This window comes from Anabas testudineus, chromosome 13 (assembly GCF_900324465.2).
Source record: "Anabas testudineus chromosome 13, fAnaTes1.2, whole genome shotgun sequence".
Classification (NCBI taxonomy): Eukaryota; Metazoa; Chordata; class Actinopteri; order Anabantiformes; family Anabantidae; genus Anabas; species Anabas testudineus.
Genome location: NC_046622.1, coordinates 4062385 through 4134200, shown reverse-complemented (window position 1 = coordinate 4134200; position 71816 = coordinate 4062385). Strand labels below are relative to the sequence as shown.

At 40.3% G+C, this 71816-nt stretch overlaps 4 protein-coding genes across 6 annotated transcripts; 1 reads left to right on the top strand and 3 right to left on the bottom strand.

Annotated features, from left to right (window-relative positions):
- Positions 1 to 13515: 13515 nt before the first annotated feature.
- On the bottom strand, positions 13516 to 20346 carry treh (trehalase (brush-border membrane glycoprotein)). Of its 2 annotated transcripts, XM_026363479.1 has the most exons (15): positions 20185 to 20346; positions 19516 to 19616; positions 19286 to 19433; positions 19111 to 19198; positions 18834 to 18934; positions 18582 to 18674; positions 18282 to 18398; positions 17886 to 18008; positions 17754 to 17803; positions 16951 to 17151; positions 16652 to 16869; positions 16030 to 16141; positions 14933 to 15045; positions 14791 to 14844; positions 13516 to 14531 (listed from the first exon to the last, which is right to left on the bottom strand). In XM_026363479.1, exons 1-15 carry the CDS (start codon positions 20265 to 20267, stop codon positions 14397 to 14399), a joined length of 1737 nt encoding a protein of 578 aa, XP_026219264.1. In that variant the 5' UTR covers positions 20268 to 20346; the 3' UTR covers positions 13516 to 14396. The 2 variants fall into 2 exon arrangements, with proteins under 2 accessions (XP_026219264.1, XP_026219255.1); XM_026363470.1 differs by having other exon boundaries at positions 19516 to 20281.
- Positions 20347 to 21742: 1396 nt separating this feature from the next.
- ddx6 (DEAD (Asp-Glu-Ala-Asp) box helicase 6) lies at positions 21743 to 32385 on the bottom strand. The gene is made up of 14 exons (XM_026371653.1): positions 32277 to 32385; positions 30952 to 31520; positions 30794 to 30857; positions 30280 to 30384; positions 29874 to 30003; positions 29279 to 29425; positions 28930 to 29024; positions 28694 to 28816; positions 28445 to 28573; positions 27439 to 27555; positions 26695 to 26758; positions 25008 to 25109; positions 24713 to 24892; positions 21743 to 23673 (listed from the first exon to the last, which is right to left on the bottom strand). Exons 2-13 carry the CDS (start codon positions 31143 to 31145, stop codon positions 24717 to 24719), a joined length of 1446 nt encoding a protein of 481 aa, XP_026227438.1. The 5' UTR covers positions 31146 to 31520; positions 32277 to 32385; the 3' UTR covers positions 21743 to 23673; positions 24713 to 24716.
- Positions 32386 to 35109: 2724 nt separating this feature from the next.
- LOC113167256 (C-X-C chemokine receptor type 5) lies at positions 35110 to 37963 on the top strand. Its single transcript, XM_026367704.1, has 2 exons — positions 35110 to 35364; positions 36485 to 37963. Exons 1-2 carry the CDS (start codon positions 35347 to 35349, stop codon positions 37550 to 37552), a joined length of 1086 nt encoding a protein of 361 aa, XP_026223489.1. The 5' UTR covers positions 35110 to 35346; the 3' UTR covers positions 37553 to 37963.
- Positions 37964 to 38383: 420 nt separating this feature from the next.
- On the bottom strand, positions 38384 to 62582 carry bcl9l (bcl9 like). Of its 2 annotated transcripts, none has more exons than XM_026367691.1 (9): positions 62210 to 62582; positions 46537 to 46610; positions 45938 to 46350; positions 43806 to 43928; positions 43295 to 43469; positions 43015 to 43099; positions 40213 to 42610; positions 39858 to 40112; positions 38384 to 39611 (listed from the first exon to the last, which is right to left on the bottom strand). In XM_026367691.1, exons 3-9 carry the CDS (start codon positions 46260 to 46262, stop codon positions 38425 to 38427), a joined length of 4548 nt encoding a protein of 1515 aa, XP_026223476.1. In that variant the 5' UTR covers positions 46263 to 46350; positions 46537 to 46610; positions 62210 to 62582; the 3' UTR covers positions 38384 to 38424. The 2 variants fall into 2 exon arrangements, with proteins under 2 accessions (XP_026223476.1, XP_026223468.1); XM_026367683.1 differs by lacking the exon at positions 62210 to 62582 and adding an exon at positions 47258 to 47810 and having other exon boundaries at positions 38425 to 39611.
- Between the last annotated feature and the right edge of the window lie 9234 nt (positions 62583 to 71816).

Here is a 71816-nt window from a genome sequence, read left to right as displayed (position 1 = left end):
GAAATTGGGAATCTGGAAGCTCTTTTTGGCCCATTAGCAAAAATGTTAATTCTGTGCCTGATGTGAATGTTCATACAGAATATTTGCTCAGATGAGATGTGGTTCATGTCGAGTTACTTTGAGGAAACTGAAACAGGAAATGAGACTTAGAAGTAAAGAGAGCTGTTGGTCAGTTGCCAGAAAGCCACACAAGTGCATTTCATTTTTTGTGCTCCTCAGCTGCCCCTCACACTCTCCCCCCCAGATGGAATGACCACTGGCAGGGATCACACTGGATGTCTTTTGTGAAACTGTAATACTGTTGCAGGATAAACAGAAAAAAAAAGTTACAGCTCATGGCAGCCCCTCCCCAGTCTCTCCTCCTGGTTAATTTCCTTGGAGCCTGCAGGGCCAGCCGGTAGGGGGATTTGACAGAGGACTTCTGACAATCCTGAGGAGAGCTGACACCAAGAGCGCCAGTCTCTCCATCGCTTGCGGCCAGATTGGAAGATGCTCAGCATGCAGAGAGAGCAGATGAGACAAACCAGAGGAGCCAGGAGGGTTGTTTGTACAGAGCTGGCTAAGCCTGACATGTCTGAGAGGGACACTATGAGCACACACTGCCACACAGAGGCTATAACTCAAACCTGTGCCACAGCACGCAACTAAACAAACCCGTGGCCACTCAATTTCAACGTAGTTCAGAAATTAGGCAACTAATAACAAAGAGAGTGGATGAAGGGACACCACAAATCTAAGATGAGTACGCTCAGTGGTGTTTTTTTTAAAACAGTGCAGCTCTGCAGAAATGTCTGGGTGTCGCCTTCATCTAATATCAAAGGTGATAAGAGCTCAGCAAGCATGTAACTTAACTTTTAATGGTGCCCCATTTGGAATGCGGCACCAATTGGCAGCCTGCAGCTCACATATTTTAGTCGTGTCTTTGTGACCTTTCACAGCAGAATTTACATTTAAATTTAAATAATAGGCAGGTTCACACTTTGAAAGTGAAATTGTGAGGCCAAATTCATGCCCAACTCTTTTTCCACTCTACCCACAATTCTGCCACTTATAATTTAGATGGGACAGACGAATGCGCATGGAGCCATTTGCCCCTATCAATGTCAAATGACAGCAGAGTATTCCTGCGTCACCGGGATGCAAGCCAGTGTTTGGTACAGACAAATGTATAGTACAGCGAAAAGAAAAGAGACAGGCGAGCTCAAACAACAGCATCAGGAGAATCTGAGGGTCTCTGGGCAGAAAGAGGAAAACATGTCACTCAAGCTGTTTGAGTCTGATGAATTTTTACTGCCGTGTTGAAGCTTGGCAGATCACAATCTACATGTAATAGAAAGTGCTGTTTTGATTCCTGTGAAGAAAAGTGGAGAAAACTCGACAATTACTCGAAGGAATATTTTTCTCTGTCACAAAGTTTCACTCTGTATTCGGTGCACGCCACCAAAAAAACGCATCACAAGATGAATAAAGAAAGACCTTGACGTGTCACAGTGGTCACAAAGCTCCGGTCGTTACAGTCGTCGTCCAAGCCAAGGGCAACTTAATCATAAGCCTAGCCCAGTATCTTAAAGCACTCAGAAGCCATAAACTGCACTTGGAAAGAGATGGAAGGCTGAATGAGTTTTCCATCTCCAGAGTAAATAACAGTTGAGTTTCTGGACAGCACAGGATTTTTGTCACAAGCAGCAGAGCCGAGCTGTGATGTGTGAAATGTTGCTTCACTGGTTGGAAACCTCTGTTGGGTCACAGAGAGAAGCCAGTAGTAATAGTTTATGAACCAAATCTGTGCATGTTTTAGGCCATTTACTAAACACAGAAAATACTGCAGTACTTCCAATTAAAATATTTATACATTTATAAAACATCAGTGCAAACGTGATGTTCACTGTAATAATCAAGTTTCCATAGTCAGTTGGTTGATTTAATTAATTGATTTTCAGTGTAAAGAAATTAATGGGTGATGGGAAAACTAGAATCTAAGATTTTAGAGCATTGTTTGCTAAATTTACTGCAGTGATATGTAAAATATTTATGCAGTTTGCGATTTTTAAGATGGTAAAACCTGCAAAAATACAGGTAGAGTCATCAAACTTTAACATTTACCTTTTTCACATGAACCTTTTCTGTTGATAAATGTAAAAGAACAGCTGTACAGACTCTAATGCCTTAACCTACTGAAGAACAACTGGACAACTCTCTGCTGAGGGAAAAAAAAGACGTCTGGTTAATTAAGGGATGTTTGACAGAAAATAAATCATCATGCAATTTGGTAATTGGCTGCCCTTTGTCTAGCTTTGTTGTTTGGTGGACTTTGTATACCAATTTAGCAGTAAATTAGGGTTAACTGGCAACAAATTGCCTTCAGGTGTTGATGTCTCTATGTGACAGGTCTGTGCAGCCCGACCTGCCCAGGTTGTTCCAGCCTTTTGTCCAGTCTCAGCAGTCCGGACTCAGATATTATAGGAATCCTGTAGCAGTCTGTGAACTCGGTTCAGTGGACAGAATTGGCATTTTCTGTACTTTATCAAAAGTATTATTGATCAGTTTATATTATTCACTGACTGGGGGAGAGGGTCCACAAGTAAAGCTACAGACTGTTACTGTATATGGTGAATTCAAGGAAATGACAGTGATGAGAAGAAAACCTCATTAGTGTAGCCTCTCCTGTACATTGTTGTTGTTATTATGATCGCATCTGGTGAATTTCATTTGAGGTAAACCACTGCCAGAAAGCTCCTCGGTTCCCCTCCAGGATCCCCCCCTTGGGAGTCTCCAAGTCCCACTGTGGGAGCTACTGCTGTACCTGTGCTGCAACACTTCCTCCTCCTCCTCTCAGCCAATCTGCAAGACTCAATTATTCATATTCTAACCTGATTAAGAGCCGAGGTTGTTTCACATTCAAATAGCAGTTAGTGTTGGTAACAGCCCCCATGAGGTCATGAAGATGTCTTTCCCTCGCACGCGCTCTGTTCTGATTCTGTATATTCACACCTGGCTGCCAAGGTGAGGGAGCTGGAAAGATAGCCAAATAATGATGTGTGGGAGGGAGACTGTGTCCAGGGCAGCCCTGGCCGCTGTTCCTTCAACTAATGGTGGTCATGTCCAGCCTCTGATTAATTAAACATCCCTTGGGGTCAGGGAGTCATGGAAGGCAGTGTAATTTATCATCTGGCTCATGCGTAATGGAGTGTGGCCTGCTGCAGAGTCTCTCATTAAGAGTGATAAACTCAGTCGTTGCATCCAAGGCCTCTCCACAATTCAACAAGGCCAGAGAAGGAAGAGTTCTCTAGGAAACGCTGCTATTTGCTCCTAGAAACTAAACAAGTTTAATCAGAAATGCTTGCTTTCACCTTGAACTAAATGGAACAATCCCAGCTTTCCCCGACTTCAAGGATGAAAGTATGAATGTTTGGGGTAATGTTTTGCCTGCAGTGGCCATTTCTTAAGGATAGAATAAATAACATAAGCACTAAACCAAACTCTTTGCAAAACCTGCTGAAAAATATATTCATCACAGTGTATTTGTGTATCTAGCCATGATTTTTGAGACTATTTAGCATCTTCTGTCCAACTTTTACTTCGAGATTTCTAGAGCTGACACAAAATGTAACTGAATTTTTGGTAACTTGAGGCAATAGAAACAAGATTTAAACAAATGGGGATACATCAAATAGACACCTGGTCAATGGAAGTCCCACATTTACTCTCCCCAGAAAGGATTTCTGGCTTTTTAGATGCTAAATTCTCCACCATGCCCACGAGGTAGTTGCCAACTTGGTCCGTCTGCTATTTGGTGTTAAGAACACAGCATTCATGTGTTTTCAGAGAGCTATTTGAACCACAACAGTAAAGCTGCAAGCCATAAAACCAAAACAGCTGAAATATGCTATAAGCCTTTGTAAGTTGAGAGGACATGCAGAGTTGATGATAATTCTCTGTGGCATCATCATTGCTAGAAGTCCATTTACGCCACACACACACACCCGTTTAACTGATGGTTAATATTGATTATGCACATCTTAAACTTGCTAACACTGCTGTCCAAATGTTAATGCAGCTAAAAGTATTATGTAGACCTTAACATTTCTGAATTACATGCGCTGAAAACATTAACTAACCAGCTAACAAACAGAACATAACACAAACACAGCCTTCAGTGCACAGGTCATATGTGGCCAGGTAACACAGATGCACCTCTTCTCCATTGGCCTAACGCAACAGAACAGAAATCTTCCTCCAGTATTAAAAAGCCAGATGCAACAGAGAAGCAACAGCTATCGAGTCAGCCCAACATGCATTTAATGGATGGCTTTGAAATCTCACATCAATATAGTCACTGCAAGACCTTTTAAAGCTGATGCACTTATAGCTAATACGTTTTACTAATTTGCATTCAACCTAATACAACCTACCTATGTGCCAGTTTCCCTTCACACTGTGCATGAGGTCTTTGTATTATTTTGTCTAAACCCTGGATGTAGCAGCTGTCTCAGAAAATTACGTCTGTCTATGGTTCATGTTCTGACTAAGCAGCTGTAAGCAAGACCAAAATCCCAATTAGTCATCTTGCTCTGAGATTTAAAGGCCTAAAAGAAGCAGCCTGAAAATCCTTCAGTAGACTAACAGAGGATTCAATCATCTGACGCTTGTCATAGTTGGATTTTAACTTTTTTTTTTCCACTTTGCAAAACTTAGGTCTGTCTATTCCAACGTAATGGAAATTGTAACTTGATACTTCAGAAGAGACAAAGGGATAAACTGGGACCAACATGATGTAAGTGTTACAAGAAAAGAGACTTTGAAATTTCTTTCATCTTTGTGTAACGATGTGATGTGAGACTAACCCTGGATGGGAGGTTTTCCCAGGTTGGCCTGGTAAGCTTTATCTGTATTATACACTAAAATGTATATTCCATTGGCAATGCTTCATTTTTAAGTGACAAAACAAAATCACCAACCAGCTAATAAAATAATGAAGTTTAAATTTATCTGGATCTGACTGCACTGTCGGATGAAGCAGTTTAATTTGTTGTCAGAGGCCAAGCGTGCTGCTTTTTTGTATCTATTTGTACAACAGTGAAGCACTGAGTAAGATAGAGACTCAATGACACTGTGGAAATTAGCAGTCTGTGATCAGATCTTCTTTCCTGCCCTTGTTGGTAAATGCAGCAACGTGACCTGAAGAGCATGCCGCTGCTTATTACCAGCCATTTTCCCAGCTTCTCCTGCTGAGCTGCGTAGGCGTGACTCAGCCGAACTTCCCCCTGCTAGGCAGAGAACAGCCATGAGGCCCCACAGCTACACCCCTGCTGGAATATCGGAGCATCTGTCCCCCCTGCGGCTTGCCTTTCAAACAGCGCAAGGCCATCTTCTCCCAGCACCAGCATTTTTCAAAGGCAGACCCAACGCTTGGGGAATATATTATCATCAGATCCGGAGCCCATCTGGTAGCGCAACACCTGGGAGGGCGTTTTCACTGATTCTCGGGCCCACACCAGGAGGGAAACTCTTATTCTGAATGCCACTGAAGAATCCCTCCATCATCGTGAGTTGTTAAACATTAACATTCATTTCCATGCAACACCTTTTCACTGTCTTCCAGAGGTGAAAAGTAAAGGTGACATTTGATAAGAAAATAGCTTTTTGCTTCTTTTATCTGAGTTCTGATATCAGATATTAAAGTGGGTGAAAGGAACCAAGAGCTATTTCTTTGTGGTCAATGCAAAATATCACAAAGGTGCACCAATGAATAGCATGCTGGGTTATAATATGTAAGAAGACCCAGCAAATTTTCATCTAGAATAGATGACAATCAAAGGCAATAAAAGCTGTGAAGCTTCAATATTTCCTTAAAATGAAATCCTCCTTTCTTTTCTCCTGAAGGGTGTTTTGGCAGGATTTGCTGATTACATGGTTCACACAGCTTTGACAAAAGAGGAAATTGGTTTCTTCATTATTCTATTCCACTGGGATAAAACAGGTCTCCAGCGGACTAATGTGGTCTTGACCTGACCTTCGTAAATATTCAGATGTTGTGTGTATTCCTAATAAGGGACATGAAACAAAGAGGGAGAGCGACAGAAATCATCTCAGCACATCCTTCCTTTGTTGTCTTTCTGGAGAGTGAGAATAAATTACCTTCCTCTCATCCCACCTTTGCCAAGGTGTGCATGTTAATTACAGGATGGTGTTCATAAAAAGGTACACAAGAACTAGAACGCTGATTGTTTATTGATTACCTCAACTGGAACAGAAATCATTTGTTTTATAGTGCACGCTGATTTATTACCCTGCGGGTAAAACAAAACATGGGGACGGAGCATTCTGCTCTACATGCAGGTGTGCTGTGAGCTCACATGTGCAGGAGTGTTAAATCAGATGGCAAGAAATCCAACACAGTTAATGTTCAGTCAGGAAGACCACTGTTCTCATGCATGCTGTAAATTGTATGCAGTTTCTTTCTCCCTTTTTGTCTTTGTGTCCTCACTGTTCACTCTCTACCTATTGCAACTGTCAACTATCTGCTTTCAGAATTTTAAAAAATGTTCCTTGTTTCTAGGTGTTCGCCCTGGGCTGCAGTTACGTGACTCACCTGCACCACCTCCTGTGTCCCTCATGAGCCACAGCGGAATAGAACTGCAGGTCTGCCCAGTCCTTCAGATGAAGATCATGCTGGGAGCAGTGTCGGTGGTCACCACAGGGTTATCCCAGTGTTCCCAAGGTACACACAACACACTCACTCAACTGAATGTTAATACTGGACCATTCTGCTATATTCTATAATTCTGCCGGTCCAAAAAAAAAAAATCACCACCTGGATTTAACTGAGGAAATAGGTAAGAGCCTCCCATTGGATAATTACTGCATGGGTGATTATGTTTCAGCTGCCAACAAGTTATTTAACCCGAACTGATGCAGTGAGTAGCTTCTCATTTCTTAAACAACCACATCTCAGACTCATGCTGTGGTCGTAGAAAAGATGTTAATCTGTTTCAGAAGGATCAAATTATTGACATGAATCAACACAAGAAAACTTCTAAGGAGATTAATGAAACTACTAAAACTGGATTAAGAACTGTCCAATGGAAGAAGGTCATGTGGTCTGATGAATCCAGATTTACCCTGTTCCAGAGTGATGGGTGGATCAGGGTAAGAAGAGAGGAGGTGAAGTGATGCACCCATCATGACTAGCGCCTACTGTACAAGCCTGTGGGGGCAGTGCTATGATCTGGGGTTGCTGCAGTTGGTCACGTCTAGGTTCATCAACATTATGTGTCCAAAGAATAAGGTCAGCTGACTACCTGAATATACTGAATGACCAGGTTATTCCATCAATGGATTTTTTCTTCCCTGACGTCAGGAGCATATTCCAAGATGACAATGTCAGGATTCATCAGGCTCAAATTGTGAAAGAGTGGTTCAGGGAGCAGGACACATCATTTTCACACATGGATTGGCCCCCACAGAGTCCAGACCTTAACCTCATTGAGAATCTTTGGGATGTGCTGGAGAAGACTTTGAGCAGCAGTCTGACTTTCCCATCATCGATACAAGATCTTGGTGAAAAATTAATGCAGCTGTGCATGGAATAAATGTTGGGACATAGCAGAAGGTTATGGAAATGATGCTACGTTGAATGTGGCTGTAATCAAAGCTAAAGACGGTCCAACGAAATATTGGAGTGTGAGTGTGTTTTTTTTTTTTGTTTTTTTTTTTGGACGGGCAGTGTATTTGAATGTTTACTGCAAAGATGTTTTAAAATGATTATTTCTACATTATGAATTCAGATACAACTACAGTAAAAATGCCATTTATAGTACTGTTAACTGTTATTCTAACAATTATTGTTATTCCACATTCTGCTCACCTGTTTAATTGCTGAAATCTTGAAGGGAACATTGTCACCATCGACAATACCATACATATCTACAATAATATTTAGTATAGTTTAAGTAAATACCAAACCTAATTAATCTTTGCTAGACATTTAAGATCTGAACTTAACGGTGAGATTGGAATAAAATAAAACATAACATAAATCGTGAGGGGAACTATGAGGATTGGTGACAGTTAAGGTAACATTTTTTGAATTGAAGTGGGAAATGTAATCTTCCTCTTATAACCTCTGTTTGTCACTGGGAGACAGAGTGAATGAAAATTGACTATTTGGAATAATAGCTTACACAGCACAAAGTCTGGGCTATTCAAATATTGCTCCTTTGCAAATGCAAACTCATGAGCTCCACTGAATCCTCCTCCCAATAATTTAATTTCCTTCCTTCTCTTCCTCGCTCCTCCTCACCACTTCGACCCTCCATGGTCTGTGGAGTTGTGAACCCGGTGTTCTTTCCCTGAGGATCTGCCATCATGTGCCGCTCTATCCTTCCCACCTTCGGCATCCCTCTTCTCTGCAATGGAATTAATATTTCACAGGCAGCTCCTCAGCCATTTTTCCTGCTGACGAATTGAAGGTGGAAAGAAAGTTTCCGACCAGCCAGAACAGAATAAATATTAAACCGTTTCCCTTGGAAGTTCTCCAATCCGGCACTCCTTATGTACACTGTCAAAACACGTGCTCTTGTGCCATTTCTCTCTTTCCCTGTCTTACTCTCACTTCTTAGCTATCCATCTAACCCTCCCATCTCATCTGCTGCACCATCTGTGCAGCTGTAATAAGCGGGACTCCGCATGTGCTCTTTTTCACTCCCTTGCTTTCTTTCCCCTCCTGATTCTTGGCTCATCCCCCTCTCCAGGCATGGCCTCCCCTGCCTGGCTGTTTGACTGACTTGTTTGTGTCCCACGATGGATCTACTTTGCCATCACACTCACCGTGTGCAAAAATGCCTCTGATGCCTATGTCATCGTGTAGCAAGCCCAGTCAGTTAACACAACACTGCTTTCGTTGCTCAGTGAAAGCATAGATGTGGTAACCTTACACGTGCACTCTCCTTGGCATATACATGACTGGTGATCACTCTCAATTACTCCGACAAAACAAAACCATCCCTCCCTCATAGTGAAGAATGTACAGCCCTGAGGCACACAGTTGATCTGAGCCAGTCATCAAACTGACATCCCACTCAGCTGGATAATGGAAAAATATTGTGTGTGTGTGTGTGATTCTCTTGGCTTATGGTTCAAACCCAACAAAACCATATTTGAAGACAAAGTATGTATGTGATTATTCTTTTCCTTAACATAGTGCTTGGTGAAGCCTCTCCACCATCAGACAAGGACACTGTGCCACGCTGCAAATGCTGATAGGCGTTTGTGGTGTCCATATTGATTGTATGCCCACCAGGACGAAGTGGCATGACTAGGAAAACAAGGCACATCATTCAGTACAACAAAGAGCTCTACTGCCTCACAGTGGCACATTTGGGCAACAATCCTGAATAGTTAGGACCAGAGGGGGTGGGGGCATTTCAGGGAAAAGGAGGTTCATCTTACCAAAGGAAAGAGAGGAATCGAAAACATAGGACCCGTTTAGTTTTTGGGACTTTTCATTAACTTTTGATATTTCTGTATAAAGCTAATATATTGGATAAATATAAATTAATTATGTTATAATCACTACATTTGCAGCTACGGTGAGATTTAAAGATATTGAACCCTTTGCACATCCGTCGGGCCTGATTCTCTGAATCTTTATCTCAGCATTATTATGCTACATGAACATACTTGCGTTCTTCTTTATTAGTGTGAGGACCTTTTTGTAATTGATATTTAATCATGAATATTCTATGTACCAGAAAAAACATTTTTCTAATTCACTTTTTAGTAGAAATATATTTCAAACTTATCTTACTGTGACAAAGAACTGCTGATGCCTCCTGTCAAATCTGACCTATAGTACGACTCAGCAACAAAGAATCTGAGAATTTCAACAGTTTGCAGCATTTTTATTTATTGTAATTTGATAATGACCAGTAATCAAAGGGGTACACAGAATGTATGAGCAGGGTGGATTGCATATTGTAGCTTTTAAGGGCATTTACTGACCAGAATCTGGTACATTGTGATTTTTGTCATAATCTTTTAGTCTCTGAAATTAATTTTTGTAAGAAAAAGTTAGTTTACATTTACTAACTACACATGGTATAACTTTATGTAATGACGTATGTGGTTGTACACTTTTTAAAAGCTGATTAGAAACGTGGTTATGCATATATAGAGTTCTGTATTCTACAGAAACCAGATTTCTAATTTACAACACAAAAGCTGACATTGGGTGGGTAACCTAAGTGCATGTAAATATATTTAATGCAAAAATCATGTGACCACTTATCACATGTAATGCACATTCCTACAGCAAATTTTAACTCCTTTTAATAACTTTTTTATACTTATAACATATTATTTGTAAGCAATTAGCTCGAGCTTGAGTTTATGTTGTCCACACTAACAGAAGGGTCACAGGTGTGTTCATCCTCATCTCTCCCTTCTTGCAGGTTTAGCAGTACGAGCTCCAGAACGTCCCGTTCATTGCAGCATCAGCATCCTGAGGTGGTTGGTATTAACCACAGCTGCACTCCAATCTGCTGAAGTTCTGCACTACTGCCAACATGTTTCTTCTGAATATTCCATCTTAGACAAGTAAGCTTCTGTGATCCATCACATACTACACTAAATCAATTTCAGAGAGCCATGAGGATGTTATTTTTTTAATAACAATGGCCATATTTTCTGTCAGCTAGTGTAGCTGTCTGGCTAACAGATGTGTTTTAATAGCTTCCAGACAACAATGGAGACGAATAAGCTGAACCAGGTTCTGGATTCACAGACGTTACAGTGATTAGATGCTGCTCATTGTTGATATAGTCTCTTTATGGAATTTGTTGACAGTAACAATATAGCGGCCTTATCCTTTAAGCTGCTGTAAATTCAAATAACAGAGTGGATGAGTGAGAAGTGGAACCTAACAAAGCTAAAATATATCCACAGCTGCACTTGACAATATCCTAGAGAAATATGTAAGAGCCAACTATAACTCCTACCAAGGGATAGAAAAGTTGTGAGTTGCATTTACAGGTCAGTTGCTTTTGATGCAAGTGTTTTTTTGCTTTTTAGATTCCTCCCAGTCTCAAGTTCAAGGGTGCAGATCAGCTGAGTTTTCTCTCACCGATAGCGCTTCCTTCCATTAGATTGGATTTTTAAAATCTCTTAAATAAGAGAAATTCTATAGGAACGGTTCCTCAGGAGTTATTGATTATTAAAAGGCAGATACCGCCAGACAGTGCCAAATCAATATTACTAAGCTATCTCATATCCATCATCTCCTACTTATCATGCTTCCTGTTAGCTAGTCCTTGCAGTTTAGAGGTCAAGGATTTGGCCTAACATCCAAACAAGTTAGCTGCTAAGCCAGAAGCAAACGAAGGCTTTGTTGAGGCCACGTTCATATTTAGGGAAATGCATTGCACAAGACGGCTTCTATGCAGCAGTGATTGATTAGAGCATACTGAATAGTAGTCAGTGGTAGCTGAGAAATCATGTCTAGCTCTGATTCACCATCAGAGGACAGACAGCCACCCTCCCTGCCCATCACAACAGTAGGTCTTCACAGGGATGTGGGTGGATGGGTGGGTTGGCTGGGGAGGGGGATTATCCTGGCAGTGCAGTGCAGTGCGGGGTTCCTGCAGCACTGAGCGGGACTCGGTGGATAATGAGCAGTCTTTGTGATGTGTGCTGCAGGGGCTAGTGAAAGCTAAGCCACACAGACATTGGCAGATAGGAATCAACTGCTATTGTCCTCCTTGCCTACTTTTTCACTTTCACTGTTGTTTGATTAGATTTCACACATTTCTGCATATCATCCCGGATCTTATTCTCATTATGGAAATCAGGGACGGCTTTGACCACTGGATTTTTTCCCCCCACCTATTTATGGCCAGAGGTACATATACTAAAACTAAATCGTAGATACATGTGGAGTTTTAATGTAATGTTTAATATAAATTTAACAGTATTTTAACCACTTCTCTGGAAACTGTGAATTTGATTTATCATGCATGTTGGTTTGATTTTAATGTGAAGCACTTTCAAGACTAAAAAACCACTTGGTACGTGCACTAGTTTGTATGCAGTGGCAGTTACTGGATGACTGGTGAGGACAACACACCCTGACCTTTGCTTCCACAACAACTTGTAATGCACTTGTCACTTCTGCTTTACAATTCACAGACCGCCCAACGAACGTGCTTTTGAGAATAACATTTGCCGATTTGTGTAATTAAATGTACACGCACGTGCACGCTCGAACACGTTGTAGCTTCTCCTCATCGCTACTTAACTGCCGGACAACTTCTTCCACTCTTTACAGCTCGAGCTCATTAACTGAGCACAACACATTTCTACTAAAACAGCATAGTAATGTGTGAGTTATCGTAAGGAGCAGGTTCTACTTGAGTTACTGCTGTCAGTGAGGGCTGAAAACATAATGAGTGCCAACTGCTGTGTAAACCTTTCTAAACACATGGCTGCTACTGTATGGTTGTCACAGTTATGTGTGGGGGTGAAAAAATTGCCAGCGATATCACTTGTAGATGGAGACCCACAATAGCACATTACCAGGGTGTGATCTGCAGGGTTGCATGGGCCACTGCACCTATTGGCCTTTTGCCCATTTAAGTTGCAAAGTCAATCTGTTGTGTGCACTCATGCTAAAGAGAGAGATGCAGTGAAATCCCTGCTTGGGCCTCATATCTTCACAGCCAAAAGGGATGCAATTGCTTCTTTAAGAAACAAATTTCTTATTACTTTTTTTTTCCTTCCCAACCATTTGAATATCTATATGGACTTAATTTCATGCTTGACTTGCATTTCTGCACAGATGTAAGCAGAAATGGCAGAAGACAGTAAGCCTTACTTGGAACTCAGAAATGACAAAATATTAACGTGTCTTTGTTTCTTTTGTTTGTGTAACTTCGGTTAACGTTTACACTGCCTTCAAATTGTTTTCAAGCCCTGACTTAATTTAGCTCTATATCGCATAATGGTAAACTTTGAAAGTCAAAGGGGCTTAACTAAACTACCATGGTGAGCTTTTTGGTGTAAAACGTTTAACATAGTATTTTTTTTTTTATTCCAAATCTTTAAATGAGTACGGTTTTATAAAAAAAATGTTTTCAATCAGTGTCTTATTTCTTTTACATTGCAGTGTAGTTTTACAGATATTTACAATTAAAGCCACAGTATGTAACTTTTTTTTTCTGTCTTTTTATTTTGTAGAAGTTTGCTCCAAATGCATTTTAATGAGCAGAGGTGCTGTCAAAGGATCCTGTGGCCAAGACAAACAGCCTGGCAGTAGTGGAGTCATTTCTTTCTTTAAGGTTTTGGTTGAGGCTCTCCCTTCTAACCAATCAGAAAAGGTCAGTTATTTCAGCTTGAATAGTATGTTTTGTTGAATTCTTATTTACAGCTATTTGTATAAATATTAAGTTACAGCTAATGAAAATCCAACAACCCGCTGCTGCTAAAAATCAACTCAACTACTGAAAAACATTTTGACTTTTATTGTGAAGCAGCACCAAGAAATACAATTAATTTAACACCATTTACAGTATGTGTGTACTGAATATCAAAAGGAAACATGCAGTGCCATATGAAAAGTTGTCTAATGCACTGTTCCTTATTGAAAATGCAGTATGTTCGTAATAGATTTATTCTATCTGATGGAAAACTATGACAAAGACATTGTATTTTGAATAAATCTAGTCCTGTGTGCAGGAATTAATCACTATACAGTATTTAACGTGATATTATACAAACAGTGTCATCTAAAATTCTTTGGTTGACATGTAAAAAGGAACTAAATGTGTGTGAATTGTGGTGTGACATAATAAACACTGCTATGCTTTAATCATCATTAATGCATTCACGTCATTCATATTTTATTTCTCGTGAGCCTGTTTACATTTCAACTTCACTTTGCTGGCAAATTGAAACCCTCAGTGGGGGTTTGTACAGTACAGCAATAAACATTATAATTTAATTAGGTGAATGACTGTTTGTAATGTCAGTTCAATATCTGTGACAAGTTAATGTTGTGATTCAGGCTGCAGCGAGCACCGAACATTAATGCTTTGCTGGAGAGTGTCCAGAAGTGCTTAAATGATGTGCATCTTCTGATATCACCAGAGATCATGTACCTCTGAGTATAAATACTAAAATATTCATCAAAGGATTTCTTAGTAATGATAAATTACACCCTGTTCCTTCTGCAAAGAAGCGATCTAGATTATCTATGATTTATAAAAATATCAACTTAAAATATGTACAATTTAGTGCGTTTTCTCTTCTTTACTCAGTTTGGGTTGTTTGAAGTGTGCCAGTGGACAAAGGTGATGTAGTGTAGTGAAACCACCAGTAAGTCAGGCTGTGTTGTCACCTCTGATTCACTGGAGCGTGAGAATGGCTGAAATCAGAGGTGGCAGGAGGCCAGAGAACACGCTTTGGCTTCCTGAGGTGAGAGTCGCCCCATACTGGTCCAGGAGCTGCAGGGCCACTCCATTGGTCCAACCAAAGCCCAACTGCAGAAATGTCAACACAGCAGAGAGTGGGAGGTTTTACACAGCGATAAAAGATGTTTTATTTTTGCCAGCTTAAAGTCAACGACTACAAAAATGACAAAGAAGTGAGGAACAGTCATCTCTGCGAGGTGCATGTCTGGCACCTAAGTTTAGAAGCGGAAGTGAAACTGAAAGAATTGACAGTGATTTGCGTGAATTGAGAAAGACTAGTGTGACTTTATGCACATTAGTTACATCATTAACAGATTAGAGCAAATACCTGAACTTCATATTCTCCTCCACCGCCTGGTTTGCCATCTCCATTCACATCATACTGTGGAGAGGAGGGAGAAATGTACATCAGCCAGCTGTGTTATCACTGCACAACAAGCTCAGAAATACGAAAACCTTAGAGGACTCACCTTTTCAAACATGGCTTCGTATTTCACGTACGCCAACCAGTTTGTCTTGATCCAACGCTGGGCCAAGTCAAATGCTAGTTTTTTAGCATCCTCTGAAGGCAGTTTGGATAAACCTTGAAATACATGATGATTTTAATCATTAAATTAGTTTTAAACATGAGGCACCTTATCAGGTGATGTGTTTTTTGACTTTGTTGGCTCTGCACTCCTGCAGATTGGAGGTTTGGTGAAGTCAAGGCCCTTTTTAAATGTGATTCCCAGTAATGCATGGTCTGCCAGTTAGGTTAGGTTTCTAGTGACAAGAAAAAAATCAATCAGTCTCTGATTATGTGTCACACTTGCTCAGGACCGAAACCAGTACGTAAATATCTTGTATAATGCCACTGATGGATGCTATTTTCCTTCTGATTTACATCTAAAAATCACCAGCTTCCCTCTAGAAATACCAAGTCAAGATCTTTCTTCCACAGACATTATGATATCAGTCACTTAATTCAGGCACAGTGAGTGCAGTGGTGGTAACTGTGGAAGTTTCTGCTATATTAAAATTGGGGAATTACATAAGGCTGGGACGTCTGTCTTGTGGGTGTTGATTGACAGTTTGCTCACCTGCTGCTCTCTTTAGCTCCTGGACTCGCACTGAGTCAGACTTTTATATAATAAACAGCTTTTTTTTTTATCCAGACAAACTGTTTTACTATTGCTGTAGTTTGAAGATCTAAAGAATTTTGTCACACAGAGTTTCATTAGGCTAACATTACATGGCTCCAAGTGAAAAAGATCTCTGGGCTTCAAACCACATTCACTTTCTACACTGCAGAATCTAAGGGCCAGACTAAATGCAAAATTTAGTTTTTGACAACTAGAGTTGACAACAATTAGTGTTTAGTTGTATGTGTACACACACACACACACGAATGACATGATACCCACTACTGACAGTTTCACACTATAACAGGAAATGCTCCAATTCCCCCATAAAAGCAAAATTAGGTGATAAAGCGAGTTTCAAACTTGCAAACAACTGAGCAATTGGTGAACCATCAGTATGAGTGTCAGGAAATTCTCATGGTGGCAGACAATTCATGGCCACTTACCACTGATCAGCATGTGTTGTAAGGGAGGCCATGCATTAGGATAGTCCCACTGCTGCCCTGAATCGCTCAGTGAAGTTGGAACTCCATTGGGAAACTGGAGAGCACCACTCCTCTGTTCAGACATGAAATACAAGAGCAAGCAGAGAACAGGGCATGGATGAAAACTGTGCAGTCTGTGTGTGCCATCTGCTGGAGCAACTGAGCACTGTTCATAAAGGGCACGTAACATCCAATCAGATAGGGGTTTCTGAACAGAGGGGGGGGGGGATTCACAGCTCAAAATGCTGGTGGGAAAATAAAACGAGCAACAATCTCTCCTCCCTAGACAACTGCCAAGAAGCCCTTCAGCTGAATATTTAAAGCCTAAACTGTTAGAGTGGAACTGTAGTGACCAAAAAAAAAAGTCTAGTCTTACTGTGCAGCTGTGTGCAGCTGTGTGCAGGGGTGGATGTGTGCAGCTGTGTTGACATTTGTAGGGAAAAAACATCATCTTTGCTTATTCACCCTTATCTAGCAAAGTGCACCGTCGTTTCACTTTTGCACCAGCACTACTTCTGGGAAATTCTTCTCATGAAAGCTGTGAACATTGTGCTCTGATTTTGTTGTTTTGTTGTCCACCAACCTTCAGATACTCTACTGCCTTCTCACCCATCTCAGGCAAAGAAAAGCACTGTGCCCAAACAGGGGACAGGTTGGAAGGGTAAAACTCAAAGTGCTTCGAGTGCGTCACCAGGTTGTAGTCAAACCAGGCGCCCCTCTCAGCATCCCAGAGCACAGACTCTATCGCCGCCAGTCTGCGAGCGGCAGCCTGGTCATACCGTGCAGCTGAGTCACCATCACCTGTCAGGAAGCAACACATCACCGTTATGTAACGCCTGTTAGGAGCTAAACTCCAAGGTCAAAGGCTGCTCATATACTCACCCATTATCCTGTGAAACGACGCAAGAGTCTTCTCATTGAGCCACAGCAGAGCGTTGAGGTCAGTGGGTAGGATCTGACTCGTGCGGATTTCTCTCAGGGTGCTGTTGTTGTGGCCGCCACTGTCCATATACCAGCGGGATGAAAAGTCCCAACCAGATTCTGCACCCGAGTTCAGATCCATCCACAGCTGCTCTTTATGGTCTGAGGGCAAGAAAAAAAATGTACACACAAGTAGAAGCCACAACAAACTGTAACAGGCAGCATTAGTTCATGCATGTCTTGTTTCTTAACTGGATGTGAAAAAATTTAATATGCAGCTTCAGAATAACACGTTGGATGAGTAAAAGATTAATAAAAAAAAAATATATATATATATATATATACACACACATATGTGTATGTATATTTACATTTTACATTCAACAAACAAATGCAAACACATTTTAGCAAGATTTAAGGAAGAGAATTTTCCCTTTTTCTTAAATTGTGTTGAAATTGCTCAGCGGCAATGTGATAGAATAAAAGACTGGACATTAAATATTCATTACAACATGTTACTGAGGTATTTCCAGAGCAAATTTGTTTTGCACCTATGATCCTTGAATCCAGGGGAATAAATTCCACTTTACTGCTGAGGAGCAATTATAAAATAGAATACATTCATTACAAGATGGAGCACCCCACAGAGTTATCCTTTTTTCCCCCCATCATGGAATAAAATGACCATAGCTGGGTAATATTTCTCATGCTTATAAAGGGGATTCGTTCAGCCACCCAGGATACGAACACTAATAAGCTATTACCATCAGTGAGTCCTTCAGCTAATTCCAGATCATCTGTGTAGGATTCAGGCCTGGAAAGAACAAAAGATGTGAGTACGGGTGAAGGCACAACTACAACTTGTTTTGTTTCTTTTTTGTATAGTTCTTACATACCGTGGCAAGTCCACCCGCACATAATATCGATTCAGCACATGCTCGGCCCCATTCACTTTCACAGCCACCGAATGGTTCTGCATCCAAAAGCTGTATTCCGTCTCCAAGACCGGTATAGCTGCTCTGTAACCAGGTGAGTTTGCACAGACAGCAGGAAGAAACGTTTCAATTCATATACTGTTCACTGTCTTTAGTGTCACTGCATACAAATGTTGGAGTATCACGTTCTAATTAGGCGTGTTAGGAAAAGCACCTGGAGCAGCAGAGGCACAGAAAGACACGAGCACTGAGGTTTGATGTGTAATATGCCTTTTTTTTTTCTAGTCTGTAGAGACTCACGGAAGCTGAAGAATGATAATGTGTCAGACAGAACATCAGCTCTGGCCTAAATATCACCTGAGGAACTCTTTATCCTTGGTTGCTTGATAGTAGCTCTCCACCATTAGAGTGAGGAATGGAGGCTGACTGCGCCGCTCGTAGTAAATCCGCCCACCGTTTGGAACAAAGCCATATCTGCAGAGTGAGAGGGGAAAAAAAAAAATCTTTTATTCCACAAATCTTGAAATCCCCCTCAAGACCTCCATTTCCAAAGTGTAGCACTTGGGTTGCTAAATGACTCCTTATTCAAAATGATGCTGCTGAAGTACCTGCAGCCAGCTGGACTGTAAAAGATGAGAGGTACTCAAAGAGTCTCACCTGTTGACGAGGTAGAGGAAGTTTTGAATCATCCCATGTGCCGTGTCTGTCATCTCTGACAGCAGGAGCCCGTTGATGACCCAGTAGGAGTCCCTGTTGGATACAGAGCAGCTTGTGTCATTGTCTGCACACAGCACCGAGGAGGGCTCTCAGTGGAGACCCCTGGCTGGGTCTGGATGTGATCTCTCCCCCCTCTGACCTGAAGAGACTAACTGTCAGACAGCTGAGTGATAAGTGCCTTTGTTCACTCACCAATAGTAGAGTTCCCTGAAGCGCCCCCCTGGTACGATGACAGGATGTGGGGTGTATATCTGGGAGTAGAGCTCTGGGTGATCTTTAACGCTGGCACGTATCTGAGGGGGAAATCGCATTCTAATTCATAGACTCAGGTGTATCAGCAAAGTCATTTGATGTGGTTTTTGATTCAACTTCTGCTCTACACATCAGAGCACTAGAGAATACAGTCAATAATAATATTGAACAAAACAATGGTAATGTTCTGCAGCCAATTGTCTCATTTTCTTGTCACCTTTCTGCCCAGAGACTTCCACAGATCGTGAATATTTTTAGCCCAGTCACGAAGCTCTTGGTCTGCTATTTTACCCAGGAACTTTGGCCTGCATGTAAAAATTAACTCCTGTCAACTTCACACTATATAAAAATACAGTATGACTGAGTAGGAGTCTTCAAATACTGCAGCTCACTCGTCGTGCCAGTCGGGTGGTGTCCATGACTCAAATTCTGTTCCCGGTTCCTCAAAGTATGCACTGACGAACTCTTGCAGTTTGGCAGACGGGATGGTCGTGTTTGGAAATTCATGTGAGAGATTGCGAAAAGCCGACAAAACAACATCTGCAGGAAAAGAGAAGAACTAACAGAAGCAACCACATAATGGATTTGTCCAAACAAAGGTCATGTACTGATTTTGACTTACCAGGCGCTTCCCTCAGCTTCATGTCAACAAAGTACTTATCGTCATCAAACAGTTTAGCTTTCTGTACCTGTTGCAAGATGGGCCCAGTGCAGTATATTTCACTAGAATGAATTATTAGACATGAAATAGTGTGTGCATTAGTACAATACAGCCATATCTGAAAAGATATGACCTGAGATCTGCTATAAAGCAATAAAACCATATCAATGTCCCTGAAATTAATCAAGTGAGAGCAAAGGTCTACTCACAACATGATATCTGAAAAATCTGATAATGCAACACAAATTTGAGAAAACTCCTTAAAAGGTTTCATAGTAGAAGCACATGTTGATGTTACCCCACAAATATTTATCTGAAGAATGAAGTAGAGTGCTGCAAAGACAAAGACAACTGCATTTCTACTATCTGAGCACAATTTCTGAAAGTGAAAATACAAACATGCAGGAACAGACCGAGAGGATTCCGAAGGTCAGAAAATCAAGAGTTATTTCACCAAAAGGAAGATTTATGATTGTAAAAAGGGGCCTAAAGGCAGATTTTGCATTAACTAATAGGTTTCACAGCCATAAATTAACTAGAACCTTCTTGTAGAATCAACATTTGTTCAAGAACAAGAAAAAACTTCAAACAAAATCCTTGTAAGGAAAAAACCACACCGTCATAACTTACCTGTCACATGGTGGTGGAAAAGCTGCTTTTACAGAGGCCAAAGCAGCCACTGATGAAAAACAAAATACTATTAACTTATACATGTGGAAGTACAAGCGAAGTGACACCAGAATACAAGCAGGACTGTTGGGAACTGCCTCTAGGTCCCAGTTTATATTAAGACAACATGAGAACAAGCAGCAGCAGCACACTGACACCTAGCTCTGAAGAGCTGTTTCAACAGGACAAAACACGCCAGACACAATAAATTTCAGTGAGCTTTATTTAACAAAATTTTCCAATCATACCCAATTATAGTCATGACATTTAAACTTAATTTCATTGTAAAATTAGCTTCACTGAAAAAAAAAAAAAAATCAGCCAATTAAATAACGACCAAATTTCCATCAAATAAAATAAAAAAACAAAAACAAATGAACTCGGGCTTTAAATCCTTTACTTAGATTTGGAGACCTCCATGTGTTTCACTTGAACATGTCACTTGAAAGAAAAAAAAAAAGAATCCAAATCTAAGGGCAACCTTTTTTTTTTTTTTTTAACCTTTTATACCCATTTCTTTAACGTTGGCTCTTTAGATCATGTCATGTTTTTATAATGCCCAAGGCTCCTCCCCATGTTATTTTACTGATACATCTGTTCTGATAGAAACCCGAAGGATTCCTCTCACCTCTTCAACACGTATCGATGAAACAGCCAGATTGGGCACAAAAACTGTGCCATCATAAATTTGTCAGAACTATGAAGAGGATGAACACATGCATCAGGGCAGCAAGTTCACAAATTACCCACCCCACAGTTTTAAAAAAGACCTTAAAGAATGAGACAATTCAGTCAGAAATTATCCAATTAGTCACCCAATTGAGGGCGAGATGCTCTTGTCTCAGTCTCTAAGGTTCTCAAACTCACAGCTACTGGCAGTAAAGCAGCATTTGTCTCAAGGGCAGAAAACCAACACCGAATCATCAAGGATATTGAGTTTTAGCCTTGAAAACATTTGCCTTGGCAATTACTGCCAGTGGACTGATAAGAAACAGACAGCTGCCAAGTGCCTGCACAATTAGATCCTTGTTCTCTTAACTAATTTAATTTAGAATTTTTTTTAAACAAACCCCCCCACCCCGAGACAAAAAAAAAAAAAAAAAAAAAAAAAAAAGCCAAAACAGCCAAATGAGATCTGCAAGTATTTTGGGGACAGCAGTATTAAGAGAACAGGGATCACAGTCCTAACCACTGAGAAACAAAGGCGTAATCTCTCACTGTCACAATGTTATCTTTTAAAAAGAGCTTAAATTAAATGTGCAATAAACCTTCTCAGTGGTTCGAACGGTCTTTAGAGCATCTCACCATAATAAAGGGAACCTAATTTGCAAGAAGGTTCTGGCTGAACAAACAAATGTCAGAGGACCTTCATGCAAATTAAGGCAGTCATGTTGCATTAAAATGCAAAAAACAAACCCAAAATATGTAGCGTAAACCCAACCCATCAAAGCAATAAAGGGCAACAAAAAGCCACACACTCAGCAGTCTGAGGTGCCCACTGTCTTTTTTCCTAACAAGCAATCTAATAGTAATTTTGGAATCCTTCATGCCCATTCCCCCTGTGCCAATTTGTTTGTGTTCTGCACCAACAGAAACTTCTCTCCCAGTTGCACATCGTGAGCGTACAAAAAGCAGTGCAGTCAGTGTTATTGCCTGAACCCATCTCTCTGTGCGTTAAGTGCAGCCCAACCTGCTCAGGTTGTTTTAAGCAAAACATCTTTGTTAGCTGGTTTTTCCTAAAACTAGCTAACTTGCAATGCACAGAACGAATTCCTGCTACATTTTAGATCAGATGGTTCATTTTTGATGCATTTGGCTGACTTTCTTCAAGGGGGGAGGGGGGTAAAACCACAGCATCCTGACCAACATCTGTGAAGAAATGTAGCTGTGCTTATAGAGCACAGATCAACGTAACAGCTAATAAGCTCCCCCAGAAAACAAATTATCTGCCAATTCAGCTGCACTGCAGCAAGTACTACTACTACATGATAGAATATTATTTTCTCTTCCAACAACACTCAATATACCTGGAGATCGTAGAGAGTGTCTCAAGAGTCAGTTTCACAAGTTAAGGCTGGTGACAACAAAGAAGTAATTACTCAAATGCACAAGCTTAACAAAGTCATCTGTCTCTATTGAACACTAGTTAACACTGGTAGCAGACAAATAGGGGCAGTTTAAACAATCTCACTTTAAGTGCAGCTTTGTAGAATTGTAATCATCAAATTTGGAGGGGCTAAAAGATTATCAGTGATGAACTCTGCCTCCAAAAACATTTCATACACAAGGTAATTTAAATGTTTCAGGTTCAAATAAATTCTGCAATTTCTAAAACTATAAATAAATTCACAGGGCAATATTGCAGATCAAACAAACTGACAGTCTCCAGTGCTAACAAGTGAGAAGGGGGGGGGAAGCTTTTCAGTTTGTCATCCAGCCTTTTGAACTTGTTTAAAACAATCTTAAAAATGAAGGTATATACACAAGGTGTGTGGTGCACCCAACACGTCGGCTGCACGTCTCACAGAATTAAGCATGGCCACCCACAGGAAGGTGAAACACAGGACAAAAGAAGAAAAAAGCGTTCCCTCCAAATCAATTCCACTGACAGAGGAATCCTCACGACTCATGGTGTTGAAAAGCTGCTTATTCATTTTTAGTGTTCTGATGCTGAAGACAGGAAAGGCTCTGGGTCTTTAAGAAGCATAAGCTTCATCACAAGCAGCTGGACAGTCTGGCTACGTCTTGGAAAAAATCCAGCATCTCTGTCCATGGAAAATCCAAGTTTGTCCTCGTTCATCAGCCAGACTCCGCTAAGCCAGCAAATGGATAATTCAGACCAGGCCCCCGTTCTAATTATCTCCATTCCTTGCAAACGGACGACCCAACCAAAAACAGTTATGAATTCACCTATGTGGCCAGACATTGAATTAGTGTAACAACTTTTGAATTAGGTGAATGCGAGTGACTGTGTGGTATGAAGAATGCGAGACGACGGATAATGACGGGTTATTACTTCAGAATGAGTTGAACTGCTTGTTAAGGCACTTGGTACAAATTGGTTAAAACTTCCAAAATAAAACGTGGAGAATGGAGGGCGTCGTAGGGGTCTGTTGGTGCTGGCATTGTGTCATTGGTGGATATGAATCGTCACAATGTGCATTGGATATCATTTTCAACTTGGTCCCATGCTTTTCCTCCCGATGTCTTCAGATTGTGGTGATGCAGCACAGAGCCCTATAAAAAGCCCTAAATGAGTTCTTCCGCATGTGTCCATCAAAATACACATCCTTATGGTGGCATCTCAAAAAAAAAGAAGAAAAAAATAAAAATAATAATAAAAAAAAAAAAAAAACAAAGGACAGAAACTGTACACTTAAAGAGGAAAAAAAAAAAACTCCAAGATGGGGGGTGAAAAAAGGTACAGAGGGGAATGGAGGATGGACTGATCTGCAGAGAGAAGAGTAAAATAAAGTTAGACCACATTGTATTGAAGTAACTCACAGTTCACTCAGAATCATCTAGCAGGGGCAATGTTAAGAGAGTAGAACAGACAACCTACACCAAACATGTCACCACTGTTTAAGTTACACACAAGTCATTCAAGGAGACGAACATCCCCTCAGAAACAGGCCGTCTGTGAAGAAAGTGACAGCTCAACAGCTACAACAACGTCACCCAAAAGGAGATAAAGAGAATAAGCAGAGGTAAAAACAAAAACCTCAGCAGTGTGGTAGTACTTTGGTTATTTTAAGTCCAACTCATAACATACTGCTTCCTTGCAAACTCTGGTGAACCAAGTTCACAGTGCACTGTAGTACGAGTTATTATTTCACATTTCAATTTGCAGTGTTGTGGTCACTTTTCATGTTCTCGGTCTGTGTAAACCAGTTGTTTCTCAGTAACCTGGTTACTTGAGTGCATGTAAACACACTGACAGAAGGTGACAAACAGCTTGAGGTTTGGTTTATTGAAAATACAAAATAAAACTGTTCTGAGAGATTTGCGTGCTTTCTGTAGGAATCATCCGTTTTTAGCCAGGATTGAGGTAAGAACCCCACTGGTAACACCACTGCCCATTGGTTAGTTTTCTCCCTTTGAGGACTCTTCTCTGGAAAACTGATCGCTCATGTATCAGTTTCAGAAGGTGTATTGTCAAATTTTCATGTTAATTCTTAAAGATTATAAAAGTGAAGAATCGAACTGAATCAACACCTGTGATATATGGACATAAAAAACTTCAGAAAATTAAGGTATGGCAGATTAAAGCTGCTTTCAGACACTAGAACCCTGAACTTCTCCAGTCTTTACCCAGGTAGCTGGATATGAGAATGCAAATGTCCAAATCAGGCAGCTGAGAGATTACCCAAACTTTATACTGGTCTAATCATGAAATCTCTTATTCTGGTTTATGTTTAAAACACACCCTTGAATTGTCCGCCAACAGTAAATATGTGTGTGAACTGACCATTGGTGTCTATTTACTCACTGGCTCATGGCTTGACTTCTTCACCACTCTCACTGTGGTACTCTGCCACATATAGGCTCTTGTCAATAATGCCAGGGATGGGCTTGATTTCTGTTCCAAGCTGCTCCTCAATCCCTTTCAGGTTGAAGCGGTCATCGTAAGTGATGAGGTTAATGGCTAGACCCAAGTGTCCAAAACGACCTTGATATTACAAAGTGAGAAGTTACATTATTGTAATATAGTTATTTTTTTAATAAAAATGATTTATGTACAGATGAAAAGGTTTACAGTTGAAAACAACCTTATGGGTTCTTACCAGATCTACCAATGCGATGAAGGTACGTTTCTCCCAGCTTGGGAAAGTCAAAATTGATCACAACATTCACAGCTTGAATGTCAATTCCTCTTGTGAAGAGGTCTAGAGGAAACAAAATGAGATGATGAGAGATGAAAAGATCAAAATTCTACACCAATATATTCTTTACTAAAATCTTAATGTCCAAAAACAATTCATGTAAACAGTGTTTTACAACCCATGAGTTAGTAAAAACTAAAAATTAAAGATTTACACAGTATAGTTCAACTACCTGTGTAGAAGGTAAACCCCTATTAACAAGGTACCAGTAAAGTAATTATGCAAATGTACTGTATTAGTTTCATTTTGCTTTCTTTAAATTCTAGCATAATAAGAAAACACAGTTTCCTAAAACTGAGGTCAAAATTACACTTCAAACAAAACTATCTGATGTACTCTCTCTGATCAGCCCATTGAACTAAATGTGGCGGCACATTGTGTTTAGGATAGTTTCATAAGCTTCTCAAAATGTTTGTGCTGTTCCATATGTTTTGTGATTTCACTAAATAAATTTATGGAAACTAGTTGTTTAAATCACTATTACAACCCTTCCTGTCTGCATATGCTGCTACAGCATTTTTGTTTATGTGAGCACATGCAGTATGACTAGTGTTGGAAACCAAAACGCTCCAAATTAGAACCAAATTCTAAATGGAAAGTACCGTATACTTGTAGCGAAAACTTTCAGTTCTGCTTAGCAGTTCCAAAACACAGAACCAATGCGAGTTATTTGTTTACGTACGAGCTAGCATGCTTAGGTAACATTACAAGCTACAACATTTTATGTGAAAGAGGTAAACGCAGTAAACAAACAACAATATCTGGGCTTCACTTTAGACAAGAACATGACAGCAAGCTAATTAGCTGCAAGTCTGGCTACGCATAACATTTTACGCACAACATTTAAGACAGCACAGAATCAATGTGAAAGACTGTACAGTCTTACAGTTTTCAAGCGTCTCATCAGCCTGTGGTAACACCTCACAGACAAAGCCAGGCATATTTAGCTGCGACACACCAGTCTATTTGGCAGTAAAGGGAAAACTAACCAAAGGGAAAACTGAGGACTGAGATACAGTCATTTGGAAAATTTTGCTTTTCTTTTTATTCCCATTTTGGAATTGAAACAAGGAATCAATAAGAACCAGAAGCAATAAGCGGAATCACAAAGACTACTGTCTTTAAAACAACAAATCAGGTACAGTCTCTAACTGCATTACATGCTGTACATATAAACTAACCACTTGATCATCTCACACAAGCTGTGCTTGCTGCAGGGTTGAGAGTCAAAATCATTAGCTCACTTCAGTGTTGAAGTGAGGCTAGTGTTGCCTTTTTTTTTTTTTTTTTTTTTAAAAGGAAATTCATGCTAAGGAGGAGACAATTCAAATAAATAAATAAAAGATAAATATTTCATCTCTGTAAATTTAAACACTTCATCACAGACATGCTTTGGAAACAGGGTTTAAACTCATCATTCACAGTTTAGGTTCAGCTGTGGAGTGTCCATCACCACTGTCCGCAAGAAAATACGTTTGAACTGGGACAAAGAAAGGTCTTGTGGTGGTGATGTGTTGAAAGTCTTACAATAGCCGCCTGCTGCATCAAAATACCTTTGACAATTCAACTACAAGCATCTCCAACTCACCAGTGCAGACAAGATTCCGACACAGGCCATTTCTGAAGTCGTGGAACACCCGGTTGCGATGCTCCTGGAGAGCAGAAAAAGAGAACAGTGCATTTAACGGTCAGATTTACTTATATATGGTGATCTCCTTCACATAAATACAAAAACGCGCAGCTGCATGTCATGCAAATCTAATTTAAAAGAAGCTGATAGAAGCATTACTATAGAGCCTGTAAAATTTAATTCCAGTGAATCAGCTAAACCCCAAATTTTGCTATGAGGTCAATATATTTTGTGTCCTGAAGGAAACCTGCAACAGTCAATACCATGGTATTGGTAAAAAGGGTGTTTGTGGATGTTGCCCAGTTATCCACATATCAATGTAGCTGTGGTTTCTTATCTGGGAAAAGAACAGCAGTGTAGTCACAGAAATAAAGCACTAGTGTGAACTGTAGTCACATCAAGCGGAAGTACGTGTATATCTAGCCGATGTCTTCCGAAAGTAATAGTAACAGCTGTCATGGCATAGATCCACTACAATCTGCCCTCCAAAAGTATTGAAAAGGTTTGACCACTTCCTTTATTTTTGCTGTAGACTAAACATTTAAGTCTGATAATGACAAATAATATTGAGTTGCAAATCCCTTGCTTGTAATAACTGCATCAATCCTGTAACCCACTAACATCATAAAATGTTTGCATTCTTCTTCATGGTATGTCTTAAAATGGTAAACCAGTATTGCTGAGACGGTACTTTGAGCTGACCTGTCTCATCTTGGCATGAATGTAGAAACATGAATAACCAAGCTGGGAGATCTTCTTGGCAAGGAGCTCCACTCTCTGAGAGGAGTTGCAGAAGATTATGGACTGGTTGATCTGGAGCTGGGGGCAGGAAATAAAGGAAAGGAAATAAATATTATTGTCAGTTATTGTAAACAGTGTTCAAAATTTTGCACAAGGAGGCATTTAAAGTTAAAAGTAAAGCAGATGACAGCTGGGCATGAGCAGTCCTTAGTTGCAAGTTCCACAGACCATGACATGCATAGATATGGTCCATGTGCACGTGCTGCAGTTTACGGAACTGTTTTGAGTCATGATTGTTAGCTGACTAAATATTTGGTAACCAAATCTACGGATAGCATCTACAGTACTGAAACTGATTCATACAGAGTTAAATTATTGAGAAGACTTTCAGTTTCTGTCCTTTGCTATATCAAAGTGTATGTAAATATACTTTAAAGCATCTGCTGCCAACAACCCATGTGTAGTAGTATGGGATGGTTTTTTGTGCATAATTGCACATGTGTTTCAGATTCTTATGTGCACATCTAATACTGAGAAAAAATGTAAAATATTTAGAAATTTTGCAATTTCAGAAATATCTTTACAATTAAGTAAATATAAAATGTGCTTTTATTACAATTAAAAATCCAGGAAACAGTGGTGGTGCCCATTTGCTAAATGCACAAGAAATTTGAGCTCCCAGGATAAATTCTTTTATTTACATATATATTGTACCCAAATCATAAAGTATCAGATCAAGAGATTAGAGCCACCTTCTCAATAAAAATGAACATTTATAAGATCCAACACTATATAAAATGTATAAACATTCATAAATCAAAATAGCTCTACAAGCCATTTACGAGTTATATAAAGTAGCCATTTCTATTAAAAGGCCTGCAGTCAATGTCCCTTCTGTCATTAACTGTTCATCACACAGAACTTGCCTCATTAAAAACAGAATTATGTGCAGTACGTCAACACTTACCCTGGAGAACAAGGTGTTAAGGCAGTGGACTTTTTGCCTTTCAGTTACATAAGCATAATACTGAGTCACACCCTTCAGTGTAAGCTCCTCCATTAGGTTGATTTCATAGGGTTTCTGTAAGTGAGCATTCTAAAACACAGGTACAACCGTTGTTATATTCTGTTCATTCAACGCATTAATTATGTAGATTTGTTTATTGGGTAAAGGAAAATGATGAGTCAATAGAACTTTACAATTACAAATACATACCATAAACTTCTGCACACTCAGAGGGAAGGTTGCAGAATAGAGTAGAATCTGCCTCTGTTTGGGCAGGAAGCCTAGTATCTCCTCCATCATGACCACAAAGTCCTGAGACAGGAGTTTGTCAGCCTGTAAAGGAGAGGGACATGAAGCAAAGGCATCCTGAGAGCTGTCCCTAATTTAAGTCACATTGGTTTATTTAAATCAAAAATAAAACAAGAAAGACCTCAAACAGAACTCACTTCATCCAGAACAATCATCTGCACTTGATTTACTTTGGCCACTCCTTTCTTGATGAGATCTAAAATCCTCCCAGGAGTAGCAATGACCACATGTACTGTAAAATAAATATTATTGAAAACAAATAGTTATACATCAGGAAGCACCGGACACATGTTTCTACTAAACAGAACTGATGGTTTTTAATGAAAGCAAGAACCCAGATATGTCTGGGTATCCTAGAAAACAGGATGATTTAGATCTGGCAAGTTAAAGTGCAAATGTCATGAATGAGACAAGATTACACTTTTTAATATGGAGACTGACAAAAGCAAAAAGGTATCTCAGCATCAGGCGAATTGTAAAGTTTACCCGTTTCATCAAGTCTCATGATGTCATCACGTAGGTTGGTTCCGCCTGTGGTTGCCATTACCTTCACACCACCCATATGTTTGCTGACCTGGATACATATTTGGCTTACTTGCAGGGCCAGTTCTCTGGTGGGCACTATGACCAGAGCTGGGGAACAGAAAACAGAAACAAATGTATAAAACCCAAGCAAGTGTAGCCTAAACATGGACACATGAACAAAAATTTCCCAAACCTTTAACATCAACAAAGTTACAATAATTACAAGCAGAAAAGACGTCAAAGCTTCACACAATACAACAAAGACACCTTGATCGATGTTCTGGTTTTAATTAATTACATATGGTGTAAAGACAACATTCACACAGAGCTCTTCTGTTAACATGTTTGTACAATACAACAACTAACAGCTTGATGTTTTTATGTTGAAGCATCACAAAAACAAATACATTATCTGTGGTAGGTATATTTATTTTATTTTTCAGTTTTACCAATCCTATTTCTCATCCCCATAGTTTAGATTAATAACAGATTAGCTGAGAGTCAAGTGCTTTCTGACATTAACTGAACAGAAAATGTGGCAGGAAAGAGCCCTCACCTTGTATGCAGTCCTTCTTCAGGTCAATTCGTTCAAGTAAGGGAATGAGGTAGGCTCCACTCTTTCCCGTGCCATTCTTGGCTCTGGCTAAAATATCCCTTCCTGACAGTGCAATGGGAATGCTTTCCTCCTGTCCAAAGAAAACAGTATTATTAGATTAATACAAAATGCTGTTTGCCGTCTGAAGAGACTTTACAGCATTTTGGGGGAGAAAAGTGTAATAAGTGTTCATTGAGAATAGGACTCTATACTATAGAGTTACCCACCTTCATTTAACATTTGATAAACTAAACACAAAAACAGGTATCATAAGTGATCTAATTTGATATTGGGATTTCAACCTTAAACTAAACAATTAAAGTAAAACACTATCACATTAAACCTTAAGTCCTATGTCTGACTGTACCTGAATTGGTGATGGCTTTTCCCAGCCCATCTCAAAGATTCCCATGAGCAGCTCCCTCTTCAAACAGTAATCTTCAAACTCATTGCCTTTTGTTGCAGTCACATCCTGTAATAGTTATAAAGATTATGGAAAATTAACATTTACAAGGTGTGCACTGATGACAAGCTTGTAATCAGGTGATTTATGATCCACTTATAATAAATGGGGAGAAAGTTATTAAATAAAAAACCTGTACAATTTCAAATATTTCTATTTTCTATTGACAAAATAGCAGTTTCAGTTAAAAGAATCCGTGAGCAGCTCCATGAAAACTAGAATTGCACAGTGGAGTAGCAAGTTCATCTATAATGTTAAGACTAAATGTATTTAATTATGATTTTTATTACCACAAATGGGTAGACCAGTTAAAAGAGACAGGATTGGCAAAAAGGCATAAAGGACCAAGTAAAATGCAGATTGCCAGTTATTACATCTGAAGTGAATAACTGTGAGCCTACACCTATTGTATACTAACCGAAGTTTTCATCCTCATGTCCTTTGGGGGCAATTTCAAATTTTTCTTCCAGTCATCTCCAGGCCTGTGCAGAGTAAAGACATGTTAACACATTTGCACCAATATGCATAAACATCACGACAAAATTCCTTAGATTTCTACTATAAAATAACACTTACTTGATTACAGCGTTGGTTGTGGGGGCTGGCTGGGAATTACCATTATTGATTGTGCCTTTCATCTGGTTTAGTTGCTGTTGTGGGCCTCCTCCACCCCCACCTGGTGCTCCAGCAGGCTTCACTGAGCCTCTGAGCTGTCCATTCTGGTTAGACAAGCCCAAAATCACTGGGTTCTCTGTCCTGGCAGTACTCATGTTTACTCTGTTTCAATTAACTCAAAACCTCTTTGCAGTAGCAGAAGAAAGTAAGTCCACTCTTCTGGGGACCTCTCCAAACTTAAGACTGACCTAAATTGAGTGTCCAAATCTTTTGTCTCAGTCTGTTCCTCAACAATGTTGTTTCTGACACATCCAGTGTCAAAATGCAAATTCCTCTTTTCAATGTTTGAGATTTACACGTAAATAATCCTTTAGCAAGGTAGGGCTTATCATAGATGTAATCTGACAGTGATATCTGGAACCATACACCAGGAGCTCTTAGCTAGCTTTCAAGTACTGGCTGACTGTTCAGCTAGCCATCTTGTTTAGCTTAACTGAGCCGCCGCGTCCTTTCTCAGATTTTCCCCAACCCTGAAAAACAAGAAATACAGTGTTAGAAAGGGACCTATTTGACGGACAATAACAACTTTAAAGAGCCGTATGATAATGTTGTATAGAGAGTTTTCGAGGCAACAGACAGTCCATCAATAGCTGTTAACAGCAGATGTCTGGCCTACGTCAAAAGTTAGCCGACACAGTGGTGACTGTTAATGTTATTTAGTTAACCCTTGCTATCAACGTGGAAATGGCTACAGTGGAAGAGATCTCAATCACCTGCGTCATTAGCTGGACCGATACAGGTTTTCTGACTGTGCTGTTTAGTAGACAAATATCTAAACACCGGGAACAATTTGGTTTATTTAATGTCTCTAAAAGGAATCTAGCGATAAGCTAACAATCTTCTAGCCACGGACATCTGGCTAACTAGCACACGAAGCTTTAGCATCATGCTATAGTGCCGTTTCGGTAAACAAGATTAACCTGCGAAGGGATTCAAAATATTTAAATTGATATGTCATGAGGTTGACGCCAACTATACTTGACACATTTCCTAAGTTAGCTTACAAACAAGACTTGATATATATCGACCATCAGCTAATATCAGCGCTCCCGGTCGAATTGTCGTGCTACGTCTGCTAGTTAGCAAGCTAACAAAGTGCTAACGCTGGTGAAATACCATTAACAGTTACAGCTAGCTTAACTGTAAAAGTCACCACGAAATTATTGGATATTTCGTAAAGTACGACCCACGCATGAAACTATTATCATAGTTGCACACTCCTTTACCTTGGATGACTGAAACGACCAGTTCCCTAAGCCGTATTTCAAAGATGTAGCGTTTGTCAATTTTTAGCTGACTACGAACGAGTCTTGTCAACCAACCGTTCAAGATGGCTTCCACCCGTATTTGAACCCGCCCCCGTCGAGCTAATCAGCTGATTTCATTTCAAATCAAGGATTTACCCCCGGAGTGTTTTATGAAAATAAAACCTAGAAACACTACAATCACCAAGGTTTTCAATTTAAGAAGAATCCCAAAATATTATTAGTATAGAACAACACTGATCCATATTCACAATATGTCGCCTGTCGTGTTGTTTTGTCCAGTTGGACACAGGTCTGACTGTATTATGAGGCACATTATGAACTGAAAGAGCCACAGCTCCTGTCACTTAAAAATAAATGACTTTATTACATGAAATGCAGTTTAATTCAGTTAAATCTTCACACTGAATCATTTGTCTTGGCAGGGACTATTCACAATATTTACCTATGGAGTATTTCTCCAAAGTGATGGATGTGAGCTACAGATGGCTAAAACTGTAGGGGACATGTGAAGATTCAGCTTAATAATTTAGGATAATTAGCCTATTTGCATACAGAGGCGAGAAAAAGTATGTGAACCGTTTGGAATTTCTAAATTTGTCTGCATTAATTTGTCATAAAATGTGATGATCTGATCTTCATCCTCAGTCAAGGTTATTAACAAATATAATGTGCCTAAAATAATAACAAACAAATTCTGATCTTTCATATTTTCATTAAGAACAACCATAAAAAACTCATAGTGCTTTTGGAAAAAGTATATGAACCCTTAAAACAATGATACCTTCAAATCTTTGGCTGTCTCTCAGGGTTGCTCTTTACCTCATTAATGAGTTCTTGGGGTCATGGTTGACTGGCCGCCCCCACTTCCAGGTAGAGTATCTACAGTCCCAAAGTGTCTTAATTTCTAGATTGTTTGCCAACTGTAGACTGGTGAGTTTCTAAAGTCTTTGACATCCATTTGTAACCCTTTGCAATTCTATGTAAATCAACAATTCTTTATCAAAGATCCTCAAAAACCTTTTGGCGAGGTATGGCTCACACTAGCGTATTCTTCTTGTGCACAGAGATTTTGTCAGTCAAAGTAGCTCTAGTTCACCCTCAAAATAATTTTCTTTCAGTCATGCTAATGCCTGAATCCAACTAGCTTTTTGGAGGTTGTTATTCCACTAGCACTAAGAGGATTTTATTCTTGTTCTAAATAAAAACATGAAAGATCTGAATTTTTTTATTAAAGCAGAAAATTATGAAATTCCAAAAGGTTCACATACTTTTTTTTCCTGTTCTTGAAGCAGTATTTGGATCAAGTAGCTCCTGAAAGTGAATGCGTCAGATTAACTGGTAATGGTTTAGACATAGCATGTATTTATTGATAGTGGGTCGGATTCTGATCTAATACTAATGTGATGAGCCATCAGCTCATTAAGAATAATGAACTGGTGATTTACAGTAAGAACCGTGCCCCCACAGCTCCAATGTGCACGCTGGTGCACACGAAGATTTTCCACCCTATCGCCTGACACATGAGGATGTTTACAACGGGTTTAGTCCAAGTAAATGATTGAACGTGCGATCACTTTATGTTTCGTTAAGTTGTAACTAGAAAAAATCAATCAGTGTGTTTCTGAGGATGAATGATCTTTGTGGAGCTGAAGGAACAGATTAAGACAACTCATCAAATTACTGATCTGCAGCAGCCGATTTAATAACCCACGTTATTAAGTGCATGTAAACAACCTGTAACCAGGTTCATTACAGTAAGTGCATGTAAACAACCTGTAACCAGGTTCATTACAGTAACTGCATGTAGACGCAGCAACTGCACTTGGCTGCAGATTCACCCCCTCCATCACAGAACCACCCATCACGCCCTGCATGCTGTTGACTGGCTTTGACTTTCACATCTTGACGACTGTATTTGAGATACAATAAAAAGAATAGTGAAAAAAATGTGTTTGACACAGAAAGGCTCACCCACACAGCGACATCAAACAATCAGCGCGTCTTTTGGTTTCATACCTGCTTTTATCAGGGGATTTCAGATTATTTTCTCGTTCTTGTGCGTTCATTAGAAAACGAAACAAACAAACACCAGTTTTTCCTGCTGTTAAACAAAAATGGTGTTTAAGAATGATTTGTACAGTGAAATCAAATCTAGTTATATATTTTAAAAAAGATTTAAAAGTTTATTCTCCTGTAATTTCATATAGTGGCGAAATTAAAAGGTTTGACCGGGTTATAGAACTATTTGTATTGAAGTTTGTTTTTTTAAATTATTGTTGTTATTGTGGTTTTAACAAACTTAAGTACACTCTTCTCAGCTGCTCCGTTTCATGCCATAACAAGGCTCAGAAGACCTTCACAAAAATGAAAATAACATAAACAAACAAAAAAAAAAAACAACAACTACAGTCTGACCATGGAGTGGGGGGTAAAAGCTCCCTTACTCAGAGTCACCTCAGTGACTGTGTTAAGAAAAAAATCTTGATCCTGATCAGATTTCACAAATAAATAGGGCTGATTAGTTACTAATATGCATCCTGTTAAATTAGACTTTCTGTTCATATGCCCACTGCAACGCGACCAAGTATCTCCAAAATATTAAAGTTCATTGTTTTATAATTTAGACCAAGTTGTACGTCAGCTGTATTTGTGCAATAGAACGGAACTGTAACAGATCTAATGCCAGTGACAAAGCTGGTTAATGCTGGATGATGTCTGTGATAAGCTCATAACATCATATTGTTGATGATGAAGTCGGGTTAGAACTGTACTCAAAATTAATAAAACCCACATATCTCTTGTTTGTCAGTTGCTAGAATATATTTTCAAGTGCAGTCACGTGCACAGCTGGTCGTTCATGCTTGACTGGTATAGAGCTTAGTCTGTCCTAACACGTTTCTACCAGGGACACCCCGAACAAAAAAAAATCAAGCAAGCAAATATAGAAAAAGCAGCATTAGCAGGAAGTACAATCACACTTCATTAAGGCTGTGTGAGATTAACTTAGAAGTGACTGAGATTTACCCACATGGAAACCACTTATGAGGTAGGTGAATCATACTGCATCATAAATCGCTGTAGATGTTCTGTTGACTATTGTCTCTTATAGGATTTTATACATATCATGTGTTCCAAAGTTAATTCGAGACATAGGCAGTGTAGCATCATTCTAATATTTTCTCTCACCTGCAGCAGATGGTAGTTTAAAAAGCAAGCAAATGTATTACCTACATTAACTGTAGCTGCTTACTAGCATTACAATTTGGCTACTTTTAAAGTGTTATTAAATTAAGAAATATAACTCAGCGCTACGAAGAGCTGGAATTACTGACCCGTACAAAATCTACCTAAACAGATGTATATATATGGCTTTCCTGTCAACTCATCGGGGAAGTTCTGTAAGCAAAGACCAAATTTACTGTAATACGTCTCTTGTTAGTCATTTGTAGCTTTAACTGTTAGTACAATAATAACAAGAAAACACAACTGCATTTAAATTATTTACATTTTCAAATCACAATAATTTAGTATAAAATATCATCAGCCTGATTATTAGCGCTGCTTGTAATATGAATCACATATCTAGACTTAAAGGAAATCATATTTAAAAAAAATAATTATAAACTTTATGCTCAATAACACTGACAGCGGCAGTATCAATTAAATTCTAGATTTAACTTTTTCCCTCATCTGTTTATTAAATAATTTTCTAATAGTAACTATTTATATTTATTAGCCATGTGTGTACATAGAATTTCAGGTTTTAATAGCTGTAATTTCTTCACCACATAAAATATTAATTAAATTTTTGACTCAGAAGAAAAGTAATTACGTTTACTTCATTATTGTACAGTCAAAGTTGGAAGTTTTGCCCTATTTTCCCCAAAACGTCTTTTAGTTTCTGTGAGGGGGAAGTGAAAAAATTTTTTTTCAGCATTTCCTGTCTAGCAAATTGACTGAGAAACTGCAGACAACAGAGAACAGAATCCAGACAATTATTTTAAAACTAACCACATGTATGTAATGATCAAAAATGTATAGAGGAATTCATCTAAAACCAATACCATATAATTCTGTGTATTTTTCCGCAGCACACAAAGTGATTCTGAAACTGTGACGAGGTCATTAAAACCAACATCCCACCCCTCCTTCTTTATATTTTACAGCTCAATCCTGAAGATCTGGGAAACTACACAGGAGATGATTATAATGAAACGTATGTCCTGGGGGATGACAGAGCGTACTGTGGTACAGAGACGATGGACATGAAGAAATTTAAGGCCACCTTCCAGCCTGTGCTGTACAGCCTCATCTTTCTGCTGGGAGTGGCCGGGAATGGCCTGATGGTAACAGTCCTCCTGCGACGGCGGCGAGGCCTGCGCATTACTGAGATTTACCTACTTCACCTTGCCATTGCAGACCTCATGCTCCTTTTCACATTTCCTTTTGATGTCGCTGAAACCCTCGCTGGTTGGCTGTTCGGACGTTTTCTCTGCAAACTGATGGGCCTGGTGAAAAATCTTAACATCTTCTGTGGGAGCATCCTTCTAGCTTTCATTGGCTTTGATCGGTATTTGGCCATTGTTCATGCTATTCCTAGCATGCAAAGTCGACGTCCAAAAACAGTGCACCTCACATGCATTTTACTGTGGCTGGTCTGTTTGGGTTTGTCAATCCCCAGTTTTGTGTTCCTTTCTGTTGATGAATCAAACACATCTAAACCCACTTGTTTCTATGTTAATTATGAAATTCATTCCAACAACTGGGTTCTGACCATCAGGGTCTTAGAGCATTTGTGCTTTTTCCTATCTCTGGCTGTCATGAGCTACTGCTACACAGCAGTGGTAGTTACTCTGCGCAGCAGTCAGAAAAGCACAGCAAAGAAAGGAGCCATTAGACTGGCTTTACTAGTCACTCTCATCTTTTGCTTCTGTTGGCTACCATACAATATATCATTACTGATTACAACTTTGGAAGAAGTGCAGTTTATGCCGTATAGCAACTGTCAACTTTATGCCGCGCTGATAGTAGCAGTTGATTTGACAAAGAGCCTGGGTTTCTCACACTGTTGCTTGAATCCTTTCTTGTATGCATTTGTTGGGGTGCGGTTTCGCAATGAGTTGATACAGTTACTTTGTAAATTGGGATGCAGCCGTGTTTGTCTGCCTTTCATCAAAACTCAGGGACACAGTCGACCATCCATTTCTGACGCAGTAACAACCACGACTAGCTAAAGCTGTGTGTAATGAACTCGTGTACATTGTTTGCTGTAACTAAAATGCTCCTATTCTGTTCTGTTCACGTATTTCAACTGTAATGAAAAAAAAAAGCTATTTTAATTGCATTTTAAAAAATGTTTTATTTTACCCAGTCAAGAAAAAAATGTTGCTGTTGGCCAAAATCTGTTTCTGCTTGTATTTTACCTACTGCTCATTGAATTTAATAAAGATTTCATATTATATGCAACTGAGTTTCATTGTCAGTGTTATCAAAGAACAGTAATTGACAACATAACCAAAACTAAAACCACCTCAGAGATCAGTATTATTCAATTTTTAGACTTCTATTAAAACAGTTATACAGAACAACTGCAAACAATCACAAATGGCATCTTATGTACAGCAGGTTTTATATATATATATATATATATATATATATATATATATATATATATATATATATATATATATATATATATATATATATATATATGTGTGTGTGTGTGTATGTATGTATGTGTTTGGTAGTTGGAGAAAATAAATCAATGATATTAAAAAAATCAAATCTGAGGCACTCCTTTCCTGACCTCCACTGTTCCCACAACAAATACACACATCTTTGAAATATACATATTTTACAGTATTTTAGAAAATGGCTTCAGATTTCTTATTGAACCATGTTACACTGGTTTTAAATATTCAATTTTTAATCAGTTATAATCCAAAATTTTGAAGATTATCACTGATATATAGTTTTGACAAGTCCTCGATTTAAACAATTGCAAGAATTACATGAAAAAATGGACACAATGGAAAAGAAACCGAGCCCAGCTTGTTTTTTTGTGATTTTTTTTTTTTTTTTTTTTAAACAGTTTATGTGCGCTGGATCAGAATGGCATATTGGCCATACCTCCGGGGCCATAGCCAATGGGACTGTCCAGAGACATTCCCCGCTGTCTGAGAGACTGGGGGCCCATCATACCAGACTGTGGATGGGGAGGGCCCATCAGGGGACCCTGAGGGGACATAAGAGGACCCTGGGGGCCAAAGGGATCCCCTGAAATTGGTATGCCTCGCTGCTTAGCCTGCAACATCATAATGTTTTGCTGTGCCATCAGATTGTGTTGGTGCTGCTGCGGGGACATCATTCCAGGGTATGGATTGGAAGGATGATGGAGAAGGTTGTTGGCCATCATAGCTTGCTGTTGTTGGAATTGTTGCTGGGGCACCATGCCTGTCCTTCCCATCATATGTCCAGGGGGGCACATGGGGCCCATGCCCCCACCAGAAACCATACCCCTAGAGACCCCCTGAGCAATACCCATGCTAGGGCGTATTGCACCATGTGAGGGGTGAGGTGGAAGCTGCTGTTCAGGCATCATATTCTGTAAGTTTGCTAAGTGGGGATTAGACGAAGGCCCGCTGCTATGTGGGGGACCAGAAGAAAGCTGCTTGAGGAGCTGTGGTGGATTAGATTGCTGGGATGGTGGCCCCTGATGTGGATTCTGATGTGGCTCACTCTTGGGAAAGTACTGAAGAGTGCTGCTGGGCTTATCAGAAGGAATGATGCGGGAGAGATCAAACTCAGGGATCCCTGTATGAGTGGGCCGTATAACTTCACTTAAATCTGGGCCTTCACCCATGGGCATAGCGGCGAATGAGTCTGACGGGTGAGAAGGGCGTTGGTGAGGATGTCCTTTGCTTAGCAAAAACTGCTGGGGTGGCAAAATATCCTCATTAGACTGAGGGAAATTCTGTGACATTCCTCCAATCGGTGAGTGCATGGGCCCATGTGATGGTGGTTGCATTCGAGAGAAACCTGCCATCTGGTTCTGAGATATGGGTGAAACATTGCAGGGACCCATTCCATCAGGTGTGCCTCCTCCCATGATGCCAGAATTCATGGCAGACATGCCCATTTGGTTTGGGGAAGAAAGCACAGGTCCTGAGGCATCATGTGACAAGTGCTGCTGACCTTGGTTTACGATGCCCATGGGGCTCTGCGGATCACTGTGGGGTCCAATGGAGCCCTGGGAGACAGGCATCTGGGAAGCCTGGGGATTCCCCATGTTTCCTGGTAATAAAACGATGCCAGCATGTGAAAATCAAACAATTACAAGACTCACAGAACAGGCTTCATCTTTTCCCAACTATAGACTTATGAAATATTAATCCAAGGTCCATTCATATTCTCAGACAGCACTACTACTATTTGAGTGTAATAGACAGAGCATTTTTTCTTTCATTGTTACATGTTGTTAACATGGCCAGGGTTTTTACTTTCTCTTACTACAAAAATTACTTGCTCTTATTTCCTTACCTCCAATGCTGACACCTGACAGAAGAGGTCGATCAGGCAGCATCTCATCATCTGAAGTGGCGATTGTTTTGATTGCATCATGGTAGAGAGGAGTAGAACTGGGCATGGCATACTTAGACATCTGTGACATGATAAGAGATAGCGGATTCTGAGATGGAGGGGCATCAGGGGAGGAAGTAAATGGCATAGCAGGATTCATAGAGCCTGGCTGGCTAATCGGCGTAGAGTTGGAACTCCTGGGAGGAAGCGATTGGCCTGCAAAGAACATAACAAATAATGAATGCCACAACATTACAAGCAACAGCATGGAATGATTACCAGATAAATATTTAATTATTGGGAATTCTCAGTGCACCTGTCTCAGTTGAACTACTTCCTCCATTGCCTACTATTTTCCCACTGGTTGGACAACCTGGACTTGGAAGAGCTGTTTTAGGAGATGACCACCCTGGAGAACCCACAGCCATGGCTGGGGACTTGAGCCGTCCAGGAGAGGCAGATGGAGAGTGCAGCCCAAGGTTGGAAGACACCATTACCTGGGGAGACTTCATGGAAGAAGAAGAAGGAGTCCCAGCACCTGATGCAGGGGGAAGAGGAGGGTGATGCCCTGCTGAGGATATCTGTGAAGGTGACTTCAGTCCTGGACCAGAGGGGGAAGGGAGAAGTGGAGATGGCTCTTGGTTAAGGGATGGTGACTTGAGTTGATGAGAATGAGGCACTGAAGGAGAAGTGAGGGGGTTTACATTGATCGATAGGTCAGAGGGGTGCCTAGGACCAAGGTCTGCCCCCCTGAGGCCTCCACTCATCGGTATGTGACTAAGCCGTGATGTACCCCCCATTTGATTAGGACCTTGCTGGTCAGGCCCAAACATATCAGGGCCAGGTTGTTGAAGATAGGGCCCTTCTACCTGTCCTCCAGAGAAGGGACCTTGATTAGGAAACTGGAAAGGGCCATCAGCTCCTGGGATCATTCCTTTATTTCCTCCTCTTGCATTTTGTAGACCCCTGATTCGTGAAATCTCTCCAGGGCTAAACATCTCACCTAAAGGCCCCGCTCCTGCAGGACCTCCTCTGAGCTTCTGGGCAAGCATCATCTGCTGTTGCTGCTGAATATTCATTTGTGGATTCATGTTCATTGTGAGGTTACTCCCCAGAGGAGAATCAATCAATTCTCTCATCTGAGTACCCCCTCCAGGAGAGCCCATAACCTCCCGTGAGACTGGAAAATCCACTGGGTCACCTCGAGCAGAGGGTGGACCACGGCCAATTCCCATATTGGGAAAGTCTGGACCAACAGGATTATCCATCATTCTTGATCCCAGGTTTGCCTGTTGCTGCTGTTTGGCTAATCTGTCAAGTTCAAACCTGTTAAGTCCCTGCATTGGCCGTTTCTCCATGATGCGAAACATTTCCTCACGTGTTAACAAATGCTCCGAGTCACCCTGCAAGTGCTGAGGAGGTCCACCAGGGTAGCAGCCATGAAAGGGACCTCCGCCACCTATGCTATTGGGCATATCATCTAGCCAGATCATGCCTGGTCTGGTGGGCCTTTGAGGTCCTAGACCTTCAATAGACAAAACTCCCGCTGGACTACCAGGAAACCCCCCTGCGCCAAGTGGCCCTCTCTGCATCTGTCCCAGGAACCTTGGGCCTCTGGGTCCCTCTTGGTGCATGTCTAGCATTCGTGCATTTCCACCCATTCCCCCTCCCATCATGTTTCCAGGACCCCACTGCTGGTCTCCAGGCTTGCTGTGATAGGGAGGAGGCGGTCCTCTCATCATCATTGGTCCATGCATGCTCATGTCATTTATCAATCTAAAGTGCTGAGGATGTGTGAGGGGCTGCATTTCCTGTTGTCGTCTCTTCTCTTGGTAGTATTCTTCTTGAAGTTTCCTCCATGCCATTTGTTCTGGGGTCAGCCCTTCTGGTCCAAGTAAAGGACCCATGTCTACCCCTGGTGAAAGTTGGTGGTGGGGGTGTTGTGGTAAGTTATGGTGAGAGTCAATTTGAGAGCCATCAAGGGCAGGTCCACCAAGGGACTGTGTTTGAGACATGATGGACTGGAGCGGTTCTTCATATTTCTTTAACCCTCCCATCTGAGCCAATGCTGATGATAGCATGTTACCACTACCGCAGTTTCCAGGGTTATTAGTAACATTGTCTTCAAGAATATCACTTCTATCAGTATTGTTGTTATTGTTTAGGTTGGAGGTGTTATTAATAGTATTACTGCTGGAGATGTCTGTGTCTCCAGATCCTCCGCTTGCCCCACTGCGCAGAAGCAGCCTCTCTAGGTCTCTCAGCGTCTGCAAAGAACGCTCTCTGCGTTCCAGCTGCTCTCTGGAAAGACCGTCAGTGCTGCCTTGGCCAGTTCTATGGCCTGTATCATTTTGTAGGTGTGCAGATAGCATGGAGGGACTTGCAGAGGGAGAAACTGTAGCAAGAGGAAGAGGCATACCCCCAGCACACTCCACATCCCCCGTGCCCGTTACAGCAGGTGTTGCTGTGCTCCCTCCCTCTGACCTATGGACGGCACCGCTATTATTGCTGGAGGCTCCCCCTGGTCTGGTCTGAGAGGATTCATTATCAGAGTGCCCTGCTGATGATGGTGTCCCTGCAGGGTGCAATAGGCCTCCAACTCCTGCAGAAGCTGGCCGTGGAGTTCCACATTGGGATTTAGGGGTACCTGTTAGTGGAGAGGTCCTGGAGTTCACCTTCTCAGATAAGTTAGGAAGCTTCCCTGATGGATGGCCCTGCAGCAGAGAAAGGAGGAAAAGAAATAGGCTAAGGTTATTAAAATGGTAATACTACTAATACTTACAATACCTAAAATTAGACTAGTAGTAGTAGTGGTTTAAGTTGAAATACGTGTTATCATCTATTATCTTACTAGGTGTATTACTTTTGTATTACTTTGACTAAACAACACAGCACTTCCCTTTCACACTGCATGAATGTATATGTAGTAGTCACAAAAACTACTAATGGAAACAGGAACAAAGAGGTATGTGAGACCAAAATAGCTAAACAAAAGAACCTTCCCACATACTTTGCACCTGTTGTCTTCACTGTGCAAAACACTTTTACTCCTACATGGTTTAACAGATTTAAAGCAAACTTGACACTTTAATTTTCCACTGCACTGTGGATAACCGACCTGCTCCAACTTTGTGCGTGGAACATTTTGCTGGTGGAACAGAAGAATGGAATCAGTCTGTCCTTTCATGACTGCCTCTGCAGCACTGTCAAACAAAGATCAATAATGCAAATTATATGACTATTGCAGTCTCATAATTCAGTGTTGAAGTGAACAATCTGATTTTAATGTAGAAAAACAATTATTATAATATATTATAACATATTAATTATGAAAACATAATAAATCTCTTTGTAATGTGAATGATCAACTGCATGTCAGATCTACAAACAGTTCTCACCTGTTGGCTAGCCTGGTTGTGAAAACATACACCACTTGCTGTGAAGGCTGAGATGGCTCTGCTTTTAACCCTGACCCCACTCCACATCCTACTGCAGGGCCGCCAGGTTCAGATAAGGGACCTGCAGCCAGGCGATCAGAGAGCCCCTGGATAGGACCTGCCAACCCACGTTCCCCTGAGGAGAAAGAAGCAGCAGTCTGGTTCAATTTGTGATACCTGGTTACCTATTATTACTCTTTTTGCTGCATCCAAACACTAGATGGAGCTAAAACACACATAAAGCCGAATCAGTGGAAAAGGAGATAACTTTTCAGAAAACAGCATTGGATAATGTTTAGCTTTACCCTGTTGTTTCCAGAGAAAATAAAATTAGGACATGGCAAGCGATTTTGACATGTTCGTCCCTCTCAGATGTGGCCACAGTCTAACTGTTGTTAGTGAAGAAGGTGTTGCATTCAAACAACCGCAGATAGCAACTCATTTCTTCCTGTGTTAATATAGACAGACTCACGGTGGGTCGTAGTGTGCGGCTTGTCTTCGTCCTCCTCTGTGTCAGGACCAGAGCACCATTCATCTCCACTATATGGCTGTTTCTTCTCCAGAACACAACGTCGCTTACTGCGCATAACACCATCTAAAGAATAATGCACACACAGGGTTAAAATGCACCATTTAACTGTGGCCTTGACAAGTGGAATCCCTCACTTAAAATATGAACAGGATGACAAAAGTCACTTTAAGGCAATCATCAAATGGCCTTTGGAAAATGGTGGCAATTATCTGCAAGGCCAACTCGTGTTAGTAAAATGTACTAGACTGTAGACCGTGTTAACCAGAGCTACAATAAGTCTTTCAGTGTCAATTTTACACTGGAAAATATTGGAAGCCAGTAAGTTGGTTTTACAGATGTGTGCATTCTCATTATGGTGCTTAAAAAAAAGAAATAAGAAAAAGCACAAAATAAAATAGGCAACCCTATTATTATCATTATTATTATTATTATTATTATTATTATTATTATTATTATTATTATTAAAAAATTCTATTATTATGTAATTTTCTAATACATTACAAATTTAAAAACTAGTTTACACCCCTGATTTAAAGAAAAAAACAAGGTAAAAATTAAACACAGCAATCACCTCAGCAATTGCAGTTCAACCTGCCTATTGATTTTTTTTTTTTTCCTTTTTACAACTGTATGCCATGCATGCTAATCACATCTACAGACTTTGCTCTGCACCAGTGGGTGCAAACAGGTGCAAAAAATATTTTGCAGCTTTAACACTTTCACAAGGTAACCTGCAATACAAAAGCCAGAATCAGCCACTGACAGCAAATAACTTGTTTAAATTTCAAATGTGACAGTAAAGGAGGGAAGATCTACAAACAAAGCTGTGATTTGAAATTTAAAGATTCATTACTAAACATGCAACTAACTTTGTGGCAGAAAATGACCTTCCAGTAAACACATCAGATGAGCCTGGGTAACCACAGACTTCAAAGACTGAATGTACAATGAGGAAGAAAGTTTGCAGTGGCAATACACAGAAGAGGACAGCAGAGGGAGGCCTGCTACCTTGGAAGAGCTGAACTCTCATTTTCTATGAAGGTTTTTCTACCAACTTACAGGTTTGTCTCAACATAAATGGTTATTGAGCTAAGTCTACTACTCTGATCAGTCTATGTGTCACAGACTCGACAGATTTGGCGGCAGAATAACTTGAATGATAATTTGAATGCACTTCTGTTTTTTGATACACAGAAATTAGATCGCAGGAATGAGACAGACAGAGAGCAAGACAGGAGTGTGTGTACATGTGCGTGGGTGTATGTGTATGTAAAAGGGAGGAACGAGTTGTGGTGCTGGGGGGATGGAGCCAGAAGAGATTTCCCTTTAAAATGATCCACCCTATCTTTCATTCTCTTTCAGCCTGTGTCGCTCTTTGTGTTAGAACCACACCTCTCCCTCCGAGTGTGACAAGGCATGTGTATATGCGTGTGTGCGTGCGTGTGTGTGTGTTTAAAGAGGAAATTCAGGTCATGTACAGGAAGCCCAGATGAGTTTCACATAATTACATTAATGTCATCCGCAGTCAAACCCTCACGTGATCAAACAAATGCCTAAATAAGCAACAGAAAAACAAATGCAAATTATACACTTTGTACTGAACGGCATGCAACACAAATGTTTACCGAGACACTCACTCAAAGGGAACTTTCTGTCTTTCCACCCACTCCTGGACTCCTGCTTTAATAACAACCTCTCTAGGCTTACTAAGTTTTCACAACCTCATGACCCGTCTCTCCCTCTGAGCACTACAGAAAGCACAGATGCTTTTTCATCTGAGACACGTCACTACAGCGCGGGCATGACACAAACGATCAAAAGCCAGGGGGAAATTCTGGCGCTTCACTGAAAGGTCAGGGCATTTCAGCAAGAGAGAAAATAAGTTCTTTTGTCCTCTCAGTCCCTACATTCACTTCCTGCTGTGGAGGAGGTGAATGTACGTAATCTGGTATTACGGGTAAAGATTTGGCTGATAGAAGGCAAAGGAAGTGAACTTCTGCATACTTAGAACAGAAACACAGTCTGTGTGTCCCAGATGCTGACATGGTTTTTTCTGTAAGCACATGCCTTACCTCCTTTGGCATCTGTCTCCAGGGCTGGAGGAATGGCATTTCTTGATTCACCAGAATCAATGGAGACACTCCGCTCCCGCTTGGATTTGGTTTTCAGCATCCCTCCAACACTGCTCACTGATTGGTTTACAGCCTTCAGCCCAGGGTTGCCAGTTGACATCTGGTTGGTTTTGACTGCATGGCTGCCAGCAGAGACGCCCTTTGAACCCAGGTGGCCGGCAGCTCCCTGCTGTTGCTGAGCTTGCTGGTTTACGCTTGGTACTTGTGATCGACTGTCACTGGTGACCTGCTTGCCATGATTGGCCAGTTTATTGTCTTGGTGCATTTGACGGGCTGGTGTTTGAGATGGAGGTCTGGTACGGAGAATAGCTGTGCCTATTGGTCAGCAGAGTTCACATTGCTTACAGGCAATACTACAGGAAAAAAAGAAAAATCATTCAAATAAATAATGTAAAATAATCAGATAGTTTCGTTAAATCTATTTTTGTTTATTTTAGTTCAAATCATTCTTATGTTTAGCCTGAAGTCAGTAGATGATTATCAACACACTGTGGTTTCAGTGGTTCCTTTAAGACAAACCTTTCTGCCTGTTCACTCACCTCATCTCATCCAGATGTTCACCTGACACATTGTCATGCCACTCTCCAGGACACTTCACTGACCACACATGGAGCTGGGGGACAATAAAACCATAATATCAGTGCAGGCTGACATCAACCTTTACAGTCAATAGCATGTCAGTGTGTGTGTGTGTGTGTGTGTAGGTCTGAGGGTCAACGTCAACTTCACAAACAAAGAGAGAAGAAACCCGAGGATTGATGAGAGTAAAGCCAGTGTGTCACTGTGAGGTAACGGTCCCTTTAAGGGAAGGAGAGCAAGAACTGAACTCAAACTGTAGGAGGGACCTGCAGCCTCAAAAAGTAGCTCAGCAGTGTTTAGGTCCCTCCTCCTACCAAACACTTTGCAAACCACAAAAACTCCACCACACATTCCACAACACTGTCTGTAGCAATACCTGTCTCTCCCTCCTTCGCTCAGACGCTCATTCTTTCAGTTTCACACTTTGAGATTTTGCACAAACAGACAAACAGATCTTGCTTACAGAGTTGTTGTAGTTTAGGTTTATTTAGTCACCCCACCAAATCAAAAGAGTTGACTGATATTAGCCGCATTTGTTTTTAATCTATTTCAGTGTAACAGTGTGCAGAGATCATTGGGGCCTTCTTAGCTCTAAGCTATCTGCTGCTAGCTTCACTGGTAGAGGGAATAAATGGCTTTTACCCGAGCAGGACTCAAGATCAATATAAAAAAATGGCATACCCTTCTCAGCACATGATTCTTCATTTCCAGTTCAAGTCCATAGCTGCAACCACCTGCCTGTGTCCATAACCCCAAGCTTCTGATTTTGACCTTTGCAACTGTGCTGTGCTTCTCTGTGTGGTGAAAAATGTGCGTGCACTCTCCAAACTACACACATGCTTTCTTGCCGTCTAGCTCACACAAACTGAGCACACCGAGTATTAAACTGTTCTTCCGTATGTGCAGGTCTGAACAGGACCCTTCCACACCTGTTGCTGCTGAACAATAGTTGGTCAAAACAGTCATCACAGCCTGTTCAAAAACACCGAGCCCAGATATGTGTCTGACATAATGCAGATCTAATGTAAACATTTCCACTTGCTTCCATTTTTGGCCGATGACACAATCCCACCACTGCACAGTCAGGTCATCTGACAGAGCCATCTGTACTGCTCACTCACCTTGACAGGTAATGGTAAACACAATGTTGTAATTAGTCATTAACTAACACAAGCTCGACTCGACATAGAAAGGTGCCTTGTTTGCTGGCCGAGGCGTTCATCACTCATTAACTCAAACGAGGACAGTCAGACGTCACTCCTGTTGACAAAGTGTGACTCACTTGCTTTGTGCAACACAAAGAGGAGACATAATCATATGGTGAGACGCTGACCTTCGAGTGGGCAGTTAAGAAAAGATAGGTCTATCTGAAGTGAATACCAGTCTGGTAGATATTAAGGAGACTCTCAGTTGTTTCTGCTGAAGTTGATATGATTGACAAGTACCTGAAGAAGAGGTGTGAAGTCCAGTGTGGACTGTAAAAGTCACGTCAGAGATCTTACACTGACATTATCCTCACCCTTTGCCATGTGCATAGAGTCTGTATTTAAGCAATCAGCCACAAGAACATTACAGCGACCGGCAGACTTGAGTTTTTCCTTGAGAGTCTTGAATGGATTTCAGGTTCAGTGAAGTGGTATAAAAACTACTACTATATATTTTTACCCTTAATGAATATCATAACACGCACTAAATGTTATGCCTTGACCTTCTGGAGTAGTGGCTAAACAAAATGTTGGCGTGACGAGCACATTAATGTTTAACTGAGCTGTTATGTGGTCATAGGTCTCAGACAAAGCTGATTTTCCTGTTCAAACCAAGAAATTCAATTTATACAGTGCTAACCGCAAATATGATTTTATTTTAAACAACCATTTTCTTTCTTTTTTATTTGGAGAAAGACCCAGTTTGTGTAATAACATATGCAGAAAAGTGTTTCAGTGCATTGCAGACAGAAAAACAAAATTGAAATGATTAACTATATAGAGGTTTTAATAGACTTGTAACAAGGAAAGCCTGCAAAAATAATACTGCCAGAATAGAGATGAGTAGCTTAAGGAAATAAATTACATTATTTAAGAGCACGGATGATTAAATTAAGGCTTAATAATTCTAAAATCACTTGTTGAACCTTGATTTAACACGGCTGATCTTCATAACGCAAATGATACAATGGCTGAATGACTTCCACTGTAATTCAATGCTGTAAAATGAAACAACAGCCAAGTCACTGAACACTGTTTTACAGGCACCACACTGTATATTGAGCAAACAAAATCCAACTTGCATGCAGTGCCACCCGTTCTTGTTTCTGTTTAATGAAAAGGCGTTAACTAATCAGATGCACCTGGAGCACCAAGACTGAACCTAATTGGTGTCATCTGCATTCATACCATCCTGACCTCAACACACGAGCACAACAAGACATTTAACAGCTCAGCTTGAGAAATGATTGGTCTTAATTATGGTGACATTTGACTGATGAATTAAATCAAATCAAACTCGCTGCTGTGCAATTAATTTGCAATAAAATCAAGGTTGTACAATCAAAGTTAGCCTGCCTTAAGGGATATACTCTCCTTTTCCTCTCTCCCCTTTCCAGGTTCTGCAAAAAGACTTTTCTTCATTAATTTTCAGTTGAGCTTTTGTGTTCATGCACGTCTCCACTTTTGATTTCCTTATCAAACAATATCATATATTGAATTGTTTATAGAGTGAATGTTGTTTATTCAATAGAGTGAATATGTGTTGCTGTCATATTAAATTTGTAGTTTTAGGACAAGAATGCAACAAAAAGTACTAAAAGGCAAACTGACCAACATCAGACACTAAACAAACATTTCTACAGACTTTCTCACCAAGTTGAACTGTGATGGGCTTCATGTCTGACAAACCTGCAAAGGATAAGCAGGAAGAGATAATGGATGGAAAGATGAAACCTGATTAAGACCAACACTCCACGTCACTAACACACCACTTTAGTAAATAAAATAGAGTGGCCAAAACATTGAACAACCATTATTATAATGTGTGTGTATATCTACATAACTCTATCTCTATATAGCTATAGATATAGATACAGATCCTACTATGGTTAACAAGAGCATGCTGACAGAGTTTGGATATGTATGAACTCTAGGTTATATTGGTATTTAAAGCACTCTTATGACTAATCACACCCTGGGATGAACCATACTGACTAGCAGCTGACCAATTACTGAGAAAACACATGAAAAGAAACCATGTTAAACATTTCTCATCTGCCAAATGACTAAATGTACATTTCTAACAGTTAAAAACTGGATAAATAATTACACCTAATGTAGGACAACTCTTCCATATTCTCAAATATGCTTACACTGCTCAGTAAATAACAACAGTTTAACTTGCGAGCTCACAGAACGTAATTCATATTGAAGGTGTACCTTAATGGATACAGAGCTGCCAGGTACTTCATAGGTTAATTGTGAGAAAAGAGCCCTGTGCAGACTTAGCTGTCACCAAATATTTCTGAACAGACCGACACAGGTTTCTATCTGAAAGTCTGCTGTTTTATAAAAGTTGGTAAAATTTTTTATTTAAACTGTATTTGTCAGAGTGTAGGGTAACAACAGAACAGTACAGAACCGTGTCCACGGTCCTTCAGGGATTAATTAAAACCATAACCATGTAGAAGATAGACACATCAAGTCTGTTTCATCTCAGTGAGAGAACTATGAATATCTGAACCTGGTGATTTGCACATGCAGTAACTCTAGTTCTCTCATAGCATTCACTTCCTATTACTACTACAGAGTACACCTTCCTGCAAACCCCTCAGAAGGGGCTGCACTTAAAATTGCACAAGCCAGTGTTGGTGCAGTAATATACACCTTGTATAAAATCACAAATGGAGTGTACATGCAGGCCATACCAATATCTTCCATCAACCAGTGGGACAGGCATTGCTTTGATATGGCATTTCCTGTATGTGGCTTAGCCCATTTTACAAACAACTGATCTGACTTCTTCACCCCCTCAGTCCTGTTCATGAAGGTGCACAGTTATTGGCTCTTAATACAGCAAACTGTTCTGCGTGCGGTATATAATAGAATATGAAAGTAAGCATCCTGCAGGTCAGTGGAGATGAACCAGTCGCCTGAATGCACAGAACCTCACCAGGGCAGCATGTCAACATCATGAACCTGTACTCACTGACATGTTTGTTCAGAACATGCAGTTTGAGTATTGAGTGTCTAATACAACAGCTATGCAATAAATCCTGCTTTCATAATGTTCCTAATGTATCTAATGTTAAGATTTATGTCCTTTATGGTCTGCAATATATAGTGCTGTTGATTTATAATGCACAATAATGATATGTTTCGAATATTAAATCTACCCCCATCAATGGGGCAGACAAAACAATATAAACACATCTCAGGACTGAACCTCCAGCTAAAGGTGCCTACAGACTTTAGGATTTCAGTAGTTACTGCAGCCACACTGTGCAACATGGATCTACTCGGGTATGACATCAACTTTGATGTATGTAGATTGTGCAATCATATTAACTACTGCATCATAGGCTAAAACCCAAGTCAACATACGAGAATAAAATGTCTTCAGCATGCGTGATCCATCTGTGTCGTTATAATTATTAACAATCCACTCTTGTGTCCTGATGATGCACCTTGTATGCATGCGTGAAAATGGTGGCCAGCTTCCTAACAGCACGTCTTACAGTTCTAGTGAAATGGTTTTTTTTTTTAAAGCACCAAAAGCATTTTGTCAAGGTGGAGTCAGTTCTCTAGAAAGTAGTCTCCAACTGAGGCAGGTAAGATAATCACTGTTTGCTAGGATCAAATGGCATCTGAAAGGGTTGTAACAAAAAAGTTATTGTTTTACACTGAGCAAAGGAAGGAGTGTAAAGGTAACACAGACCTGCATGCCACACAAAACCTACTGATGAATTTATTTCTTCCTAATCCTTAAATGCACAATACAGTATTGAGCAAATTACCAAAATGCCAAATCAGGTCCAACTTTCTCTCTTTGGTCTGCATTACATCTACATCTGATCTACACTGTTAACTAAAGCTAAACATACCATTATGCAAAGGTGAGCTGTTATCCAATCAACAAATATGTTAGGGCATAAAATGTTCCTCATTTACTATTTCGCATCTGACATTTTCAAAAGCTGTTCAGAAAACAAATTCAATTTAACAGTTGGACCTCGTCCAGCTACATCCAGTCACTGCTCAAAACAAATTAGGGAAATAATTCAATGAGTTTTAAAATCCATAACACATGGTCTTTACATATGAAGCCAGTTCATTTACGGACACAATTAAAACTCCATATACACAAAAGGCAGGCCAACACACTCGCCCACATCCTTCAACATAAACAGAAACAAACAGTGCTCTCTGTTTGTCTTTGAGACATTTTAAATGAAGGAGCCAAAATGCATTTGGGAGTTGAAATCATTGATGTTCTGTTTATGTTTATTTATTTGACCATGCAGAGATGTTGTACTCTAAGAAAAATATCATGGGTGACTTTTGACTTCAAGAGTTCTTTGTGAATCTCAGAACAATAGCAATACAGGTCAGACTTAATACCTGCTGTGTGTGTGTCAGTCTGCCTACAGTAAGAGGTTGAGCTTCTATTTAGTCCCAGGAGGTCACACGGTGCTCCGTATTTTTAGAGCAAGCTGGTATTAATAGACCCCGAGAGCCCTGGGAAGTCGGGGCCAGCAGTGAGAACAAAATACAAAGTCAAGTCCAAAACACAGATGCCACAGTGCTGCTCTGTGGATCAACACCAGTAAACACTGAGGCCAAAGTGTTTAACAGTGCTGATGAATGAATAATGTGTATGTCACAGGAGAGCGCACAGTTGACACAGACATGCACAGTTGAGACTTTTATGACATCAGCTGATCAACAAACTTCATTTGCACATGGCGCCAGTTGAAATGTAACACATAAGAGAAGGGAAACAAGTTAAATGTGTTTGGACACTGAGCTGTAACTTACGACAAGGCCATGCCTAACACTCCATGTACTGTATGACCTAACAAAATAAATCCTCTCTGAAGGACTAATGTAAGTTACAAACGTGTCCTCGCAGGGTCTATCAAGTTCTTCTTGACTTTTTAATCAATAATAATGAAGATCTAATGGCACAGCCACTACAAACATCCACGTCAAGGTTTACCAGAGGATGTTTATTGAGTTCACAGTTTCCCTGAAGGCTGCTGGATGGTTTCACATTGATTAAGAAGATTGTGTAAAGTCTAAAAGCAAAGGTCATCAGCTGACGACAACAGACAGCAGAGCGTAAGAGTGACGTTAATGACGCAAAGGAAATATTATAGTAATTTCTCCATGGAGCTGGTGGACAAATGATTTCCAAGACACAAGCAGCACTGTCAGATAAATGTATGTTTTTTAAAGCTCTAGTCCCACTCAATCAAAATATTTTACAGCGCGGTAGCTAATAAGCTCATTTAAGTTTTCACGTAGCATTTCCTGAAATGTTATGTTGTCTTCACTGTAAAAAGGTTTTCATCACCTAAGGCATAGTTTCTACCTTACACATGGATATATGTACACTATATTTTCCAGCAAATGACTAAACCTATGCCAGTATGAGCGAAACCATTCATAAATTGATGACAAAGTCCATGATTCACAGATGAATTTTCCAAAAACAATCTACTTTGAACTAAAGAAATGTCAGTGAAGTATTGTTTAAACACACAGTCATGTAGACTTTTATTGCTAAACAGTAATTTTGTAAAAAAAAGAAATTTTTTAATTTCTCTTATCAAGAACTAAATGCACATTAATTGCATTCCTTTTTTATTTTTTTTTATTTTCATTGTTCTCCAGGAGTTTTATTTGTGCTACCAAACATTGAACCAGTCGTGCTCAGTGCTGCCTCCTAAAAATTCACAGTTTTACCACATCATTCTCATGTGAGGAATAGAAAACACCTCTGATGGGCTTCTACTTGCCTGCTTTCTTGTCACACTCTGTGTAATGTGGGCTGTGTGGCTGGTGTAATGACTCCCTTCATGCTCACACATACAGGTTTCAAACAAGCCCAAAATTGTCACCCTTATCACCACTGACCACTTCCCACTGAGTTAGTCATGCTGCATTTTTCGCTGGTGAATCTACCTGTGGGCCATCTTTGACAAACTAATCAATTTAAAGTGGTGTGTGATGAATTTGCTGACATGTGACAGCTTTGAAAGCTTTTAATGGCACAAATACTGTAGCAAGAAACAGTAATTGTACTGTTTGCACTTTCCTGGTTGTCTCCATAAATTGGTCATGAAATGTGGTCTGATCTTCAACAAAGTCACAAAGATCAACAAATACAATATTTCTAGACAGTTAAACATAAAAACGATCTTTCATGTCTTTACTGAACCCACCCAGTAAACATACGCAGTAATGGTAAAAAAAAGTAATGGCAATAGTGTTGTAATAACTGGTTGAACCACCTTTTGCAGCAATAACTTTTAAGCAAATACTTCTTGTAGCTGTGGATTAGACCTGTATAACGTTAGAAAAGAACTCAGCTCAGACATATGCTTACAATGTCTGATGTGAACAGCCCTCTGGAGGCCATTCCCCTAGGAAACCTTGATAAACGAAGGAGCACATGATCACATCAAATCGAATCGAATCAAAACTTTGTTAATAAAGCGCCGTTTAAATTGGTAAATGCAATTCAAAGCACTTTACAGTTAATTGGAAACTTCGGCACAAGACGCACACCCAATTAGGGAAACTAAACATGAAACAAGGAGGGTAATGTACACATAATAATAACACTGATCATGCATAGAAAAAATGATCAACTACCCCTAACCCTAAACCTAACCCTAACCCACAACTACCAACTGGATGCACCAATACAAACCACTAGGATGCACGTTATCTGCACTTTGTTATGGTTTGTGCAGCCTCTCCTCTCTGTGTCTGCTCTCTGTGACTGAGGGCGGGGCTCAGCTCCTCCACACCGAACTATATGCGTGATAACAGTTTACTGTATTAAAATAGCGGTTAAACAAGCAGACTCTCTGAATCCCAAACATCCCATGTCTCCGGCGTGCAGGGACAGTACGGAATGTAGGTCATCCGTGTATCCGAAAGTTTTTTTGTTTTGAAATACCTGAAATAATTAAAATGTTTTCCTAATGCATTAAATGTTTATTCAATTTCAGCATATTTATCTCTAACTTGTAACTGTTAAATTTATTTTATCTGATGCAAAAAAGAAGAAAGACAACATATTTCGATTTTACTATATATTAACCACATCAGTTGTCCACTATTCATTTCTATAAAATCTTACTTAGAAAACAAAGCTACTAAAGCTACTAGGGTTGAAAAGATCTAAGATGCTTTTTTGAGGGCAGCTTTAACAAGTGTGACTTTAGAAGCTGCAGAGAAAACACCCAGTTGCAGAGATTGGTCAATAACAATTAAATCCTCATCAGACAGTGCACTGAGCACAGTGTAATAGAATTAAGGGGGCTATGAATGCTGACATGTCTCCAATCAATCATTGCAGTGGTATTTAATTCATTTTGAAACAAGGACCCTAGTTATATGAGATTAATAAGTAAACAGTATCTGCACAGGGTTTGACTGGAATATGCTCAACATGGTCAGATTTGCCTGAATATAGAAAAAAAACCAGAGCCGACTCTTCCTTGATTTGAAATCTACTCCTGATTGCTCTACAAAAGAGGAAAAAAGTGTAAAATTCAAGGCTAACACAGACAGTTTTCTCAGCTACTATTCTGTGCAACTCTAAAAAAAAAAAATCAACAAGGATGATGACAGGCAAGCTCTGTTAGGTTTAAGGATGTTGAATCAGCCATCAAACCCCTGCCAACTTTCACTCAAGGAAAACCTGCTGGGACCAATAATGCAGAGCTGCTTCCAAGTGACTGCCATCAGGACATTTTGAGTGATTATTGGTGCCAGCTCCCAGTAAAATAACAGACGTTGATGAATGGACTATCAGATATTGCGTGTTTATGCTGGAATCAAAACCAACGTTTAGGAAAAATATTTCCCTCATTGGTCTCTTAATAATGTCACCACTGAAAGGTCACTTAATTGGAAAGTACCAACTATCCATGCCTGACATCAATTGATTTTAAATTAGCGTTTCAGAAACTGTGTAAACTATCCAACTTGGAGAAATGATTTGGCGTTAATGCAGCACACAGCCAGTAGATTCAAAACTTTTAACTACAGAGGAGACTGTATTTGTATTCTGTCAGAGGCTGTAGGGAAGGAAAGGACAACTGGAACTTGTTCAAAACTCTTGCAGCAGGAAAAAAAAAAAAAAAAGTATACTGCATGTTTAGCATTTTTTGGTCAGAGCACTCCAGCGGGTCTGCTAAGAGTATAACAGGCAGGGAAGTCCTGTTTGTAACCATTTCTACAGCTTGTGCTTCATACTGTATTTTATTCTTCCCTCTGTCCTTCTTTCAGTGACACTGGCTCTTCTCTCTCCCAACATGCAGTTTGTTTTTCTGCAGCCTGGTGTGGTGGGACTGTATTAGTCCACAGGCATAAGAGGAGGTTACTTCAGGGCAGCACCCATTTGAACAAACATCCAAAATCGAGAAGGCATGCAGTTTGTCCAAAGCTCTATCAAGTTTAACCTTTGATAAAAATAAATGTAATTCTGCTTTTTCAAGAAGTTAATCCATAGACTCTGTTCACAAGTCTGTCTGTGAATGGCTGCTATCTTTGCACATACAATTCTTCAGTCAGTTCACAGTGCTTGATGGGGGCAAACTGCAGAGCACAGGACAGTGCACAGGTGACAGCCAAAAAAACCTGCACACTAGGGGGGTTGTGGCAGGTTGCTTTGGCAACAAAACATGTCATGGGGCTGAGTAAATATAGGCTAACCAGTAGGTGATGTGCAGAAAGGCAGGCCTGCAACAGAGAAAAGGCCACAGGAAAAATGAAAACTGAGACACTTGTTAAGATCTCAAAGCATCGCTGTCTTTTGATGTAACAGGCCTAACTGAACAGAGACAACAAAAGAGATGACCTGAGATGTAACTTTCTTTTTAGACCAAGGAAAAGCTCCATGAACAAAAAGTACAGAGTTCACAGAAAGAGGAAAAAGGATGTTTAAGCTAAAACATGAACTGATTCAGTGAAGTCACCACCTCTGATTTATAGTGTGTACTTTAAGTGAGTGTGTACTGGTGTTGTAGAATTTTTGTTATTCCATGTAAGATGAAGATTTCCACGTTGGAAAAAAAGCTTACAGCCTTAAAACAATATTGATGCATCCACATGTACATAAGAATAGATGCTGTAACTCCACTCCCTGACTTTTATGCATGAGTACACAGATTGCAGATCACGGTTACTACATGTATGCGATGTCCTTTTCTGAAATGATTGCAACAGTAAATGAGGCTGTGCCATCATCAGTTGAGCTAACTGTTAATGAGGGGGTAATGAATACATTAACTAACTAAAGGCCCACAGATGTAACTGTACCCTACTGCTGATAAAAAGGCAGCAATGATTAAATCACAGTCAGCAGCTCACCTACAAAATACCAGTGACATTTCCCTTAGCTTTGCAGAAGCAGATATCACTCAAGAAACACTACCTATAAAGATGAAATATCTTTTATGCATGAATGTATGAATATCTTAAATTCAAAGCCCAACATGACTATTTTTTGACCTGCATCTCTGGTCAGCCAAGGTAAACGATGATGTCTTACCAATCAGCTAGTTAAACGAAACTGCTGCTGAGCAGAGTTTGAAAAACGTTCTGTATCTAAGTATTATTTAAACAGTTTCAATTATTAAAGTACCACTACGGGCAGATAGGCTAAAAGTTATTAGCAAACTAGGTGGCTTCTTGAAGAGAATGGCTTGTCTTTGTTCAAGTGATTTATTCCTGCTGTCCGCCTTTGTTTTGCTGATTTGTTGTTAGTACTCCATACAGTCTAATCATAGCCTTGAATTAAATAAAAATGATATGAACACTGAATAAACACTGTGCATTTTGTCCCTCATCGCTTACAGCGCAGCCGAGTTCCAGATTAAATGACTCCGAGCTGGTGGGGAGAGTAGGAAACGTTACAGTGATAAAGACCTTTTCTCACACGTACACGGCCCGATCGATGCTGTTGTAAGACTGACTTAAGAAATCCCAAACCAATACTTAAAATTGTAAGAATACAGCAGGCAGCTCCTTAATGGTTTTGTCTCAGCTCAGGGACGGGGAAGTACTGGGCTCTTTTCGTACAGAGGGTCAAGGGTTGTATCCTCTCCAACATATTCTGGGGAAAAGCCAACTAGAGCAAAAAAAAGGCCGAACTGCAGCTTCGGTACAGACAGAAGTCGGGCGTTACGGAACAGAGGCAAGTTGGAAAACAGAAGGCTGAAGGACAGAAGTCATCAGTGTCAAGCTGAACACACTCCAACTAACTGGGTCAGGAGGGAATGACCAGGCTGTCCAACAGCATCTTGGTTTTTCCCCATAGGATAAAGATAATCATCATCAAAAATGAAAAGAATGCACATTGTTCATCATACAATATGTAAACTACAAGTGTAACTGTAAAGGATAACTAGTTGAACACATCATCTTTCCACTGAACTAACTATAAACAGAGGCTAAAAATAACCTGACCTTAACTAAAATGACTTACCCTGACATTAGTCGAAGTGTAGGACAGAAGGACACCAATGAAGGAAGTGTCACAACACACATTTCATTTTGGCCAGTCATACCTGAATAACAAGTAGCAACGGCAGCAGAAACACAAAGGAGAGTGTTGAAGCCTAGCCGAGAATATGGCATGAAGATGATAAGAAAGAAAACCAACAAGGACATTTCACTAGATTAAAACATGGATACTTGTTACTGCTAATTACTAGAGTTAATATAAACAAGGTGGGAAATTGCCTCCAGATAATTAAAGCTTTTGCACAGTCATCCTCATCATTTACAGTAGCTACTCTAGCATGCACTTCATAAAGTAACCAACACAATTTCTAAAAATGTACTTGCTACGTACAACATCGAGAGTGTGAGAGTTTTATTGCTACACTGCAACTATAAATGATGGTATGATTACAAAAGCATTAGACAGGAAAGCTTGGATAGAGGTGCTGACAGATGCAGCATCCGGATGTAGAATCCCTGTTTGCCTGTTTTTTGCGCAGTTGTCCGTAATGCTATGTGCAACACACACTACTTAGAGAGAATAATAGTATACACCGTTAAAGCCACGCTGAGCTCCATGAGAACCTTACAAAGATAAAATACTATTGTGCATCCACAGTTCCGGCAGTAGTCAAACAAGCATTCATCAAGTTCTGCAACTACATGCCAGGAAGTTACTTGGCAAATTTACACACTCGGTGCATAAATTAAAAATGTTGTTCAGTGATTCTCCAACAACATTCTGCACCTACACAGTACTTTAATGTTGTCAATCAGAGTTTTTAAATTAAACAGAAATCAAACACAAACTGTACAAAACATGGACAAACTTTCTCCACACAGGAGTGTGGTCCTGCACATAGTTAGCACAAAAATACGTTTCCTAGTTATTAGATAGGCCTGTATGGCACCGTCAGGTGCTCCCTCCAAAGCACAAAACAATAGCATTGATATAAAGGGATAAAGAATGATGTCTGCATCTGATGATGTTCGGTGAAACATTTGTCTAACGCTTATACTAGTTTTTTTTTTCCTGCTGGCAACAACTAACTGCTTAATCATTTACTTCATTGACAAAATATTAATTGACAACTATTCTGCTACTTGGTTTTATCAAACTAAGCAAGACAGGAGGACGATATGTTGGGCTCTGAAACATTTAATAGACAGAATGAACATTTGATTATTATATAAGAAATTAATTATTAAGTGATAATGACAGTTATCGCTATATGAAGCACCATATAAAATGCAACGTTGCATATAATCACAGCAAGAGATATAAGTATTCCCAACAGGGACTCTCCATTAGCTCTTAAAGAAATCAACACTCAATTGCTGTATTTCATTCTAGAGATGTTCTACTTCAGTATAATATGCTGATCTGTGTTAGATTTGATTAGATTTCAGGCTTCAGTTCTCTCTCATGCATTTTCATATATTCAAGACATCAACTAGTAAACAAAGTCACACACACAGACCTATGAGTATCTAACTTTCTGGATATCAGGACAATCTGGCAGTAGGAGGCCCTGTAACTGTAACTAAAGAAAGGTAATTTAATTGAATCCTACAATGAAATTTATCAAGTTGCATGGGGTTTTTCAGGCATATGTAAGTGCTGACAAACACAGGTTAACATTTGTCTTCTTGTAACAATACAACTCTGTACAGTATCTGTGGGTTAAATCTTGTAATTGATTCAGATTACATTCTCTCTTCTAGCAGGCAGCACCGCGGTTTGCTTGGGAAAAGACCGAGACCTGCAAGTGTTTCTTGTGTGGCTGAATGTATTAGTGAAATTTAAAAGTTCGGGGACCAGCAGCAGTGTGGACGGAGAACTTTTATCCACAAAGCCTATTCAAAAATATGCAAAGGCTGACAGAAAGCTTGAACCGGCAGCCGATACAAACACAAGGACATTGGAGTGAACCACAAGGCAACGATCACAAAAAAGTGCTTTTTATTCAGGGATTAGACGGAGGCCTTGCATTTCTCACTAGTCCTATAGAGTTCAGCAGTGTCTTGGCGTATTCTGTCATGTGGAAACGTTCTCAATATCACATTATTGTTTAATCGCTCACCTTAGCAGCGCTCCCTGTAACTCACCCCAAACTTCTCAGATCACCTAAGCAGATAAGAACTACTTTGTCAGCAGCTCACCAAATCTGCCTCGGCTTGCACTGAAGCAGTCTGTGTGGACATCCAATGGCTGCCACATGCTTATTTGTTCGAATCACCTCTGGACAAAAAAAAAAAAAAAAAAAAAAAAAAAAGGCAGGAAATGCGACTTTTCAATCACACCTACAATCCATCAAGCAACCCATGCATGCTGAAGTTTAACTAAGCTGTATAATTATAGATCGATTTACAAGAAGACTGCATCATCAACATTTTTTATGGAAACTGAGTGTGCACAATTACCTTTTAACACACCCCGTGCAGTTTGTTAAAGCTGAGCACTGAACGACCTCAAACTAAAATAATATTTGCTCTATTAATCCGGGACATACTGGAGTAATTATCTCCCAAAGTTTCCATCATTATCAGCTACAATCTCATTTACATGGGGGCCCTGGGGACAAAACACAAACAAAAACAAAGGCACAAAAAAAAGTCAGAAAAGAAAACTATGCACTGAACCGAGGGATCATGGAGACATTTCACTGCCACTGGAAAGCAACGCACAGTGTTCAGTAGCCCTGCAAGACAATTCGGATCAAGTTGCAAACTCTGTTAGGTGCTATATATAGCTCACCAGGATATTGTAGATACACACACAGCATGAAGCGCATGTGCACACACTGAAAGGCTGTATACCAAACGAGCAAGAAAAAAAAAAAAAGAAGGAGCTGTACTATCTCTTCCTGTGCACAGGTTTAAGTGTAGCACCGTGACCCCTGTATTCAACAGGCTGAAGTGGTGGGATCCTGCTAGAAGTTCACTGATCTGAGACAACACACACATGCACACTCATAGAAAGTGGAGGGGAGGAGGACAGGAGACAGGGGTGTGAAAGAAAGCATTGCATTTAGCAATTAAAAATATGATCTTTACCTCTAATAGTGGTGTGGATTATTAGTGGCACCATTAAAATCATTCTGACCACCAACTTTAATCAATTTAACGACTTGATTGTCACAGTTTGCACAGTCCGTGCAGAGCAGGAAATGACTCCTAGAATAAAATATTTCTAAATGAAGCAGATGTCGTTTGTCTACATGGAGGAGACGCTGAGCTGGGTGGCTGGTGTTAAGCAGCGGCTGTGTTAACACCGTGTTGATCTCCACATGCCCACGCTGAGAGTGTGTGTGTGTGTGTGTGTGTGTGTGTGTGTGTTGAAGTGACAGGTATCGTTACGCAGCCTGTCACCTCCACAACACGGTTTAGCTGCTTAGCACAAAACCACTCAGGCGCTGCTGCTGCTGTGTCAGATTAGCTAGCTGACGAGCTAATATCAGTAATTCACCAACACATGTGGACTGAAACGCGCTCGGCAGCGATAAAAAACGTGAATGTAAGCAAGCACTGCGTTTATTTTCTTATTTATTTTATTTGTTTTTTAAGACAGGAGACTTTGAGGACACATGCCCCTGACGTGAACCCCAGCGCTCCTGAGTGGAGACTTGCTGCGCCAGCCACAGCTCCACAGGCTAACTTAGCATGCTAATCCGTGTCTCCGCTAGCCGACTTGCTTGTGAGCTGACGTTGCCGTAGCTCATCCACGGGCAGAAGCAGCGCTAGCTAACGGGATGTGAACTTTGTTACAGGCTTGCAACCGACCCGACTTCACCACAAAAAAAAAAAAAAGGAGGAGAAAGTTAGTCCGCACGTAAAGAAGGCAGCATATGCGAACAGCTAGCATGCTCGGGCAGGGACTGTTTTGAAATGTTGTGTACTCTACCCCATTCGGCTGCTGTCTCAGATCACAAGAGGCCGATGTCAGGACTGACGGCCAGTCGACATTCCCCGGAGTGGCCGCCGCCGCCGCCGCCGCCGCCGCCGCCACTTGCTCCGTACCACTGCGCAAGATGGTCCCGATCCCGAGGTTTGATTAGAAGGGAGCCGCCGCACTTTGACGGAGGTTCCGATGGTGATAAATAACACGGCGTGTCTAGGTGGAAGTTTCGATTGAAATCAGAGGACGCGTCACCTTGCAGCGGTTCATGACTCCCACTATTCAAGATGTAGAAGGGCAGGACGCTGCGCTCCTGTGCGAGTCCATATCACTCCCAGCCGCTGACAATAATTAATGTGGCCACACGGGCATCCGTATGTCACTGGATTCATGTCAGACTGGACTTCAGTGCTGCCACAATATGTTATTTATCTATCATTTAATGATAAGAATAACTCTAATGTGGGGTTCCTTCTGTATAATGATTCAACGCTGATTTGCAGTTAGCTGCTTTACATGCGTAATAATGAGTCTGTCAGAAGGTTAAATAGCTTAATAAATGTGTTTTCATTATCTGATGGAGCAAATCAGCCATTTCCACCTCAGAGCTGAGGTTTCTGAGTCATGCACTGTCGTCTTATAATGTGCCAAACTCCACCTGAAATAAATTAGAAATAGTTTTAAATAATGCTGCTGTTAAAGTTACTCAGTAGGATCCAGTGGATGCACTGTTACACCTGTTCGTTTTTCAGATTAATGCTCCCTCTGGTGGTGTGGGCAGCAGAAGTAGGAAACATACCCTAAAGTGAACTTGGGGATTAAGACAGTTATTGCAAACATAGTGACTCAGATGAAAGTTTCATGCGATCTGTTTTCTAGGGAGGACTGAGGAGCACGACGTGTAACGCACAGGAGCACTGACAGTGCACTGTACTGAGGAGCAGTTAAAGGCATCTATAGCTTTCTGGTGCTGGCTACCACTCAGCTCTATTTAGCTGTAATTGGCACAATCAAGGGAACATGAGACATTGTTCAGGCGCAGAGCTCAGTCATACACCTTTCTTCTCCAGATGTTCCACTGCTGCAAGCGTGTGCACCTGCAACATAGGGTGTCAGTTTCAAGGCCACCCACAAGAATGTTTTTGTACTCAAAGGATAAATGCGAAAACACGCTCTAGTTTTTTTTTTTTTTTTTTATGAGACAACCAGTTGTGCTATAGAGAAGGGTGTGTTGCAGTAAAAGCCTGAAATGCAGGAGGAGAGAACAATAGTGATTTATCCTGTAAGGGAGAGGGATAACACCATGACCTGACCTGTAAATGTGGAGGGAGAGCTGGAAGACTGGTCAAAGTCGAGCAGGGAGACCAAACAGCTTCTGCGTGACCTTCTCCTTCCAGAAAAAGCAGGAGAGGCTGGCATTAATCAGCCAAAAGGTGTCATCACACCTGTTGGCACGAGACATTTTAATCACAGAGTAATTAAATAGCTTGATATTCTAATTATCATTATCATTTGGAAGAGATGATTAAATCAGTATATGAAAAAAATCGTAAAGGCAATACACTCCAACTCCCTAATGAGTGCTATATGCTATTGTGTAGACACACTAATTACCAAATCAAAGCAAAGGATACTCTATGGTTTTGATTCAGTAATTTTAGGTCTGGGCGTCACTCCTGTCAAACAGCCCGGGGGTATGTAGGAGTTAGTGAAATAGCCTGCAGACAGAGTATTTTGCATTTATATATTAGGATAAAAATGCAAAAAGATGCTGTGAATTCTATCCCCCCGCCACCCTCCCCCCCCCAAAATGTTTTATCTGAGTCCATTATTCTCTGCTGGTATATGGCAAGCAGAGGAATGAGCTCAATTAGATGAGTAAATGAGAAGAGAGGAGGAATTTGGACCCTGGTATTTGGAGCGAAAGAAAATGAAACATTGGAGGAAGGTCAAGAGAACATAAGATAGAAGCAGTGGGGAATGAGAGAACGGCAGAAAGAGAGAGAGAGAGACAGAGAGGATGAGAAAGTGAAACTATGTTGTCATGGAAACTGGCATGGATCTGAAGAGCAAAACAAGAATGTAAATTGGTTTACCCTTAGGGAATGTGATGGTGCTACAGGGAAGAAGTAAGCAGGGTGATGTATTTAAGGGAGGACCTTTCATAACATCATATGCAAATATTTGCTACAAAAGGAAAACTTAATAGTAATTATGATGACAAAAAACTACAGATGTTTGTCCGTGGAGGACTGATATGTTGGGAGGATCACCCCTCAGTTACTTACAAATGACTAATTAAAAAAATGCATCCGATGGAGAGCCGCAGAGGTCAGTGTGAGTGGGTGCGTTACTAACGTGAACAAACCACTCGGCTCGGCTGCTGCTGCACGCCAGGAATGTTATTTTATTTTAACAGGTTGACATTTAGTGACGGAGCTGCGTGGCAGCCCTCTCACACTTATCACTCAAAAACATTCCACATGACGGGGTTCTCGCTTTTTTCGTCTTTAGAAATCTACCTGTGAGCAGCTGCAGGAACTCTGTGCAGACCCATTAGACTGCGGCTGAATAAGAGTCACTTTTGTTTACCTCGTCATCATTTTCAATCTTACCTGTGTGCTTTCTCACACTGCAAAAGCCTCTACCAACACTTTGCTGGCTCTCCTCTCCTTCGACTCTTGGAATCCCATCATTAGATGTGATTTTAGAGTCAGCTACAGATGATGTGAATGTTGCCAAGAAACTAATGGTTTCCGTGGCGACAAACCCTACCCCTGCCATTGTGTGTTGCAATGTAGGAAGTCAAGTCCCTCACCTAAAATCTCTACCAGTGCTTTCTGAGTGGATACAGAGTACATCTGAGAACACCATGTACTCATAGACAATAGCTTGTGCTCTAATGTGTGTGTGTGTGTGTGTGTGAACTTGTATAAAAGAATCATGCATCTTCAGTTTGTTTTCATCTGTTACATCCACGTCAATAGGGCGCATGTTGAATTTGTAAAGTGTATTTTAATGCTGAATTTCACTGTGATGTTTGATGTTGCAGACAAATCTATGCACCAGTTTATGCATACAATACATTACACATGACACGGACAGTACTGCAGAAAATAATTGACACAGCAGGTGCATGTCAAATACAGAATATCAGCATGACAAAATTTTATTAATTTAATACAGTGGAGCCATAACTCAAAATACTTAAAACTTTGAGAATACAGTGAAGCTTATAAGTGGAAGCAGTGCCTCAGTGACTGACGTTGATGAATAGCCTGAATAACCTAATATCCAGCAGCCGTGTGCAGATTAGATTTTTTTTTGTTTGTCTGTCGGTGGTGTGTGTTTTTGTTGTGAAGGGTGATTGTAATTGAGTAGAAGTGGTTGGTGCAGACCAGTATCTCAAACAGGTGGATTCCCAGATGGGTATAGTCAGCAACAATTATGTTTTCCTCTTGCCCTTACTTTTAAATCATGCAGGTCTTTGATGGTGGGCAGCCAGCAGACATTAAAATGACAAACTGTTCAGAAAAGGTGGGGGCGATGCTAAATCGAGCTGTGATGAATGCTGAGCAGCTTTTCATTGACAAGAATTTGGCCCAGAATTTGCTGCGACATGTGCTGAAACAGATACTGTACAGCATATTTCAGTCAACCTAGTAACGGTCTCTTTCAAGCTGAGGGTGCTGATGTGTTCACCTCAACTCCACTGTGTGATAAACGTATTGCTGCTGAAACCAGAAGAGATGAGCATCTGGGGTCTTGTAGAAGTCAATTTAATTTCCACAGTCTTGTTTGTGTTATGATGAGGGCTGTTGGCACACCTAAATACCCATGTGGCCAATTCTCTGCTGTAGGTGGCCAACCTATTTTCCTGGGTTAATGCCAGGAGGGCGGTGAATTAAGGTAATGTTTAGCTTCAGGTGCAATGATTAGGATACTAACAGCAGACTGTTTGTCTCCCTTATTGAGATCGACTGGGATGCTTTTACACCAACATACAGTGAATAGCTGTTAAAACCAGATAACAGGTTATCTTCATTAACTTCACTATTGCATCTGTGAGCGATGCAGTCACTATAGGAGTGATTATACCTGTGAAAGTCACTTATAGAAGTGACAAAGGAAGAAAACGTATCATCACGCCCCTGCAGAGCTGAATACTTAAATATTCTTCCTTGGAGTACAGTTGATCTCTTCTGATCAGTCATTGCATTAACACCACTTCTAGTTTTGATTTTGTGGTAGCCAGGGGTCAGCATCTGACAAGTCTGCAGCAATGCCACAGCACATGTAGTAAACTACAGTGCATTGTGTGTTCTCACAGGTTTCGATCATTGGCAGCATTCAGTTTTCTCATGTTGACTCTTGACTGTGATGAGAGCTGGAATACATGCCTAGCAGCAACCCTAAAATGAAATGAACACTAAGCAGAAATCACTGCAGTCCAGCACAGGGTTTATTGCAAATGACAAGATTGTTCTCAGAGAGGTTGGTTTTCTGGTTCAATAGCAAAAGTCGGCTGTTTGCTTTGGACAGAACAAGCTGCACTAGACTGGACTCTTTGTTTAAACTAATTCTCCTTCAGTCAGAACAAAGCCCTACAACACAACACAAAATCCGTTTACATTTAACTGTGGAAAACGAGAGCAGACAATAGATGGCAGTAGAGTTGCTCTGATGAGTTTTTATCACTCTCTCTATCCCTTACATTTCCTCTCTGTCAGTAACAGCCACTGCCTCGCACAAACACAGGTATGACTCACCAGTGAAGGTAGATTTCTAGAATATTCCTATCTGAATCCAGATGTTACTCCAAAGCTGGCACATTGTTCAGGTTTTGTATATATTTGGGTGCCAAGCTGCCATTGCATGCCTAATCCCCTGCAGCACACTCCCACTGCACTAAACTGTTTAGTCTTGAGTGAGTGAGTAAGTGCACAAACATATTTTTCTTCTGTGGAAACCTAATCACAAAAACAAACATGTCTGATGAATTAATATGAAATCATTTGAAAGAATTTAGGTGAAAGGGGTAAAAGTGAGAAAGATCAACAGGTGCCTGGTTCCAGAAACATCCACTTAAGATATGTAACAATATAAATACTAATATTAAACACATGAATACATTAATTTAAAGAGAAAGGAAGGATAAATGTATGTTGTGAAAGTAACTTACAATATAAAAACATTTCTGTCATTCAGTGCATCATTAACACTTGATGTAGGAAAGAAATGTAACATCCGACTAGCTGCAACTGTGTGCATTTACATTCGTTAGGGTAATGGGAGACACAGAACAGGCCATACCTATGAAGTTTAATGGGGCCGCATGAGGTGAGGTCCTGCACTATTTGTGAATTGTAGCCTGACCCTAAGAAAAGGTTATGGGGACTGGAGGTGTTGCCGTGACCTTTTGTAAAGCTGTGAATGCCTGGCTCCGCCTGCTCATGCCTCCAACAAACATACTGAGCGTGGATCTACATATGGCAGCGCCGGCCTTTGAAACAGTGAGAGCTCAAAAGAGTCTGGATCCTATTAAATCCTTTTGTCTTTCTTCCACTCTCCCCTCCTGGTTGTGCTGTCTGTTTTTACTTTGTGTTTTTCATATTCATTCCATTTAGATCCTCCCCCAAGTCTAAAGCATCCCACAATGCATTTCGTGGAGACTGCTAGGCAGATGTTTTCATGGTGTTAAAGCATACAGTATGAATTCTGGGAACAGAAGTGTTTGCTAAATGTGGACACTGACTGTAAAGTGGAAATAATCCTTGAAATTGAATAATTAGAAAATTTGCATGAGTTTTGTCGACACTGTGAAAGCTGCGAAAGAGACAACCAGCTTATTCTGTTGCTCCTGGTAGAAATCCTTTCCCCAACCCACATGATAGAGCAGCTGGCTGAGAGCGGCCTCATCTGGAACCGCCATCAGTCGCTTGTTAAATGCAGTGTGCGAGTGGGGCGGGAACATGGCAGCATGCACTCTCAACCAATCCATAAGCAGACACTGGGAACTGTGCACACAGGCTGCAGGTTATGGAGCAGTTTGTTTAATGAGTGTGTTTGTGTGTGTGGGTGTATGCGGGCTACATGCCTAAGCTGGACCCAACCATGATATAGAATCTGCGCTCCCTTCCTCTCGCTCTGAATCATGTCTATGTAATTGATCCCAGACTGGACATTGCAGTTGCCAGCAGCGATTCATATCTTTTTTATCTTTTAGACAAGCACTCTACTGCTTCCAGATGGGGAAGGCACTCAGGGGTTCAAGTTTGTTTTTGAAAATGAAAAAAAAATGTCATGGTTTAATGTCTTTACCTTACAAAAACCATGCAGCAGGAGGAGAAACCTACACGAGTGTGACACAGACTCAGTGTGAGAGAGTGACTCAGTAAATTTCACAGCTCATGTACTGTAGAGAATTTGTTGTTTACTTTTGTTGGTGTTTGTTTTCGTGGCTACTATGTCTGTGAATGGAAGGATATCATTACACCAGTGAGTGCTGGTGAGATATGAGCTTGTGGAACTGCACAGATTACACATAGAAGTTGTTGTGTCTGAAATCGGATATTCCTCCACAGCGGACCTCTATATTCTACTGCCACTGTTATATTTTCTGATATCACAGGACTAAAGTCATCCCCTAATATTGATCAAATAAGTCACATTTCAAAAATGAAACAATACGCCCACAGTTTATTTTCCAAGTGTAACAACATAAACTTTTTCTGCTCATAATAGTCAAAGGGTCCAAATAATGAGCCGAGGAACAAAATGAATAGTTACTTGGACGAGAATACTGAATAGTTTAGAGTCACCTTTCCCACCCTAAAAGCTCTCGTGACCTCCCTCATATAACTGACAGAAACCACTTAAGAGTCTGTAGGTTTTACCTTCGTCTTTCATGGAAACATCTGCCACATGTTACATTAAGGTGTTTGACTTTACAAGGAACTGTCAAGCAGGTAGTAAAGTTTGTTGCTAATAAAACATTTTTATTTTTTAATATATTAAGAAAGTTTTGTAACTCAAACATAAGTCAATCATCATGAAAGAAATTAAATTTCCTGTCTTGTCATGTTTATAAGGTTTTTTAAAATCTTAATTAATTCTACTTAGAGTGGTATGACGGCCTTTTTGCCAAATATTTTGTAAAAACTGAATACTGATGTCTTCTGAACACATTTGTGAAATATAAAAGATAAGAAACTCATAAATAAAGTCAATCAGAATATTATCGTCATGTGGGGTCATGAAGATGTCAAAAAACTGTGCTGCAGGAACTGTCAGAGTTATTCCTGCCAGTCTTGAATCGGCGAGCATCGTGCCAAACAGCATTATGCACATTCACACTCCCACTTGCACAAATTAGTGGTGTGCTTGTAAACTACACTCAGGATATATTTTTTTCTGTAAGATGAAGAGCGTTAAACCATGTTTGACAACTCCATTATACCAGTGGAAACTAAACAGTAATTTTCACTGTCATGTTTGAAGCATTTTAAAGATAATTTCTGGTTTCACAGAAACATGTCAACATGTAAATTGTTGACATGCCATGCCAGAGTGTTGCACTTCTTCTGATAATTTACTGTTGTGCATCTAGCAATGAATTACATAATAAGACAATGCGTCTCCCAAAAGCTAAAGCATAAACTGTTTGAACAAGAGATCAGGAGTCACAGTGACACTGAAATATGTCATCTGACACCGAAGGAAAAAAATTAAGTTAACATGAGCCCAAAGCAAGTGAAACACCCATGTTTCTGCATGTTTAGGTCATTTACTGCACACAACACAGTGAACAACTGACATTACTGTCAATCATCTTTGAAAGCATGCTTTAACTTTAGGTTTTTTAACAATTTTTACCAGATTCAAAGCAGACTGGCTTTGCACAGCAATAGATTAAAGATTTAATTTTTTATGCAATACAATTTAGTGCATCCAACCTCCACAGGAACTGTGTTGGCTTTTGTTTGGATTTCATGTTTACAGCAGTAGAGGGAACAGAAACAAGCACAAAAAGATCTGTAGAAACAAACAAAAAATATCTTCAACTGTACATATTAACAGTACTTAGGGATTTAGATTTATTTAATGAATTTGAATACTGCATATTGTGTAACACCTACAGTTACATATTCACTGTTTAACTGTGTGTTACTGCATTGTACAGTCTAATGGCAGTGAGGAGAAATGACCTCCCTGCACTGGGGGTGTAACATACACTTTAGAGGTGCTGGTGGCCTATTTGTTTTACCTTTGGACAAAGCCCAGTTAGCTGTCCAGTCTTTGTGCAAAAGAAAACTAACCAGCTGCTGGCTGTTGTTATATATTTAATATTCACGCACCACAGTGCCTTCACTTAACATGAAATATTCTTTGAGCAAACCACTGTATGTGCATCTCTTTCTCTCTCCCCTCTGACTAAATGAAATCAACCAAAGAAAGAGCCTCCAAAAAGCCTAAAGTGATGCATTATTACTTGTTTCTCTTGGTCTCTGCCTTCAGCTGCCAAGAGGGACTCTGGAAAACAAAGAGGCCTATGACAGGCCACCTGCTCAAAGAGGATTGTGGGTATGAGCTACTGTACACTAAACAGCTGAACCAGGAGCAGTATGAGGGTCCCGTTGGGAGACTGGAGAAAGAGGCAGTGGTGGGGGGAAGGAAAGAGGCTGGTCCAGATGAAGTGGTCTTGTGGAAGTGGTTACAGGGGTCGTGTCTCCATGTGGAATATCAGCTCCTTGAATCCTGATGGACAGTGGTCAAGTCTGTGCTCAGTACATAAATACTCCACGCTACATTAGCCGCCAAAGCCTTTCCACATGCTGTTTGCGGAAGGCCTCTATGGTACTTAAACCCCAATCCACATCTGGCTCCTTCCAAGTCAGCTCGTCCAGGACTTCATACACGTTCCCTGACGTGGATTTCGGCCTCCTGCTACACAAGAGGGGCGAGGTGCCAGGCCCTCTAGTCTTTACATACCCAGCCTAGCAAAGTTTGAGCCACTCTGACCAGCACACTGTAAAAAATGATCATGGTCAGGACCTGTTGAGAGTCACACCGAGTTGGTTCTTCTTAAACCTAAATAAAACTTCTATCAGTGGAGTGACGCAACTCCTGTCTGATCCAGTGCGGGTTCTCTTGTTACAGGACTGTGAGTGTAAACATCTTGAAACAACGCAGCGTAAGAACATGTTTCCAGTAGTCTCACGAGAACGACACATGATACAAGTAAATGGTTTACAGAAGTTGATTTGAATAGAGAACAAGTAAAATAATCATAGCCCAAGTTTTCATCATGTTTGGAGAAAAACAAAATGTCAAGGACTTACTGTGATTTAAGTCTTGAACAGTGCAAATGTAATTTAGAGACTATTGAAAGCAGTCATCTATTCAAAAGTAGAAAAATGCATTTTGTTTTGGGCAAAGTCCTGTAACAAAATAGCAGTTAACTGGATTTCAGCTATTAATGTGTGTCTTATTTTTTAGACTTAGACACATTTAGTTTAATGTCCATCAGTCAGCCACTTTGTCCAACACTTACTTACGTAGTACTGAAGCAAGAAGAAGATTCTAATTTAGCATATATTCTATATTTATTTTC

Excerpts from the sequence above, each read along its gene's own strand:
- bcl9l (XM_026367691.1), bottom strand. The coding sequence starts at position 46,262 with ATGCACCAAGACAATAAACTGGCCAATCATGGCAAGCAGGTCACCAGT. Across the intron at positions 43,470-43,805 it reads GCCGCACACTACGACCCACC|GGGAACGTGGGTTGGCAGGT; the intron begins GTGAGTCTGTCT and ends CTTTCTCCTCAG. Across the intron at positions 40,113-40,212 it reads AAGTAGTTCAACTGAGACAG|GCCAATCGCTTCCTCCCAGG; the intron begins GTGCACTGAGAA and ends TGTTCTTTGCAG.
- treh (XM_026363470.1), bottom strand. The coding sequence starts at position 19,717 with ATGGTTTTATTGCTTTATAGCAGATCTCAGGTCATATCTTTTCAGATA. Across the intron at positions 19,199-19,285 it reads CCACCCGACTGGCACGACGA|GCCAAAGTTCCTGGGTAAAA; the intron begins GTGAGCTGCAGT and ends TTTTACATGCAG. Across the intron at positions 14,845-14,932 it reads ACGAAGCCATGTTTGAAAAG|TATGATGTGAATGGAGATGG; the intron begins GTGAGTCCTCTA and ends TCCTCTCCACAG.
- ddx6 (XM_026371653.1), bottom strand. The coding sequence starts at position 31,145 with ATGAGTACTGCCAGGACAGAGAACCCAGTGATTTTGGGCTTGTCTAAC. Across the intron at positions 30,385-30,793 it reads ACATGAGGATGAAAACTTCG|GATGTGACTGCAACAAAAGG; the intron begins GTTAGTATACAA and ends TAACTATTACAG. Across the intron at positions 29,426-29,873 it reads GAAGAAGGACTGCATACAAG|CTCTGGTCATAGTGCCCACC; the intron begins GTGAGGGCTCTT and ends TCTGTTCCCCAG.